The 72,089-nt window shown below is 32.4% G+C and overlaps 5 protein-coding genes and 1 pseudogene across 5 annotated transcripts; 3 read left to right on the plus strand and 3 right to left on the minus strand.

Moving 5' to 3' along the window:
• The first annotated feature begins 15,935 nt into the window (after window positions 1–15,935).
• On the plus strand, window positions 15,936–16,406 carry LOC139902604 (uncharacterized). The gene has a single exon (XM_071885211.1). It carries the CDS (start codon window positions 15,936–15,938, stop codon window positions 16,404–16,406), a length of 471 nt encoding a protein of 156 aa, XP_071741312.1.
• A 4,218-nt stretch (window positions 16,407–20,624) lies between these two features.
• Window positions 20,625–23,567, minus strand: LOC139899306 (ribosome production factor 2 homolog). Its single transcript, XM_071882133.1, has 6 exons — window positions 23,522–23,567; window positions 23,212–23,289; window positions 22,900–23,103; window positions 22,199–22,687; window positions 22,027–22,092; window positions 20,625–20,964 (listed from the first exon to the last, which is right to left on the minus strand). Exons 2-6 carry the CDS (start codon window positions 23,278–23,280, stop codon window positions 20,839–20,841), a joined length of 954 nt encoding a protein of 317 aa, XP_071738234.1. The 5' UTR covers window positions 23,281–23,289; window positions 23,522–23,567; the 3' UTR covers window positions 20,625–20,838.
• Window positions 23,568–26,440: 2,873 nt separating this feature from the next.
• LOC139899307 (late embryogenesis abundant protein D-34-like) lies at window positions 26,441–28,544 on the plus strand (annotated as a pseudogene).
• Window positions 28,545–34,108: 5,564 nt separating this feature from the next.
• LOC139902605 (F-box/LRR-repeat protein 12-like) lies at window positions 34,109–35,317 on the plus strand. Its single transcript, XM_071885212.1, has one exon. It carries the CDS (start codon window positions 34,109–34,111, stop codon window positions 35,315–35,317), a length of 1,209 nt encoding a protein of 402 aa, XP_071741313.1.
• A 312-nt stretch (window positions 35,318–35,629) lies between these two features.
• Window positions 35,630–36,621, minus strand: LOC139902606 (uncharacterized). Its single transcript, XM_071885213.1, has 3 exons — window positions 36,617–36,621; window positions 35,793–36,549; window positions 35,630–35,683 (listed from the first exon to the last, which is right to left on the minus strand). The coding sequence occupies exons 1-3, from the start codon at window positions 36,619–36,621 to the stop codon at window positions 35,630–35,632; spliced, it is 816 nt and encodes a 271-aa protein (XP_071741314.1).
• Window positions 36,622–37,054: 433 nt separating this feature from the next.
• On the minus strand, window positions 37,055–39,145 carry LOC139902607 (small ribosomal subunit protein uS13z/uS13y/uS13x-like). Its single transcript, XM_071885214.1, has 4 exons — window positions 38,993–39,145; window positions 38,729–38,889; window positions 37,638–37,826; window positions 37,055–37,297 (listed from the first exon to the last, which is right to left on the minus strand). The coding sequence occupies exons 1-4, from the start codon at window positions 39,143–39,145 to the stop codon at window positions 37,192–37,194; spliced, it is 609 nt and encodes a 202-aa protein (XP_071741315.1). The 3' UTR covers window positions 37,055–37,191.
• Between the last annotated feature and the right edge of the window lie 32,944 nt (window positions 39,146–72,089).

Consider the following 72,089-nt stretch of genomic DNA (forward strand, 5'->3'; position numbering starts at 1 on the left):
TCTCCCTCAATTCATATTTTAAAGCATTCGTCAATATGCTCCATCCAGTTCTGCTTCTTGATATACTCCTAACTTTCATATCCGTCATTTTACTTTTTCATCTCCCGCCGGAAGAATCTATTTACTTCTACTATACTCTTGGTTTTATAGTGTTTTTAGTCCTCCCCTGTATTTATATTACTATATGCAACGATATACACGGTTTGTAATTTCCGAGTTGTCATTAGGTTTTATATCTTCCCTTATATTTTGGAGTCCCTGTTTCTGTCTTTCTATAATCATTGACATCCACAGTTAATGCTCTCTCCTATTTGATGCGATTTATACTCCCATTTCTATTTCGGAGCTTCATGCTTTTGTTTTCTTCTTCTTCCCGACTTCAAGTCAAGCGAATAATGGTCCAGAATTCGTAGGTATGGAGTTTCGAATGATCATAGTATACAAAGCAGAAAAGAAAGGTAATAGCATGATTTGATTTGTCAAATTACCAGAATATCCGGAAAAGACCGAATCATCAAGAAAATATTTTCTTGATAGTTTAGAGGTTAAATAGAATGAAAGAGTTATGTAACATGGTTCATGATGAGGGTATGATCTGTGAACCTTTATTATGTTCCATTAGAAACTCAGCATGACTTACTGTAATATAATCACATTGATCAAGTGTCATTATATTATACTAACTCATGCTTCAGTTCCCAACACTACTTCAATAACATTCATAATTTAAGTTCAAACTTTTCAGAATTTAGAACCTAAAACAGTTTCCTTTCTGATGTAACACTGATATCGTGAAGAGATAAATGATTTCAGATAAGAATAGTTATGAAAATATCTTCAGAAATGAAAGATACGATGATATCTTAGAATTTCTAATATCGAAAGATGATAAAGAAGATTTGTCCATAAAGGTTTAGAGTTAGGAGCAAGGTATTCGTTAATGTCTTCAGCAAATACTGAATCATTTGGATTCTTTGAAGGTAGGTTTAGTCTTTGTGATTTTTCCACAGCCTCATTCATAGTTTGCTCAATCCGTTTTCTAGTACCAAACCTTCTCTTTTTCTGAGCTTTGCCAACACACTATTCTTTATCATCAAACTTTTGACTGTTACGGTTGTCTACAGTTTCTGCTGCTTCATTCACCTTTTTTAAAGTTCCAAGAACTAGTTCGCAGTTTAGGGTGTTTTTCAGAAACTTCACATTCGAAGTATGTAAGTCTTAGAGATAGACGTTATATGTATGTATATATATATATATATATATATATATATATATATATATATATATATATATATATATATATATAACTGTTGGCATAGAATTGCTGCGAAATTCGAGAATAATGATTCAAGCTTTTTGGTATGGAAACTACCATTACAAGATGTAGATAAGTACATGATAGGGTTTCAATGAATAAGTATAGTGATTTTTCGGAGAGGCTTAAAGATCAATGAAGTTGTTTGTAAGTTTACTTCTAATGTGTCGAGATATAAAAGGTTCCTTGGTAACAATGATGAAGGGGTAATTGTTATAATAAGGCTTATTTGAATGAACAATTGAAGTTGATTTGCTGGAGGTGTGACAAAACTGTCTACTTTGAAAAGGGATTGAAAGTTATTTTTGTTAATAAATGCCAAGGGTCTGACACGGATACGTGTTAAACTATGACTTTGGTTTCGAGAGTTTTTCAGGTGCAATACTGTGGGTAATATGTGGTTGGATCATCATCTCGATTATTCATTATTTGAAGTGTCTTCAGGAATTTCGAAGAGTTTGAACACAGATTGTAATCGATAATATACATATGATGTTCTAGAATTTTGAATGATACGAATATTTTTCTGGGTTTTATGATTAGAAGTGATGTTCTAGCACAGTTTTGAAGTCAAGATATAGCTTTTAAAGATGTAGGAATTTAAGAGTGATGATATCGGTTATATCTAGACTTGGATTCTGATATGTTAAAATCAGAATATGTAATTGATTTTAATGGGTATGGTTGTTTTGATTTCTATGAAAGAATATATCTCGTTGTGAAATTAGTGAGTATAGTTGATGATTTGTTGAATCAGTATCGAAGGATGTAACATATTAATTGTGAATTTATATATCTCTAGGGTATTACCTGTGATGATCACTCCAAATCCATATGGACGAACAAGTCATTCATCGATTTCATTGCGAGGTATTTGACCTCTATATGATACGTTTTGTAAACATTACATTCTTTTGAAAAGGCAAACCATATATGAATATTTAAATCAAAGGTTTTCGACATCTGATGATTTCTACATATAGAAAATCACCGTAAATAATAGTTTACAATAGTACTTCCGTTGACAATGCAGTCAAAATAAGATACATAGTGATGATTTGGTGAATGCAACGTTTTGTTGAAAAACATGCCATGTAAGACTCCATGCACATAGCTTGTCTAACATATAAGCAAACAGCGGAAGGCTTCTAGGGAACCTGAGAATAAACATGCTAACAAGTGTCAACACAAAGGTTGGTGAGTTCATAGTTTTAATGTTTCATATCATCTGTATATAAAGGTGGACCACAAGATTTCAGTTGTTTTATCCAGAAACGTTTATCAAAATATTCTACAAGATTGAGCACCCTGATAACTAAAATTTAACGTTTTAATAAGTACCCATGTTTTAACATACATGCAACCAACATGTACAATACACGCAATCCAACGTGTACTAACCTCAAATAGCATACGTCTGTTTTATAGTTCATGCTAGGGTTTCTATACCTGAAACAGACGGGGATGTCAAGCCCTATGGATCCATATACAACTACTCGCGCCCACCAGTTCTTATAACTGGCAGTTACTAGTTACCAAAGCTAAGGGATTTTCGGTTCAAACTCAGTGTAGAATTTAGTATGTACTTGTGTCCATTGCGTTTAAAATAAATTGCATGTATTCTCAGCCCAAAAATATTTAATGTAATTAAAAAGGGATCTATAAACTCACCTTAGCAGCATATAAAGTCATTCACCAAATGTGACTGAAACTCGGATTACCAAATAACCGTAGATCTCAACCTAGAGAACATATGTTGGTCAATAAATGTCTATCAAGCTAGGTCAGGTCATAGTGTATCACAATCCTAATGCTCGAGATCGACGTACAAAAGTTTATCAAAAGTCATTTCAAAAAGTCATTCTGACTTAATACTATAGTTGAATGATCATGGCAATCGAAACATTTTAACATTTCGCATAGTTTTCCAATTCTTGTAAAATTAAACTATAGTTTTTATAAGGCTTTAAAATATGATAAAACAATCAGTTTTGACAATTGTTCAACAAAACGAGACGTGCCTTATATAAGAATTCATTTACTCGGCTGGTAATATTTAAAAATCTATTTTATCAATCTCGTAAACAAGTTGTTTAAATCTTAATTGCAGATTCAAAAGCAATTTCAATTAACGTCAATCATAATTCAGTTGATCATATCTTTTAATCCGTTCATCGAAACTATTCGATATCTAAATGAAAAGTTATTGATTTTTCGCCAGCTTTCCAAAAACATGTATATCATATACATTTTACCAGTAATATATGTATTTAATTCGTGACTCATTATAAACTGTTTAACGACAAAATTTAGCATACAAGCATGTATAAATATATATACTACGAGCACTAGACATGGATACACAATTAATATATAAAAGATAAGATATGAATGCTCACGTATCAATATTTTGATTCAATATTGCAGGAAAGTACGTAGACACAACAGAGATGATAAACACTAGGTTTGACTTGCGAACAATAACCGCGAACATTACCCATAACCTCCATAGCTATAACCCATAATTTCCCTAGCTTTAAACCATTTGAAAACCTATTTTGAAATCACTTGAGCATAACCTTGTCGTAATATTTTATTTATACTACTAATACTAATTTGGAAATGTGACTAAAAATATTACGGAATAAAAATATATGAAATAAATATATATGTACATATATGTCTGTGTGATTTTTTGCAATCGATCGATCGATATATATAGTTAGAAAATAATATTATAATAATAAAAGGAATCAAACGTATTTAAATATAATAATATAATAATATAATAAAGTAATAATATAATAATAAAAGGAATTGTTCGTTTATAATCATAATAATATAATAATATAATAAAGTAATAATATAATAATAAAATAATAATATAATAATATAATAAAGTAAAATATAATAATATAATAATAAAATCGAATCGATTAAGATTTTAAAAGTCGTATTTTTAAAATACTTCAGGGGTATTTTATGTAACTTATAATTAATAATTTCAATCATTCATGTGAATAGTAAATGAATTAATTTTGTTTCATTTACTATTCAATGAATAGTAAATGAATTAATTTAAATTCAACTATTTAAGCTACACGTTGTTGTACGTTGCGCTTTACAAATTGTACATTTTTAATTTAACTTCGTTTCTTAAAAAAATTTACAAAAATTATATCATAAAAATAAAACGACTTAATACGTAAAAATTTTAATTTGAAATGGCATCGTTTAATAGTAAATTTTTAATCATTTCGTATATAAATATTATAAAATTTAGTTTTCCAAAACTAATTATATTCAAATAGATATTTAAACCAAAAACATATTAACAATCAATTGAATATTATGCTGTTTAGTTCTCCACTAACTTTTATCTAACCTTCCTCATCTAACACTTTACCATTTATTCCGAATACCGTTAAAGATGAATGATTTCTCAAATTAGTGTGGACCTTACAACAGAGACCCGTAACAATATCATAATCATTAAGAGGCCTGATAAATATCTTTTAATTCAATCGTTTGGCATTATCTTTTAACTCCGTAGTTAAATATATTAATCAGATAATTAAATCAATAAGTTTAATGCACAGTAACGCATAATTAATACTTTGTTACACTTTTAAGTTATAGCATATATATGTATCTATTTACATATAATTGTTCGCGAATCGTTGAGAACAATCGAATGGTATTTGAATAATTCAAGAATTTTGATTCAGTTTTACAGAATTTGCTTATCGTGTCGGAAATGTTAAAGATTAAGTTTAAATTTGGTCAGAAATTTTCGGGTCATCACATTACCTACCCGTTAAAGAAATTTCGTCCCGAAATTTGAGTGAGGTCGTCATGGCTAACAATAAAAATATTTTCATGACGAATATGAGTTGATAAATAGAATTTTTATCACCGTTGAATAATATGGATAAAACAATCCAATTACTCGAAGCGTATGAGAGAAGTTATCGTAAAAAAAAAATGAAAGGAGGGAATAGAGATTCGTCTTAACTTTTGACGTATTAACGATTGATTTCCGGAATTTAAGGAATAGAAAATCTTCATAATCTAAATAAGATTTGATTCTTCGGGAATTAAGGAGATTAAGATCTTCTTTAATTAAATGCGGTCATTTGCCTCGATTGCTCTATCTGTTATTTCGCTATAAATTAACCACTTCCGTTTCATTATTTTCACCACTCCTACATCTTCTTCCTCATTTCATACTTCCAAAAGATTGTGAAATGCTTCATCCAATTCTGATTCTTGATATACTTCTAACTTTCATATATGTCATTCTTCTTTTTTATCTACCACCATAGGAAATTATTTTCTTCTACCATTACCTTAGGGTTATAGTATTTTTCATTCTCCCGTGTCTTTATATTGCTATACGCATTGATATACACGGTTTGTAATTTAGGGGTTGTTATCGGGCTTTATATTTTCCCTTATATTTAGGAGCTCCGTGCTTTCATTTTTCCTTCCCGACTTCAAGTCAAGCGAATAATGGTCCAGAATTCGTAGGTATGGAGTTTTGGATGAACATAGTTAATGTTCTAAGAAAGAACTTGTAATAGCATGATCTTGATTTTTCAAATTACCAGAATATCTGGAAAAGACCGAATCATCAAGAAAAATATTTTCTTGATATGTTTAGAGGTTAAATACAATGAAAGAGTTATGTAACAAGGTTCATGATGAGGGTGGGATCTGTGAACCTTTATCACGTTCCATTAGAAACTCAGCATGACTTACTGTAATATAATCACGTTGATCAAGTGTCATTATATTATACTAACTCATGCTTCAGTTCCCAACACTACTTCAAAAACATCCATTTTTCGAATATTTCAAATTTTTAAAACTAAAATAGTTTCTTTTATGATGTAACACAGATAGCGCGAAGAGATGAATGATTTCAGATAAGAATATTTATGAAGATATCTCCAGAAATATCGAGGATATTTATAATGAAAGATACGATGATATCTTAGAATATTTAAGATAAGATGATGATGAAGAATATTGTCCGCAAAGGTGTTAGAGTAAGGAGCAAGGTATTTGCTAAGGATTTCAGCAGACACTGAATCATTTGTATTCTTTGAAGGTAGATTTCGTCTTTGTGATTTGTCCACAGCCTCCTTCATGGTCTGCTCAATTCGTTTTCCAGTTCCAAACCTTCTCTTTTTCTCAGCTTTACCACCATACTATTCTTTATCATCAAACTTTTGACTGTTATGGTCGTTTACATTTTTTTCTGCTTCATCAGCATTTTTTCAATTTCTGAGAACTAATTTCATAGTTTGGGGCGTTTTTCAGAAACTTCACATTCGAAGTATGTAAGTCTAGAAGATAGACATTATATGTATATATATAACTGTTGGCGTAGAATTGCTGCAAAATTCGAAATACTGATTGCTAATTCCCGGTAGTTGGTATGGCAATTATTGTTACAAGATGTGGATGAGTACATGATAGGGTTTCAATGAGTATAAGGATTTTTCGAAAGGTCAAAGATCAATGAAGTTGTTGGTAAATTTACTGCTAATGTGGTGGAACATGAAAGGTTCCCCAGTAACAAGAACGTATATGTCAAGGTTATAATAAGGCTAATCTGAAAAGTCGAAGTTGACTGGTTGGAAGTGTGATAAAACTGAATACTTTGAAAAGGGATTGCAAGATTATTTTTGGTAATAACAACGCTAAAGGATCTTGCACGGTTTTGAAGTCAAAGTATAGCTTTGAAAGATGTAGAGATCTAAGAGTGATGTCACCGGCTCAGAGTTATGACTTGGATTCTAATCCGTCAATATCAGAATATGTAATCGAATTTGTATGAGAATGATTGTGTATCATTGTGAAGATAGTGAGTATAGTTAATGATTTTTGAATCAAAGTTGAAGAATGTACAGTATAACATATTAATTGTGAATTTAAATATTTCCCGGGTATTACCTACCCGTTAAAGATTTCACAATTAATATTTTGTACAAAAGAATTTTTTTTTTTACCGTCTTTATGAAAATATATGTATGTATATTTTCTTCAGATGTAATACAGATTTAATGAGTTAATATCATATTAAGCTCATTTGATGTTCGGCTTGAATTAGAAATGAATAATCTCTAAAACATTAGAGATTACATAATCTTTGCGGAGTATTTCACTAATGAAATTAATACTTCATTATTTATTCTTATTGATATTCCTCGGTGAAGGAAGTTGGTACTCGTGGAATTTTTGTGAACCTTACAAGGCACAGATGATGTTTTCTGGAAAGTTTCGAGTACATCGAAAATGAAAATGTAAAATCAATTATGTAATTGAATAATACACTTGGTTTATTAGGAAATGGAATTCATTTAGTTGAAACAGAGATTTGTAGTTAACGATGGTTAAGTTGTTAATGAAGGATGTAAATCATAGCATTTTAGTAGTATAAATTAACCGAGTAATATTTACCCTTTTTCAATTCATACATAATAGCTTAGTACGAAAAGATTTATGATGGTTTTAAAATTTATATATATAAGATATACATATAAATTCTTTAGAGGAATTGAGTTATTACTTCATAACTCATTGATACAATATACTCGTTGTTGACTCGTAATGATGTCCACGGTACTTTCTTGAACTGGCGGAGCTTGTGATGTTAGAGGCGATGTTGACAGCACTGACTGTACTGGTGAGGCTAAGGGTACTGTTGATGTTGTTGGTAAAACAAGTCTAGCTTGTACCTTACGCACCATTCTTGTCAGGGTTTCTATTCTTCCTTCTATCATCTCTGTTCATCTAATTTACGGTTAGAACTGGGATAAATAATCTCTAAGATTTTAGAGATTACCTAATCACCGTAAAATATTTCTCCGATGAAGTTATGAATCAATACTTCATTGTTTATTGTTGTTGGTACTCCTTGGTACCTATGGTGCGTATGATGTTGATATCCGAGGTATCGATTGTCATGTTGATGCGTGTGATGGGGATGTTGTTGTTGGTGGTGGTAATGGTACTGTTGGTGTTATTGTCGGTGGTACTATTGCTGTCGATGCTGGTGGTGCCTGTGATGCCTGCAAATTGCGCATCATGTTCTCCAAAGTCACTACTCAAGCGTGAAGCTCGTTGACTTCTTCTACTACCCTCGGATGATTGGCGGTTCGGACAAGCGGATGAATAAGATTTAGAATATTAGATATTACGTAGTCGTTGCGAGCTGTTCTAGAAATGAGGGTGAAAATGGTGTTACGAACAGGTTCGCCGGTAAGTGCTCCAGGTTCTTCGCCAAGAGGTGAATGTAGTGGATGGAAGGGATCACCTTCTTCTTGTCTCCAATGGTTAAGTAGATTACGAATCCATCCCAATTCAGCTAGAATAGATGATGGCTAATTGGTTGATCCATTCCGGTCACACTGCTTTCAGAGCTCGAGTAGAAATCCATATCGGAATAGCTGTCGGAATCTGAGGAATTCGAACTAGATGCGGAATTCATCTTACACGGTTTGAATAAAGGATTTTTGATATGAAATGATTTTTGGATATCGGATGATATTCTAATTACATAGAATACCTATATATAGTATAAGGGATCCGCAAATTACGGAGGATCTTTCGAAAGCTGTCAGGATAAGTTTACAGAAACAGATACGCTAAGATATGAATTTTGTCTATACACTATTCATGCAATCAATGCAGTAACACATGTCTAGACTAAGAATGATAAGCAGGTAATTTCCGACAAGAAATGATAGGCAAAAATTTTGACATGCAGACACGGTCGAAGTCCAGACTTACTAATGCATCCTAACAACTATCAGTTAGACACACTAATGCAAGACCTGGTTCGCTAGGACCAACGCTCTGATACCAACTGTGACGATCGCTCCAAATCTATATGGACGAACACGTCATTCATCGATTTCATTGCGAGGCATTTGACCTCTATATGATACGTTTTGTAAACATTGCATTCTTTTGAAAAGGCAAACCATTTATGAATATTTAAATCAAAGGTTTTCGACATCTGATGATTTCTACATATAGACATTCACCGTAAATAATAGTTTACAATAGTACTTCCGTTGACAATGCAGTCAAAATAAGATACATAGTGATGATTTGGTGAATGCAACGTTTTCTTGAAAAATATGCCATGTAAGACTCCATGCACATAGCTTGTCTAACATATAAGCAAACAGCGGAAGGCTTCTAGGGAACCTGAGAATAAACATGCTAACAAGTGTCAACACAAAGGTTGGTGAGTTCATAGTTTTAATGTTTCATATCATCTGTATATAAAGGTGGACCACAAGATTTCAGTTGTTTCATCCAGAAACGTTTATCAAAATATTCTACAAGATTGAGCACCCTGATAACTAAACTTTAACGTTTTAATAAGTACCCATGTTTTAACATACATGCAACCAACATGTACAATACACGCAATCCAACGTGTACTAACCTCAAATAGCATACGTCTGTTTTATAGTTCAGGCTAGGGTTTCTATACCTGGAACAGGCGGGGATGTTAAGCCCTATGGATCCATATACAACTACTCGCGCCCACCAGTTCTTATAACTGGCAGTTACTAGTTACCAAAGCTAAGGGATTTTCGGTTCAAACTCATTGTAGAATTTAGTATGTACTTGTGTCCATTGCGTTTAAAATAAATTGCATGTATTCTCAGCCCAAAAATATTTAATGTAATTAAAAAGGGATCTATAAACTCACCTTAGCAGCATATAAAGTCGTTCACCATAATGTGACTGAAACTCGGATTACCAAATAACCGTAGATCTCAACCTAGAGAACATATGTTGGTCAATAAATGTCTATCAAGCTAGGTCAGGTCATAGTGTATCACAATCCTAATGCTCGAGATCGACGTACAAAAGCTTATCAAAAGTCATTTCAAAAAGTCATTCTGACTTAATACTATAGTTGAATGATCATGGCAATCGAAACATTTTAACATTTCGCATAGTTTTCCAATTCTTGTAAAATTAAACTATAGTTTTTATAAGGCTTTAAAATATGATAAAACAATCAGTTTTGACAATTGTTCAACAAAACGAGACGTGCCTTATATAAGAATTCATTTACTCGGTTGGTAATATTTAAAAATCCATTTTATCAATCTCGTAAACAAGTTGTTTAAATCTTAATTGCAGATTCAAAAGCAATTTCAATTAACGTCAATCATAATTCAGTTGATCATATCTTTTAATCCGTTCATCAAAACTATTCGATATCTAAATGAAAAGTTATTGATTTTTCGCCAGCTTTCCAAAAACATGTATATCATATACATTTTACCAGTAATATATGTATTTAATTCGTGATTCATTATAAACTATTTAACGACGAAATTTAGCATACAAGCATGTATAAATATATATACTCGAGCACTAGACATGGATACACAATTAATATATAAAAGATAAGATATGAATGCTCACGTATCAATATTGTGATTCAATATTGCAGGAAAGTACGTAGACGCAACAGAGATGATAAACACTAGGTTTGACTTGCGAACAATACCCACAAACATTACCCAAAACCTCCATAGCTATAACCCATAATTTCTCTAGCTTTAAACCATTTGAAAACCTATTTTGAAATCACTTGAGCATAACCTTGTCGTAATATTTTATGTATACTACTAATACTAATTTGGAAATGTGACTAGAAATATTACGGAATAAAAATATATGAAATAAATATATATATGTACATATATGTGTGTGTGATTTTCTGCAATCTATCGATCGATCGATATATATAGTTAGAAAATAATATTATAATAATAAAAGGAATCAAACGTGTTTAATTATAATAATATAATAATATAATAAAGTAATAATATAATAATAAAAGGAATCGTTCGTTTATAATCATAATAATATAACAATATAATAAAGTAATAATATAATAATAAAATAATAATATAATAAAGTAAAATATAATAATAAAATAATAAAATCGAATCGATTTTAAAAGTTGTATTTTTAAAATACTTCAGGGGTATTTTATGTAACTTATAATTAATAATTTCAATCAGGTCGCTTTCATGTGAATAGTAAATGAATTAATTTCGTTTCATTTACTATTCAATGAATAGTAAACGAATTAATTTAAATTCAACTATTTAAGCTACACGTTGTTGTACGTTGTGCTTTACAAATTGTATATTTTTAATTTAACTTCGTTTCTTAAAAAAATTTACAAAAATTATATCATAAAAATAAAACTACTTAATACGTAAAATTTTTAATTTGAAATGGCATCGTTTAATAGTAAATTTTTAATCATTTCGTATATAAATATTATAAAATTTAGTTTTCCAAAACTAATTATATTCAAATAGATATTTAAACCAAAAACATATTAACAATCAATTGAATATTATGCTGTTTAGTTCTCCACTAACTTTTATCTAACCTTCGTCATCTAACACTTTACCATTTATTCCGAATACCGTTAAAGATGAATGATTTCTCAAATTAGTGTGGACCTTACAACAGAGACCCGTAACAATATCATAATCATTAAGAGGCCTGATAAATATCTTTTAATTCAATCGTTTGACATTATCTTTTAACTCCGTAGTTAAATATATTAATCAGATAATTAAACCAATAAGTTTAATGCACAGTAACGCATAATTAATACTTTGTTACACTTTTAAGTTATAGCATATATATGTATCTATTTACATATAATTGTTCGCGGATCGTTGAGAACAATCGAAGGGTATTTGAATAGTTCAAGAATTCTGAGATTCAGTTTTACAGACTTTGCTTATCGTGTCGGAAACGTTAAAGATTAAGTTTAAATTTGGTCAGAAATTTTCGGGTCATCACATTACCTACCCGTTAAAGAAATTTCGTCCCGAAATTTGAGTGAGGTCGTCATGGCTAACAATAAAAATGTTTTCATGACGAATATGAGTTGATAAATAGAATTTTTATCACCGTTGAATAATATGGATAAAACAATCCAATTACTCGAAGCGTATGAGAGAAGTTATCGTAAAAAAATGAAAGGAGGGAATAGAGATTCGTCTTAACTTTTGACGTATTAACGATTGATTTCCGGAATTTAAGGAATAGAAAATCTTCATAATCTAAATAAGATTTGATTCTTCGGGAATTAAGGAGATTAAGATCTTCTTTAATTAAATGCGGTCATTTGCCTCGATTGCTCTATCTGTTATTTCGCTATAAATTAACCACTTTCGTTTCATTATTTTCACCACTCCTACATCTTATTCCTCATTTCAAACTTCCAAAAGATTGTGAAATGCTTCATCCAGTTCTGATTCTGTATATACTTCTAACTTTCATATATGTCATTCTTCTTTTTCATCCCCAATTCATCTAGAATAGGTGATGGCTAATTGGTTGATCCATTCCGGTTACACTGCTTTCGGAGCTCTGGTCGAATTCCATATCGGAATAGCTGTCGGAATCTGAGGAATTCGAACTAGATGCGGGATCCATCTTGTATAATCAGGGAATTGATTTTTGATATGAAATAGATTATAGGACTTAGATTGGTATTCTTCAACACATACATATAATATACTAAAATCCCATAAATTACGGAGATATTTTCGGAAGATGTCAGGAAAAAAAAATTTACAGTAGCAGATATGCTAAGATATAAATTAGTCTGTACACTATCTATGCAATAAATGCAGGAAAATGTGTCTAGACTTAAGAATGATAGGCAAGTAATTTCTGACAAGAAATGATAAGCAAAACTCGATAAAAACAGATACGGTCATAGTCCAGACTCAATAATGCATCCTAACAATTACCAGTTAAACACACTAATGCAAATTCTGGTTCCCTATGACCTCAAGCTCTGATACCAACTGTGATGATCCGTCTAAATCCCTTTGAACGAACACATCATTCATCGATTTCACAGTGAGGTACTGACATCTACATGATACGTTTTGTAAACATTGCATTCTTTTGAAAAAGGCACCCATAATTGAATATCAAATTCCAAGGTTTTTCTAGTTTGATGATTTCTACATATAGACAATCACCGTAAATAATAGTTTACAATACTACATCCGTTGATAATGCAGTCAAAATAAGATACATGGTGATGATTTTGTGAATGCAGCGTTTTCTCGAATAAAGCATGTATGACTCCATGCACATAGCTTGTATAACAGATAAGCAAACAGCGGAAGACTTCTAGGAACCTGAGAATAAACATGCTTTCAAGTGTCAACACAAAGGTTGGTGAGTTCATAGTTTTAATGTTGCGCACAATCCGTATATAAAGGTGGATCACAAGATTTCAATTGTTCCATCCAGAAACGTTTATTAAAATATTCTACAAGATTGAGCACCCTGGTAACTAAGCTTTAACGTCTATAATAACTACCCATGTTTTAACATACATGCAACCAACATGTATAATACACGCAATCCAACGTGTACTAAACTCAAATAGTATACATCTGTTTTATAGTTTAGGCTAGGGTTTTTATACCTAGAACAGACGGGAATGTCAAGCCCTATGGATCCATATATAACTACTCGCACCCACCAGTTCTTATAACTGGCAGTTACTAGTTACCAAAGCTAATGGATTTTCGGTTCAAACTCAGTGTAGAATTTAGTATGTACTTGTATCCATTGCGTTTAAAATAAAGTGCATGTATTCTCAGCCCAAAAATATATATTGCAAAGGCAATTAAAAAAAAGGATCTTATAAACTCACCTTAGCAGCACATAAGGTCATTCACCGAAATGTGACCGAAACTCGGAATGCAAAGTAACCATAGATCTCAACGTATCAATATTGTGATTCAATATTGCAGAAAAGTACGTAGACGCAACGGAGATGATAAACGCTAGGTTGACCTCCCAAGCTATACTCTCGAACCATACCCATAACCTCCATAGCTATAACCTATAATTTACTTAGCTCTATCCCTCTCGAAAAACTCGTTTTTGAAAACATGCGAGCAGAACCTCGTCGTAGTATTTTATGTATAATAATACTAATAATAATACTACTACTAATCATAATCATAATAATAATATAAATCTTAATAATAATAATAATATTAATATTAATAAATATATAAATACAGAGGGAGTGCGAGATTGATAGATGATGAAAATGAAAAATGAATCCAGACATCGAGCGAATTTAAGGACCTCCCCTCACCTAACCCCCCATGCGATCGCATGGGATTTTGCCTATATGGTCATGTGATCGCATGGCCTGAAAATACAATTCACATGTCTGCCGACACTCATTTCTCATTTGAGTAATATAAATAATATTATTTAATATATAATATATTTAATCTTTAGAATTAATTAAATATTATATTATATTCTCGTGCATAGTTGATTTGTAATTTTAGTACCGATGAATTGTACGTTGACGCTCGACTTACGTACCGGTTCCGGTTTTTCAAACGTCCTTTCGTACGCTTAGAAAACTTGTACTTTACGTTTCGCGACACGTACCTTTATCAATAATTAGACTTATTACACCAATAATTATACTAATTGAAATGTAACTTATTCATTTGAGTGTTTTGGTCATTTGCTTCTTTAAATCAACTACTCGATATTTGTTAAAATATATTAAATAATATTATTTAAAATCTTTATTATTATAAGAAAGATAAATATAATCAATTAGTTATATAACTAAATAAATATTATATTTTGTCATTTATAAAATATACATATTATCGTTTAGAAATTTATATAACAAATATATATGTACTCGAAATATTTATCTAACGATATAATTTATAGTTTTTCAAAACTAATTATATTTAAAGTTTATAAAAATATAAATTCTAAATCTTTTAAATAATAGAAGGTATAATATCAAGTAACGTTTACATTTTAAAACTTATATTGATGTAATTCATGTATGTACTAGCGTTATTAACTTCTCAAACATTCTAATTAACTTATCAATAGTCACGAGGGAATTATCGTAACATGTACAGGAATCTCCACTAATTTTTGTCTAACACTCGTTAATTGACACTTTTGTTCTTACTTGTAAATCACTTTATCAATTATTCCGACTACCGTTAAAAAGGAAAGGTTTCCTAAATCAAAGTGGACCTCTCAACAGAGACACGTAATTCATATCATAATGAATCTGATAATTCAATCATTTGATATTATCTCTTAATTCCGTCGATAAATATATCAAAACAAATACATTCATGTAAATTATTATATATTTAATAATTTGTTAATGTTTTCAATTAATATATATTATATATACATATTTATGTACCCATAAATGTTCGTGAATCGTCGAGCACAGTCGAAGAGTAAATGAATACATGAATATAGTTCAAAGTTTTTTAACAATATATTAAAATCCCTAAAAGAATCAAACACAAACACCCATATAGATACACATCTTCTATACGTATATGCCACGAACACACACCAATCAGTTAGAAATCATCAATTCAAATCCTATTCATCTTCAACACAATTTCAATCCATCTTCACCATCTTCCAATTTCTTCAATTTCCCCCAAATTTTAAACTTAGGGTTTCATTTACCCTAATATCCCCCTTTTTCAATCAACGAACCATGAAGGTTCATCCAACATCTAATAAACGAAACATCACCGTACGTTACGATTTTCATTCCGAATCCACTACCGCCGGAGTAACTATCCGGCAAAAAAAGCTCCGCCGACTTCCACACATCTTCGCTAAAGTTCTCGAACTACCGTTTTACTCCGACGCCGATGTTTCCATTCAAGAAACATCCGAATCGTTCAAATTCGTTGTTGATACAGATGATGATATAGGTACAGATATCGCCGCTCACACTATTGAGATTTATCCCGGTGTTACGAAGATTGTTGTAGGTGGAGATCGAGTGGTTAATGATCGTGTTAATCCGGTTAATGAATTGGAGATTGATGTGTGGAGGTTTAGGCTTCCGGCGTCCACGCAACCGGAGCTTGCGACGGCGTCGTTTAGTGACGGAGAGCTTGTGGTTGTTGTACCAAAGGATGTTGGAAGCCATGGCAATCTGTTCTTGTTTAGTAATTGAAATATTATTAGTTTTTTTTTTTTTTTTTTTTTTTAATTGTGCTGTTTCTTGAGTTACATGTGATGAAATATGATGGTTTCTGATACTCAAGGTATGTGTTTCTGATTACTTTTATTTACTTAATGAAATCTTTTTCTTCATTTTTTTTTTTTTTTTTTTTTCCTTCATTTTTTTTTTTTATTATTATTTTTTGGATTACCATTATTACATTACTGTGTCTAATCTAGCATTCTGGAGCGTAATGTGATATTGAGTAATCGAATAAGATAATCGACTTAGATTATTTAAACGTTTGTATGATAATCAATGTTGTGTGATCAAAAATTCTAACTTTGAACTTGTACATCATATATCCGAAACTTACTCAATTGATGATTATTTGACCTAAGTAACAGCCTACTCATAATGTATAGATAGTTTACGCAAAGATTAGGAAATGGATATTGCACCTTTCTAAAATGCACATCCGAATTATATCTACAATCTTATAGAAGTTGGATGATTAGATAGTGTTATGTGATTAAGAATTATAATCTACAAGATGTACATGATGTTCATTTGACCATTGGCCTAATTATAAAGCATAAATAGTTTTACGATAAGACTAGAAACTGGATACTGCAACATTTTGAAATGCACATCTGAATCATATATACGATCTTATAGAATCGGGATAAAACAATTCTTGGTGAATGATTCTCTATTAGCTAGTCATGCAAATTTATGGCATTACTACTAGACTACTAGTATTTTGATTTTTTTTATGTGTTTCTTGAATGTAATGTTGGTTTTGTTAGATATTTACATTGGTGATATGTTAGATATTTAGTAGGAAAAGAAAATGATAGAAACCAACCTTTAGTGATCATTGGATGCAGGACACCCTATCTATCTTCTTTCACCACTTTGTTTGATACCCACAACCTGCCTAACTTTTTGTGTCCTTATCGATTTTGCGCATGTGATTTTGGTTACTTTTGGTTTTGGACTTTGTAATGTTGGTTTTGTTATGTTACATTGAGTAAAGCTTCGATCTTTTTCTTCTTTTGGTTCAACATTTGGAGAGATTCTTGGTTGCACTAATTTGTTTGTTTATCACTATTGTGAAATATAACATATTGTCGTGTTATGGTTTGTTTTTTTTTTTCTTTTTTCCCATCATATAGCACCAATAGATTGCGAATGCTTTTGTCTGTGGTCCAACTTTCCTCTTGGAATGTGTTATTTGAGGGTGTTATATGTGAGTTACAACTAACTGTTGCAACTTGAATTTGTACGGAGTAATAATCTGTATTTACTGTTTTGGTAGAACTGATATCTGGGTCAAGATAATTGGATTTGAGAAAAGGCAAGACATTTGCTATAATGAAAACTAGTGACTGAGATTAAAGTACAATTACAAATCTATCCTTACTAATTTAACTCTTCATCTATTCAAGTGATTAATGATAACATCAGATTATGATGATGATGATGATGATTACCTTTAAAGTGCACATCCAGAATCATTTTTTACGTTTAATTCCGTATTGTAAATCTTTTGAACGTCTCTTTTTGGAGGACTATGTATGATGGATCAAATGGTTGGCTACTATGGCCATTCTTTTGTTAATTGGTGATAAAGTGTGTTTTTCTTTTTACCAAGGGGTGTGATTTTCTTGCGATATCATGTTTGATGTGACTCGTAGACAATGTTGATCCAAACGGTTGCTCAGTGCTCCACTTCGCAAAGAAAAATGTTTTGATGTGATAATTGTTGGCTTCTGATGTTTTAAAGTCTATCCATTAGACTATTACAAACTAAGATATCATTATTTGACTTTGGTATTTGACAGTAAGCGTTATAGACGTAAGATGATATTTTTTTTTTTTTTTTTTTTTTTGTGTATGTTATTGCAGCGTGATCATTGTTTGTCTATATTCAATATTCAGAACGGCCAAAAATATCATTAAAAAACACGAGCTATCCTAGCAAGGAGTTAGAATAGACCCGCCACCAAATTACAACGGCTATACGTGCCTATCGTTGCAATTTACATTCTTTATACCTCTACTTCTATACCAATTAGACGAAAAGAGACAAATAGAACCAAATAAAATACAACCTTCATCGGACGCTGCTGAAATAACTGGCTATTTCTGAACTTCCAAATGTGCCAAACTGTAGTCGCAACGATGACATACAACTTGGACTTCGTATCCCCGGATTCGCGCCAATCTTCAAACAAAGCAATCCAATCGGTTCACGTGATTTTTGAATGACTAAATATTGATTATTACATGACTAAAATAAGTGAATTTACAAAAGGGTCATTATTTGTGCACTTTCCGGCGTACCTTATTCGGAGAATAAGGTGGAGTTGGTCAGATCACCGTGTATGTTGAATTGGGGGATGTGGGATGTGGTTGTATGCTTGTTGGCGATTCCCCGAAGGTAGTAAGAAAGTATCTTACTTTACGCCACCAAGATACGAAGGTAACTCATAGAGAGTTGTGTGTGTGTTTATTTGGGTGTGACTTGAGAAGATGGATTCTACCAGGGATCATGTCCCTCTTATATAGAACTCTTCTAGTGACTTATCTCATCCTCCAGTGTACGGGCCAGTCTTCGAGGCGATCCTTAGAAGGATAAGTTTGACTTTCCTTTTGGTCGACTGAGAAGGTTCAGAGATAGAGGAAAGTAAATTTGATGCATTCCTCTTTTAGCTTCTTGACGCTAGTATTTGAAATAAGTCATTCCGCTTACCACTTCTCGTTGACATATATGGTCTTGTGACTTATGCTTATGTCCTTGTCTATTGGTAAGCGTGATACCTTCATGGTCAAATGTCTTCGGTAAAATAGTTCCGTATAACGGATATGGTATATTTATTAAATCAGAAGATCGACATGGCGATTTGGTGTATTCTATCTTTGTCTTTTGGATGGTAGTGTTTGAAATGAAGAACATCCCGCTCTCAACTTTTCTCTGACATATGTAGTCTCGTGACTCTTATTGAGGTCTTCGTTCATTGATAAACATGATACCTTCGTGACTTTGCTTCATTTAATTGTTAGGAGACGGGGTAAACTATCAGTCATCATATCACAAAACATACAAAGGAATGGGTAAGTTATGTAGCAGTACATACGATCTTAATGGTGAATAAATTGATCTTGATGGTGTAAAAGAAATGTGCCAAGCATCCATCTTTATTCTCTCTTACAACATTTTTTTTTTTTATTTTTTTTTTTATTTTACAAAATTAACAGTTTTGAAGTTGATTATTGGTTGTTTCTAATTGATCAAAAACTGATTCATCTGGCCTTGAGATATCATTGTTCAGCACACAATGCCATAAAGTCGATAACTCAAAGTCAACCTTGAGATATCGTTGCTTGAAACCCTTGGCAAGCAAAGACATCTGGTCATCCGCTTCTAACGATTTAGGTGTTGATTCGTGAGTAAGATCCAGGTCAAGAAATAGCACAAAACATCGGTGATTCATTGGTAATATGGTCTGCTACTAGTGACATGCGTATCTCATTTACTTACTGGGGGATGATATGTACACAACTCATTTTTGTTATGTACACAATCATCATGCTTTACAGTGTTGTAGTATTGTATTGTACACACTATAAAGCATAATGGTTGTGTACATAACAAAAATGAATTGTGTACATATCACTCCCCTTACTAAAATCGATGAATACAAATCAAATTATTATTCCAAACAAGACGAAAACTATATTTTCACAATACCATTCACATCATCTCACTATTTCACTTTCATTTCATTATCATTACTAACTCATTACATTTCACTCTCATCCATTATATAGCCATCACACACTTCCTCACACTACTAAATTCATTAACATCCATTATATAGCCATCACACACTTCCTCACACTACTAAATTAATTAAAGGTAGAACCTTGAATGCAAAATGTACCCAAAATGTTGCTCTTGAATGAAAATGCCATTTATTCAGGAAATGAAGAACGGATCAATACTTGCTAGCCTTTATTGGGTAGCCACTGATATCAGTGCCAACATTGAGCATAACTTTGGCAAGACATTGGCAAGAGCCAATAGTAGTGGTCTAACAAAGACTAAAGTTAGAAAACACCATTGGCTTTTATTATGTGTGTCTACGTGCTTCAAAATCGAACATTAGCCTAGCACATCACAATGGTACTATACTACCACTAGCTTTTTAAAAACCAAATAACATTTTTTTCTAATATTGTATAGATAATTGAAATAGATACTACGATGCATGTTTTCGAATTCGTATCCTCTCACTAACCAAAACAGACATCAAAACGGTCCTAGATATAAATTATAACTATAAAGAGAAGCATACGGAACACAGAAAGGAAAAAAAAAAAAAAAAAACATAATGTGCTAGAAAAAAGATAGCCCCCTAGCAGCATCGGTAACAAATCAAGCATCAGCATCATCTCGCTTCTGCTTCTTTTCAGCATGCTTATTGCCTTCAGCGTTAGCCTTAGCTTCACGTCGCTCCCTTTTAGCTCCCTTCACCTTAAAAGGTAAAGAAGCACTTCCAATCTGTACATAACACAATTATTATCGTGTAACCAATAACGTCACTTTACATAGCAAAAATTGTACAGAAATTGACTTCAAATACGGAGGTCGTCGACAGGCCTGGTTTATTGGAGGTGCAACAAGTGCAAGTGCACAGGGCCCTTTTTCATTTGGGGCCCACTAAAAATTACATCTCGGTACATATAGAGGTTTTATATACAAAAATCAAATTTGCATCGATGGCCTAATTGTTTTGAATCAAATTGCAAGTCTTAAACACTTAAGTACCCATAGAGCAGGCTCCATTTCTCCAATTTATAATTTTCTTTTGTTAAAGAAAATTGATTGATGATTTATTCATTTGAAGAATCATTATAAAACTACAAAGTTCATCCAAAATCATCACTGGAGTGTTATTTTTAAGCTAATCAATTTAAGTATTTATAACTTTTTATACATTAATAATTAATAATATATTGTAAAAATAATTAGTGTGGATATATGAAAGACCAGTGTAGACTTACTGACATATTCGATCTTCATATAAGAAATTCGAACTCGTTTAAGTTGGGTTCGGAATAAGCTTTAAAAGATTAGCCGTTTATAAAAGGGCCCATATCTTGTGTTTCGAACAGGGCCCTCTGAATCAATGAGACGGCCCTGGTCGTCGACTACTAATTCACTTATTCACTTTGCACATTCAGTTAAAAAAGCTAGAAAGGAACGTGTAGCCAACTAGGCATACCTATCATCTATCTCACCATACATGCACTTTATACATAATCAGAAGAAGAAAAAAGCTTTCTATCAAGAGACACAGATACAGAGTTGGTTGTAAAGTAGCCGTTTTGTTATATTGTTTATACCCATCATCCAAAAGATGTGTTCCTAACAATGACTAGGATATAATGCAGCCTATCAGTTTCAAAACAGTCAAATTATATTATATTATATTATATTATATTTATATAATTATATTAGATATTATATTATATTATAAATACCTCTAGATTTTTGAATTGTTTTAAAGTGCAGATACAACAGCAAAAATCGAGAGACGGGTGAAGTAGTAATATCACTCACCTGTTGATCTGGAACATAAACCTTGCCGATTTTCCCCTCAATTGGATCTTTGCTTACATTTTTCTCCTGAAAATATGACAATTAGAAAGAAAAAAACCATAAACATTAAAAAACAACTGCAAATAATCTCAATACAGGGAAAAAAAAGTGTTGTAATCTTCAAAAAACAAACCTTCTTCTTGATTAACTCGGGAGCAATTTTCATAGCTTCCTTCTTTAAACCTTCATCAGGAAGACGATGTCTTCTGAATACCAAATCCATAGAGGGACCCACCTCAATCAACTCCATCTTCGGGACAACAGTACCAGACTTTTTAAGCCTCAAAGCACATTGTGTAAAAAACACTCTGTTAGATGAAAGAGCTGTACAAACGTACACACGATCTAACCCCGCAAGATTTAAACTTTTGACAACTTGACCTCTGAATAAATCAAGCAAAACCTCTTTAAGGTGTTTTAGTTCTATAACATTTTCAAATTCTTCTCCCATAAAAGCAAAAAATGGCTTTGATCCGATCAATGGAGCTAGTTTCTTATCATACGAAAACGATGCCATACTTTTGAAATTTTCAACTCCCACTTCCACAAGGTCGTAAATATGATGATCATATGTTCGTCCTATTACAAGATTATCAGGCCGCTTCTTTGAGTGTGAACCAAACTGCAACAAGAATTATTTCTTTTATATACTAATTTTCACAATTACAATAACACATGTATCTCAAAGAGGGAGTAAATTTATACCTAATTGCTCAAACAGTAAAATAAAATATAGATATATAAGTATTTGTAATCAAATATGACATGCTAAATATTTGTAAAAATACGACCCGCTCATTTTGTCACTTAATGTAAGCATTTAGCTTAGCTTACCACAAATAGACTGCAATCGGTTTTGAGAGAATAAAACTCAAGTGAAGATTCACCTCCACTTTCAAAAGGCCTAATGTTATCGTTTCTTCGACTATATTTCACAGAATTATCCTTCTTTAAATGATATATTTCTGTCAATACAGAATTTAGAACATTGCTAGTTTTCGTTCCATGTAATATCAGTGTCTTTTTCCCAAGTTCCACCTGAATAAAATTGATACACAATTAAACATTCCATTCATCCCAACAACAACAACAAATCAATCAATATATTAATTTAATATTTAAATAAAAACAAACAATAAAAATCACCAGTTTTGGTGCACGTTTCTCAAGCTCTCTTTTGGCTCTCAGCGATTTAGGGGTTTTAATTCGCAACATGATATATAACTGCAATAACGTCGACACATGAAATTCATGAGCATGATATCGAGACATCAACATCCTATAAGCCATTAGCTACTAAATACATATAGATATACACACCTATTTACACATATGAATACATACTATGTAACATGAGTATTGAAAACCCTAAATTAGATAAACTATATGTATAAAATATCACCACGTATTTCACTAACAGTTAGTAAGTTAGAAATTAGGGCGGAGAAGACATTACCGGAAGCAAAAGTCCACGGCGGCGGCAAATAGTTTTTATTTTCAGAGAGCGAGAGATAAAGAAGGCCGGTCTCACCCTAAATAGTTTATTTTAATTTCTAATTTTCTGTATTTTCATTGTTGCCCCTTTAATTTTGGGTGTTTGGCTAAAAAATACTCCGTACTGGCCAAGTAATATAATTACGTTTTTCACATAAGGTGTTTGTTTTGTTTTGTTTTGTTTTTTTATTTTTTTTTTTCCCTTATGATGAGGTGTTTTTTTTCCTTCGCATAAGACCATCTTTAACGGACCTGCTCACCTCAATTTGGATCCGACACGCCTCTAGTGAAACGCATTGGTGGCGCTTGATGTTGGCGTGCTAGCAACAAGTACATGAACAAAATTGGTGTGCAACATATTTTACTTGTTTTTGATTTGTTCTATTCTTTTTTTATTTATTTTTTATCCACTATTACACCCAACTTTCAATCATATATTAAGATATCGCCTAACACTCACCTCAACACGTCACCCTATTATTTCTCAGTTTACCAGCACGTGTGTCAAGCACCCCGCCCCAACATATCAACACGTCACTTTTGCCCGCCATGATTAAAGATGGTCTAAGACAGTCTCCAACGCGCGTGCTTGGCTTCATTTTTGGACGAAAACGCTTCAAGCACGCTTCTTATACGGCGTGTTGAGGAAGAAGATTGTTTGACGTGCTCATTTTGGCACGGGAGTAAGTCTAGCTTGTTAAGTTGATTCACCATTTATATTGGTCAATTATTTATTTTTAATTTTAAAAATATTTTTTATATCCTTATGACACCCAACCTTCAATTATAATTTCACACATCACCTAACATGCCACTCAACACGTCACCCCGTTATTTCTCAGTTTACCAGCACGCTCGCCAAACATTTCACCTCTACTCATCAACACGCCACTTTTACCCCCTATGGTTGAAGATGGTCTAAGGTGTTTCTTTTTGGCATAATGTGTTTGTTATTCGGTTCACTTATCCTTATGATATCCCACTTTCGATGTTTGTCATATCAGTTTTAATAGCTTATGAAAATTTATAGGGACTTGAGTTCATAATTTTAGTAAGCTATAAGTCATAAGTTTTGTTTGGTAAGTCATAAAAAATAACATTTATAAGAATCGAAAGCTCTTAAAAAATATACTCCTCATAAATAGTTTATTAAATAAAGTAGAATTATAAGATCTGGAATTACCTAAAAATCCTTCATTAAGTTATTTCACAAATTATTTAGTTGTTTTTTTCGTTATTTTATAAATATAAGCTTCAACTCCAATTACCTATCAAACAAATATGAAAAATAATAAGTTCGAGTATCTAATTTTGTAAATAAGCTCCAATTTTAACTTGATGACTATTTTTGTTCAAACATACCCTTTAACCTTGAGAATCTCCAATATTTTTGTTACAGTGAGTCTTTCAACAAATATGGCAATTGCTTAATTAGTCATCGTACGTGATTTAAGCGAGTTACTAAATAACTCAAAAATTTTACTTACAATCGAACTCGATTTCTAAATATGTATTTAATATTCTGTATGGGTTTGATTTATGCTTTTGTGATTATTTTCAAAGCTATAAATTGCATACAAGTACAACTATTGTCATATTGTCAACTACTTTTCCTTTTTTATACCTTTTTTTAAAGGCTAAGTGGCTAACGCACACATACCTAACACGATTTTTACATGAATATATACTTTCTATCACCTATGACTTGAATCGAGTGGTGGAACTTGAACATTTGTGTTGAAAGGCCAAGGTCATTAGAAACTTGAATGATTTCCTTGATTGATAATAAACCCTTTAAACTTCATTGGTGTATTGCGATGTTACTCCAAACAACAAACTTTCTTACATATGTTATTTTTATCTCATAGTAAATGCATCCCATGAATTCACGAAACCAATTTAGATAGCCATATTACTTATGCGACCCCACAACGTTAGTTATTAAACCTGCTCATGTTCGTCTCATATATTTCACGATCAGATGATTTGTAAAAGTAGCAATTAAAATATATAAAATGAACAATTTTATACCTTAATATATTATGTACTAGAAAAAACTCCTCTATCTGTTGTTATTTTTTAAAAAATTACTCCGTATTTTGTACAATGTAATTTAATGTAAATCACAATTGTATACCATATGATAAAAATTGCGTTCATTGTGTTTCTTTTAACCGAATATTTAGGATAAAAACTCTTCTTAAAATTGTTTATCAAATAATTCTGGAGGGCCATTTAACTTAAAAGCATTTAATTACCCATATGATATAAATAAATTAATGCACTACTCTTATTATTAAAGGAGACTATGGCCCTCTCTAAACTACAAGAGGTTATGTCTATGCTTGAACCTATGATTTAAGGTCAAGGGAACACTCCGATATTGTCGATGACTCTTTTATTCTTTTTACCTACAAATCTAATTTGAATAGGTGTTGATATTCTCAATCATTATTGTGTATCAAAAATAATTTGTATGATAGAAGTACCTAGTGTATAAACCCAATGACATCAACATTCTGTAAAGCTGTAAAACACACTATAATATGAATATTTTTTACTCATTTAGTAGTTATGAAGTGTCAAATTTCAAATTCGAGACCTTGTACTATTTGTAGCATAATTTAGTCTACCTTTTAGTAAATTCCAAACTTTGTGAAAAGAGAGAAACCGAGCACGTATGTTTATTGAGACACTTGTCAATCTTTAATCCCATGTGACACTCCTAGTAACATAAATGGATGACGTGTCACAATAGTCTGTCTTCACGTGTTCCACGTCATCTTCTAGTACATACATACATACATACATTAAGCATTAAGCAATAAAACCAAAACTCAACATACGTGCCACCAAGTCAATTCAATTAGTCAACCCCATATCTTTTCCAATTACCTCAACAATGAGCCAGGGACAACCGCGAAGACCACAATCTGAAGAACAACAATCACATGAGCCCATAAAATACAGTGACGTTTTCAACGTCTCCGATCACCCCACAAGATGCTGCTGACATGCAAGCCGCCGAGAATTTAGTTCTCGGCCAGACTCAAAAAGGTGGTCCGGCTGCCGTCATGCAGTCCATGGCTGACGTCAACAAGAGCCTTGGAGTTCTTGGCGATTACGGAGATAAGGACCCCGGTGTTGCAATTTCCGACACCGAGTTCGCTGGACATCGTATCATCACCGAGTCCCTTGGTGGAGAAGTAAGCTTTATCGATATCTAATATATTACTCCCTTACTCTAAAAAGTATGGTCCCTAAAATTATTTTCTTAATATTACAGTAATAAATATTATTTTTATTTCGCTAAAGTTAGCTGAATCTTTTTAAGAAATAAATGAGCAGATGTATAATCATATCACTATGAAAATTTTACATAAGTACCCTTCAAATTGCATAGAAGACATATCAAATTTAGCTATAGGATGCCCTATATTTTTGGAATTAAACGGTCACTAAATATAATTAGACCACTCCGAAATTTCATTGAACTTTGATTCTGAAATCACCACTTTACCTTAAAGTAACAAATAGGGTAATAAAGAAAAGTTATTTTGAAACTAACAAGCATGGTGGTTCGCGCTTCACCGTGAGAGGTCGCGCGTTGCCACTGTTGTTTATGGTAGAAAGAAAGTTAAAAAAATTGGACCCAAATAGTAGGAGGGAGTAAATTGTAAACAAGGTGTGCGAGGACTAAAAACGGACAAAAAGAGGAGAGGGTAAATCGTAAATAACGAAGGGTGTAAATGAAAAATGGGCGAAGATCGAAAGCGAACAATTGAGAGTGGAGGGATTAAATTGAAAATTTTCAATTTGAAATTGAAGGTTGAGGGATAATAAACCCGAGCCTACACACCCAACCCGAGCCTGAGACGTAGCACCAGAGCCTAGGCTCGGGCCTGAACCTATTTTTTTGGGTGAAACAATTTAGGAGTAAAACATGCTCAGATTAAAATTTGGGTTGGAAAATTATGTACAGGTATTGGGCCAGTATGTCCGTACCAACTTGGCTTCCTCTCCAGCTCCGGCGAAGTTGGGTGGTGATGCGGTTACGATTGGAGAAGCGTTGCAAGCAAGTGCGGTGTCAGCAGGTGGCAAACCGATGGATGAAGGTGATGCGGCTGCAATTCAAGCGGCCGAAGTCCGAGCAAGTAGCCGCAGGCAGGCAGTTCCAGGAGGTATAACTACAAGGGCTCAAGCAGCGGCAGCCCGGAACGCTCGAATTGTTCATGATGAAGATAAAACTAAGCTAGCAGATGTCGTGGTGGCAAGTGTTTTTTGATCTCTTCTCCTTTTTATAATATTAGTCCAATAAAATGATTATTACTTTTATTGAACTCCCAGTTAGTGATTTTTGTTTAGCATGATATTAATCTTTTTAGCCTTGATAGCCAACTTAATAAATTATTCTAAGAATTATGAGCGTATCATTTCAGTTCGTTTCTTCCTTTTAGTAGCTATTAGTTGTGGAACTTAGAATATTTGTTTTGGACTTTTTGACTTTTCAAAGTCTATAATGATAGGACAAATAGTTCTTTTAGACGAAAATTGGATTTCTTGAAGTAAGGCTAACTGTTTGGATGTAGGATGCGAAATCGTTGATGTCTGAAGACAAGCCAGCGACAAGGGTGGACGCTGAAGATGTGATATCAGCGGAGATACGTAACAAGCCACACCTGGCTACCTACCCAGGAGGTGTAGCATCCGCTGTTGCTGCAGCGGCCTCAATTAACCAAAAGAAGTGAAATTTGGTTAATTGTGGCCAAGTATATAAAAAACAAATGTAATATAATACTCCCTATAAAATAGGTTTATTATGATGATAAATGATAGATGTATGATGACATGTTCCCTATGAATAAAAGTATAAAACTTAGTTTTCACTATTAGTATAGATAGATCTGCCAACGGTTGTCATAAGATTATCAATCTCAGCATTGGAAAGTTCTCCAGCCCTGTAAATTATTGTTTCAAAAGCTTAGTATGGAATATGTATTTTGTAAACAATGAATATCTAATTCACAAATGATAACATCCGTTGATTGATTACGGATACAATAATGAACCATGTCAACTTAACATAGTAAAGAAGTTCAAAAAATCCCAAAAGCGTTGCAGAGTGACAAAACTAGTAAAGTAGTAAGTACTCCACAAAATAAAATCTACCTAGAAATAAAGAGTAAGCCAAATTGAAATCGAATTGGACAAAATATACAAAATTAACAACATGCAATTAACATAAAACAGTACACAATATAATCAAAGAGCTATATTACATGACCTAACAAATCATATTTACAAAAAGATAATGCCCAACACATTTGTTAAAATGTTAGTGCACAACTCAAGTGGCGCAAGTTGCTCAACTTGCTCAATTTGATTTTCGAACTTTATTGCTCAAGTTGCTCAACTTGTCCAAGTGGGTTTAGGTCATTATTGACTAAATTAATGGTTATGGTATTTAGTGGCCAACTTGATATTATCTTTTATGGCATACTTGCTTAATCAAGTTGCCTTTTATTTTGTTTTATTAGGCCTAGTTGTTGGTGTGTTCACATGTATGCTAGTTGTCATATTAGTGTGTTCACATGTATGCTAGTTGTCATCTAGCTTTACAAGTGGGTCTAGTTGTTGATATGTTATGATTATGTTTTGCTTTAATCCGCTATATAAGGATTTGATTGTAACCATTTGAAATCAATCCAACACATTTAGTTTTTCTTCTTGTTCATATTATTTCCTTAACCTTTTATTCATAGCAAATAACTTGTTGTTTTATGGTATCTAAAGCTTGGTTCTAAGTTAAACTTTTGTGTGCAATTACTCAAAGTTTACTCAAAAGTTCCAAACTAGTTATCATGCTATCAAAAAAGGAAGGCACAAATGGAAACAATGGTGGTATGGTCAATGGAATGGAGAAACTTGTAGGTAACAACTACAAGTATTGGAAGATGTGTATGGAGGCTTTTCTTCAAGGTCATGATCTATGGGAACTTGTGGCCGGAGGTGAAGCCATAATTCCCGTAGAAACTCTAGAGAATGTAGAGTCTCGAAGAAAATGGAAGATACGATGTGGAAAGGCTCTCTTTGCATTGAGAACATCAATTAGCAAAGAGTTCATAGAACACGTTCGTGATATTACTTCTCCAAAAGAAGTATGGGATACTCTTGAGAAACTCTTTTCTAAGAAAAACACCGCAAGGTTACAATTCTTGGAAAACGAGTTAGCAATCTTAAGACAAGAAGGTATGACTGTTTCCGAATATTTCTTACGGGTCAAAAATCTCTGTTCTGAAATATCAGAGATTGATGCCAACGAGAAAATTAGTGAAGCTCGTTTGCGAAGACATCTAATTCGCGGTTTGAAGAAAGAGTATGTCCCGTTCATAACCTCTATTCAGGGGTGGGCTACTCAACCTTCAGTTGAAGAATTGGAGAATTTACTCTCTAATCAAGAAGCTTTGCCCAAGCAAATGGCTAAAGGATTTGAAAATGATGCGGTATTGTTCTCGAAAGGAAAGAACAAGAAGAAGATTTCATCCAACGAAGACGACAAGGAAGATTCATTCCGCAAGAAGAATGAAGAGGAGAAAGAGTCTTTAAGTGATGATGAAAGTGAATACAAAAAAGGAAACCTCCAACATGTTACAAATGTGGAAAGGTTGGTCATATTAAGAGATTTTGTCGTTCCAAAGTCACAAAAGAAAACGTGGCTTGCACAAGCAACGATGATGAAGTGAAATGGGAACAATGTTTTACCATTGACACGGTTGGGAAGACGAATCAATGGGATTTTGATTCGGGTAGCTCTCGTTGTATGACCAGTGATGAAACCATCCTTTGTAATAAGGAAGTTGTTAGTAATGTTCTTTTCTCGGAAGAAAAAAAAGGTCTAAGTGTTGATGAAGTTGGGAGCATTGTCTTTCTATCAAAGTTGATGATTCGGTTGAACTTCTCATGGTGAAGACTCTACACAAATTTCAGAATCAAGGAGTTATGATGCTGAAAATGGAGTTGAAAATGAAGAAGTAAGTGACAAATCGGATGAGAAGAAATCAACAAAGGAGGAAAGACAACCCGGGCATCTCAATGATGATGAGATGGACATCAACAAGGTATTTACATGTTTTTCTTCAGGTGGCGTTTTCGAGGAACCGACAAGTTACAAGGATGCCAAAGATTCTCCGGATTAGAGAATAGCAATGCAAGAAGATAATGGTGCATTGGAGAAGATTGAAATATGGGAGGTTGATAAGAAGCCGGAAGCAAATAATCCGGTTACTTGTAAGTGGGCTAACCTCTTGAAGAACTCGTATGGAACCATTAATAGGTTCAAGGCTCGGTTTAGTGATGATCTTTTGGGTCATTGTAAAATGAAGAATCAGGGGGAGATTGGTTGTTTTCTAAGGGTGAAAATCGGTAAGCTAGAAGATGGATTTTTAATCTCTAACAAGGGTTATGCAAGGGGTATCTTGGAGCATTCTAACATGGGGGATTCAAGATACATGATTACTTCAATAGAACCAAACCTCAAGCAAGAGAAAGATTGTGAGAAGGAGCCAAAAGAGTTTACTTGGTTAAAGGGATTGATTGGTGATATACTTCAACAAGTATATGGTGTTGTCAAATTGAATTGTGACAACGGAAGTGCAATCAAGCTAGCTTCGATGCCTATGTTTTGTTCACGTGCTCAGCATATAGAAATGCTTTGTTGGTTTATTCGTGAAAAGGTTTGTGATAACGCCAAAATTATACATGTTTATTGTCGTTATTTCGATCCATTGTTGTTCCATTTGTATGTAATTGTTATACGTATGTATTGTAATTCATGTACATTTGTAAAAAGTCCATTGTGAATGAATAAATGAAGACCAACAGCGAAAACAGAGTTAAAACGAAGATCGAATGCGTAAAACAGCCCGAAACCACTGAAACAGGTCCAAATGCGGCGCATCTCTCTTAGATGCGGCGCATCTTTACACCAAATAACTCCCGACAGTTTCAGATGCGGAGCATGAAGACTTCTGGGCCAAAATAGCAACAGATGCGGTGCATCTGAGATGGATGCGGAGCATCCAATCCAGATGCGGCGCATCTGTCCCAGATGCGGCGCATCTGACCCCCTGCCGACAGTCCTGAGTGCAGAATCGAGCTGGAATCTACTGAACGTAAAGAGATGCGGCGCATCCCAAAGAGATGCGGCGTATCTGGTCACTTTCTGGCCAAAATACCTAACTTTTGAGGCTATTTAATGAAGCAAATGGCTACTTACTTGGGGACCTTCACTACTACATTCTCCCCCAGTTTTAAGACGATTTTCAAGGTCCAAGGAAGGCTGCAAGTTAATCTCCACTCTTTCAACATCAATATTAAGCTAGGATCGTTTATCGCAATTGGTACTATTGTTCTATATCTTTTTAACATGAATTCAACTTGTATTTACTGTTTCATTAGTTCTACTATGATTATGTTAGGCTAAAAGCCTTGTGTGTTTGCTTCAATGTAAGATTTATGGCTTGGGATTGTTCTATACTTTGATGTTATGCTAGTTATACATATGTTTGATTGATTTAATTATCTAGTTCAACCGTAAGAACCATTGTTATGCATGTTTAGATCATTACTTCAATTATATAGATTGCAACCTATTAATGTGAGTTAACTAGGAAAACAATCTATACTTCAATACATCTAGTAATCTAGACGATTAGATACATACACTTAAGTGATTTTGTTATGTGTTTAATTCGGTAATTGAATAAGTTCCAAAGCAACATAGTTATGAAATTACCTCAAGTGATTGTTGTAATTAAGGTTTCACATGAGTTTAACCGGGTTGAATCTAGTTAGTTAATCAATCTAAATCACCATGTTCTTTCAAGAAATCCATTGTTGTAACTATCTTTATATTCTAGTTCAATTATACGAGTTATGACTTGATTTATGTGAATTTATCAAAGGCTATAATTTGTACTTCAACACCTAGTGATCTAGACACCTATATGTGAATATAGGATGGTAATTGGATGATATTTAGGTTTTACAATCATGTAGTTTACTTAGAGTGATCTTAGTAAACTAGGTTTTATGTGAATTTAACCAAGAAAGAATCCTGTTGATTAAACATAGTTCTTAAGTTTATAGATATTGTGAAATTGATATAAACTACTCTTTTGTAACTATCGCATAACGGTTTTAATTATAAAAGAACAATCTCTGTCATCTATCAAGCATAGAAGTAAACACCGCATTCTCATTATTGTCATTCATTATATTTATTTACTGTTTCGTTAAACAAAAACACAACTTCAAATATAAACCCCCTTTTTAGAATAATTAATCGTGGTAAAATCATTTAAACAAACTTCTCCCTGTGGATCGAACTGGTCAATTTACTTGCTAGTTACTACATGATCGGGTTTTAGTTGCATGTATTATGTGTTAATTATTAAGCATATTGTCTACATTTTAAAGGTTACGTCTTGACACATCAGTTTGTAGCGGGGATATAAAGCTCACAAAGATATAGACGGATGATGTCTTTACTAAAGCTTTGATGAAGATCAAGTTTCTAGAGTTTCGAGAGGTTGTCGGAATTTTTGATCGGGAGTTTGCACTAAGAGGGAGTGTTAAAATGTTAGTGCACAACTTAAGTGGCGCAAGTTGCTCAACTTGCTCAATTTGATTTTCGAACTTTATAGCTCAAGTTGCTCAACTTGTCCAAGTGGGTTTAGGCCATTATTGACCAAATTAATGGTTAAGGTGTTTAGTGGCCAACTTGACATTATCTTTTATGGCATACTTGCTTAATCAAGTTGCCTTTTATTTTGTTTTATTAGGCCTAGTTGTTGGTGTGTTCACATGTATTCTAGTTTTCATATTGATGTATTCACATGTATGCTAGTTGTCATATTAGTGTGTTTACATGTATGCTAGTTGTCATCTAGCTTTACAAGTGGGTCTAGTTGTTGATATGTTATGATTATGTTTTGCTTTAATCCTCTATATAAGGATTTGATTGTAACCATTTGAAATCAATCCAACACATTTAGTTTTTCTTCTTGTTCATATTATTTCCTTAACCTTTTATTCATAGCAAATAACTTGTTATTTTAACAGTCACAAAGTAATCTTGTGCCATGGATTAGTTGTATTGTTTGGTTATGTTTACCCTTGAAACTCAACATTCACAACTTATTAGTCCAGACCAAGTTTTTAATGCTAGTTGGCTTAAATCACTAGTTAAAAAATAAAATAAAATTGCAGCCCAGTCCGTTGAGTAATAACCAAAAAAAAAAAAACTTTAGCCTTTTAAGTTGACCCACCCAAAACTAAACTAAAAATGGAAACTGCAACCTTGGTCGTCTAATTCAATAGGGAAATCCAACCAACCCCCTTTTCCAACTATAAAACAAATACCCTAGCAGTACGTAGTCGATCTCATCATCATCATCTCGATTACAGCTACACAATTGTTGCTTAATTTTTTTATTAATAGTTTGTAGCCTTATTATTAATGTTAAGAAATTGAGTTGAATATCAACCGATGGGTCGACATTCAAGAAGCCTCCGCCTTTGTACTAGACGACATTTATTTGAACTCGAACTCCTCGATTATGACAGTTGGTACTACATATTTCAAAAATTAAACTCAATTATTGATCAAGATTCTTTCGGTCTAACCTGTTCTACTTTTCGTCGTATTCAAAATTCAACGAGTCGTAAATCCTTGAAAATCCGATGCTCAATCGGTCATACTATCGTTGATTCCTTTATTATCAATAAATTGCTTAGCCGACATGCTACTAAATTAGAGACATTGACTCTTGGTGGTTGTGTTCGAGGTTGCCAACATATCACATATTCATGTTTAACCCCATTGCTAAAATATGGATCTACGTTGCACTCTCTTTATCTTGATCATTGTGGTAGCATCACCGACACAGAACTTCAACTAGTTGCTTCTGCTTGTCGGTTGTTGTCTGTTATCAGCCTTGCTTATACACGTATTAGTGATGATGGGTTGAAAGTTTTATCAAAATCATGTAAATTCTTAGAGGAGTTGAATCTTAGAGCATGCGATTATATTAGTGACCATGGGATCTTTTATCTAAACCAAAATTGTCGTCAACTCAGAGCGCTCAGAATAAGAGGTTGTTATAATATCGGTGGTGCGGGCTTTAGAGACTGTTCTCCAACTCTTGCTTGTTTAGAAGCTTTTGATATTCAATTGGAACCTTATATGGGTGTTAGTCATATTGTAAGTGGAGGTGGTCTCGAGTATTTAAGTCTTGGTCTTTCCTTTTTTAATGGCAACCGCCTATCTACAAATTTCTTATTGGATCCTATTGGTTTAGGATTTGGTTCAAAACTTAAATATCTTAACATTAGTGCCTCTAGAGTTGATGATGGTGTTATACTTAAAATCTCAAGAGGGTGCCCACTGTTACAAGAGTGGAACTTAACATTTTGTGGTGGGATTGAGATTTCTGGTTGGGAGTCAATTGGATTATATTGTCAAAATTTGGAGACACTTCATGTTGCAGGTTGTGACATCCACCTTTGTGAAAAAGGATTGGTATCTATAGGTGCGGGTTGCAAACGCCTTTCTTTGTTATTCATTGACGAAGAATTCAGTTGGAACGATGATCTTACTAGTTTACAAAGACAAGGTGTTGAGATCAAATTTCAAGAATCATGGAATGATGTCCCAAGCTGGGCATTTAAAACTCTTGAAAATGAAAGAGGACATTGAAGAAGATTCATTCTTTACTTCGATTCATACATCCGTTTAATTTTTTTTATTGTATTAATGCATGATGCTATTTAATATTTTAAAACTCTAAATATGCTGTTTAGTTTATGTGTTCCCTTTTATACATTCAATATCTTTTTTTTTTTTTTTTGAAAAGCAACTATGAATTGGTATTATTAACAGAAATATACAAGGGAGAATGCATGGGACATTTGATCCCCCAAACATTCTGATGAAACAGAAACCTCACATGGCCAAGTGCATTTAACAAGAAAGCCCGCACCTTGGTTTAAAAACACAAAGCTACAAAGCTTACAGAGAACTCACAAAAACAAATAACACAGGGCACAACCTATTGAACTTAACCTGGATCAAAAATCAGTTTCGGACTTAATAACCATTTATGCCAATCTAGAGATGTAATCTTCGATCGATTGCTTATCCATTCGAAAGCTTTGAGTTGGATTTCGCTTACAATTTTTGGAGCAGCCCACGAATCTTGATGAAAGACTTTTTGATTCCTGTTCTTCCAAATGAAATATCCGGACACCCACTTAGTGGCCTGCCATACGAGACTTATCAACTTTGACGAACCGATACCACCGTCTTCCGAGAACAATTCAGATAGAGAAGCGTTACCCGAAAAGCTAATACCCAACCAATTAAAAATCCTAATCCAAACCTCTACCGCATGCTTACACTGAAAAATAGAGTGTTCCACCGATTCCGGGTAGTCGTTACAAAGTGGACATAAGACTGAGTCGAGATCCACGCCACGTTTTTCGAGTTCAATTCGAACCGGAATGCGTTGTCTAAGAGCCCGCCAAATAAATAACCACACTTTTTGTGGGATCATTCTGTTTCGCATGGTACTAATGTCGAATCCATGATCAGCCAAAATGATATCATCAATTCTTTTGGTCATGGCCTTTGTTTTGTACACCCCACTGTCATCCAACTTGCACACCCATGAGCTACCACCATTAACTAAACCTGAGATTTGCTGTACCTGCCTGATTAATCCGTCGAGTTCACCACACAACCTTCCGGACAACATCCTTGACCATTCCCATGAAAAAGACCAGCTGCCATTATCGAACGTGACCCTATCCTTCACAGTAGCATTTTGATCTAATTCCAGCGGAAACAATCTGGGAAACTTGTCTTTCAGTCTCGTGTCCCCAACCCAAATGTCATTCCAAAAGAGCGTATCTCTACCATCACCTATCTTTCTTTCAAATAGCACATTAAAATCCAAACCAATATTAAACAAATCCCATTCCAATTTGATAATATTACCCCATACAGAATTGAAGTTAACCGAAGAGCCTTGATTAAGTTTTCCCAACCCCCATCCCACCCATAGATACTTTTAATAACCCTTACCTATCTTAGTTGACAATTTTATATCCATGTGAAAGACTTTCAGATATATTTTTCTATGAAGCTTAAAGTTGTGTATTTTGTTTTTGAAATTGTATATATCGTTATCTATACATACTTTAACAACTAAAGGAGGTGTCCCCAAGCCTAATGCCGCCCTCCAATATTTGTTTTGATAAATAGATAGATGTTTATGCAGCCAGCTAGCTGATTAAAGAATGACTTTTGAAGAGTATGAATTTTTTCGATCGAATTAGTTGATCTCGAACCAACTATCAAATCAACTACAAAACAAGCAAATTCAACCGAATGACAAATAAAAGAAAACCATAAGCCAGAATCTCCAAATCAGCAAATATCCAGAAAGCATACTAGCAAAAACATCCAAGAAAGTACAACTACAGTCATAACTTAAATAGTTTACCCAAACATTCAAAACTGATGACAATAGAGATACATGATAATGTAAAATGACCAGAAACGCATATGATCTATCTCTTTTTGGACACACCAACAGTCTTTCCCCTACGACCTGTAGTTTTGGTGTGTTGTCCACGCACACGAAGACCCCAGTAATGACGAAGACCACGATGGTTCCTGTCAGTTAATCACAACAATCAGATAACCATGTCATCATCAACATGTTTCCAAAAAAAAAAAAATACATTGTAAACCCAATATATATATCTCAAAGTTACACTAGTTCTAAACTTAGATCATAAAAAGATAAGTTAAAAAAAAGAACAGGATAAACAAATCTACTCGCCTTCACAGTCATGATTTAATCATTCAAGATATAACACAGCAACATAAGTCCACCCAAATTGACCAATCCCCTTGCAGCATATTATTTTGTAGGTCCATTCGAGATATAACAGAGCAAAATAAATACCATAAAAGACTAAAAAATAAGATTTTATCAAAAAAAGGGACTAACCTGATCTTCTTCAGACGCTCAAGGTCATCTCTCAACTTCATGTCTAGAGCATTCGATGTCACTTGAGAGTACTTGCCATCCTTGTAATCTTTCTTTCTGTTTAAAAACCAGTCTGGGATTTTGAATTGGCGTGGATTAGCAACAATTGTCATAAGATTATCAATCTCAGCATTCGAAAGTTCTCCAGCCCTGCAATTATTATTTCAAGAAAGCTTAGTATAAAATATATATACTTTAGTAATAAATGAATATTATTTTCACAAATAATAACATCCGTTGATTACAGATACAACCATGAACCATGTCAACTTAACATAGTAAAGAACTTTAAAAAATCCCAAAAGCGTTATTGAAATCTACCTAGAGATAAAGAATAAGCCATATTGAAATCGAATTGGGAAAAATATACAAAATTAACACCATGCAATATAATCAAAGAGCTATATTACATGACCTGACAAATCATATTTACAAAAAGATAATGCAACACAGTCACAAAGTTAAAAAAAAAGCCCCATATTAAGTGAACGTTCCGAAATCCAAATTCAGCAATTCTCTTAAAAAACGAAGTCATACAAAAAGTGATGAGCAACAGATAAATGCCTAATGGACCCATCAAAAATTCACAAAAAAACATATATGCATTGAATCGAAGATAAAACTCCACAGTTTAACAATAACAGCATTACTCTGTATAAAATTCTGAAATAGATTTTTTAATTTGCCTTCTAATAACTTAATTCTAGCGACAGTAACCCGATAAACAATGTCAGCAGCTGCAATACATACATACAAGCAGAGAGCATAGACCACGAAATTTACAGCCTGCACAATAACACTTGTAGCGTGATTCTGTAATATGTGATTTTCCTAAAGCGTATATTATGGTGCAAAATTCAGTCTATTGAAATTGCAAATCCGTAAATTAGTCTAGCAGACCACAAATACCGTCAACAGTAGCAATACATAAACATATATCAAATCAAATAAATCAAATAAAATTATTCAAAAATCATTCAATAAAGTATACAGTGAAATTCACTAATACACACTCAGAACAAATAAAAAACTAATATATATACAAATTCTACCTCTTGTTCATGTCGACGTCAGCTTTTTTGCAAACGATGTTAGCAAAACGGCGACCGATACCCTTGATCGACGTCATAGCGAACATAATTTTTTGCTTTCCGTCAACATTCGTGTTCTGTACACGAAGAATGTGCTGGAAATCTTCATTTGCGACTAGAGACTGCGTAATTGTAAACGTAAATTAATAATTTAAACAACCGAAATTCAAATACAGATCCACATACAGTTAAAGAGATATTGAATTTGAGGGATCTGTTGTTTACCATGATTGCAGTCGGAGAGAGTTGCAGGTGATGACGGCGGCTGCTGTTTTGAAATGATGAAATCGCTGCTAAATTGCAAACCCTAGTTTTTTTGTTTAAGGATGAAGAAAGTTTTATATAATACGTATGTGTTTTATTGGGCCGGTCAGACATTTTCAATTATTGGGCCAAGTTAAGTTGAATGGGTATGAACTGGTCCATTTCGAGAATAGCTTTATAAATAAATTCTTGACATTTTTTATTTTTAGCATACTAAATTACTAGTTACTAGCTAATATATATAACCTTTATATAAGTATATATCATCATTCAAGTTGGATTCTATGATTTAATATTGCTTTACAGAAACATAATTTTGAATTACAAATATAGTTTACATATTACTCAGTAATATTAATATTAATTTCTGTCACTATTCTAAGAATCAAAGTATATTCCACCAAAATAAAATATATTGTACTCGCAATATGGTTTAGATCTTATAGCGAACCCGCGCTTCGAAGCGGGGTAATATGTTTTCTTTTACATTATTAATCGAATTAATTGTCGTACATTCTATTCAAATTAATTTTCAAATGTAACGATAAGATAATAGAAAGTAAAAATACAATCAATAATCAATAGTAATGATAATTTAAAAAATATTTTATAAATCATATGGTTTAAAAATAATGTGACGTAGATGTTTAAATTATTGTTAAAATAAAATATGTAAATTGCTCTATAAACATGCACCACCAACAAATATTGCAAAAATACAGAGATTAAATAAATATTGAAAACTCTTCACGAAGATGTGAAAAGCCCATAAGACGAGTTGTATCGCACCACCAACAACCCCGTTGTTGCCTATGTGGCAGGCATGAAACGCCACCATTCGGCTGTATCCCGGCGTTGGGGCATCGCGTTTTTCCGGCGTTGGGGAGACTCCAACGGTGCTTCCAACGGCCGTTGAGGCCACGTGGCTGTTTTTGGTTGGTCAAAAAATATGGGCCATTTTCAAGTTTGAATAAAAAAAATAATTTTAAATTTATTTATCTATATATACACATCTAAATATATATTTTACACACACGATATCTATATTTCTATCTTTCTTCTTTAAAAAAAACACATAGAAAGGAAAATACATACAAAATGTTCGATTTTATCATTGATGATTCGGATGATGAAAATGTGGTTAATTTTGTTAACAGTTTAACGGAAGAAGAAGAAGAAGTGGAGAGGGAAGCGAGTAGTTCACGAGTCCTTCGAACACGGATTTATATTCCCAGCAGTGGCGAATCTAGGATCAAAAATCAACGGGGTCCTCTACAATTTGAGTAGTACTTTGTAAAAAAAAAATTCCCAAAAGTACGAGTGTTTACTTCATAAAAATTGTTGATTTTAAAAATATATGGGGTCCTATCTTTCAATTTAATGGTGTCCTATCAATTTTTAGTAGTAATTTGTAATACAAAATTAAAAAATAGTGGGGTCCTTTGACCCCAATGCCTTGGTTGTACACTCGCCACTGATTCCCAGAGATCGTGAAGAGGCGGCTGTGAGGTTATACAATGATTATTTTTCGGAAACCCCTGCGTATCCCGAAAAAAAATTCAAACGATATTTCCGAATGAGTCGTGAATTATTTATCCGAATCGTCGAAGGTATATCTAACTTTCATAATACAACTATTCCCGATTATTTTTTGTTTTTTAGGGAACGTCCAGATGCAATTCGTCATCAAAGTTTGACAATCCTACAAAAGTGCACCGCGGCCATACGTCAAATGGCGTATGGAACTACACCGGATATGTTTGACGAATACATAAAAATTGGCGAGAAAACGACTGCTTTATGTCTAGATAATTTTTGTAAATGCGTATTTCATTTGTTTGCTCCAATGTATTTGAGAAAACCAACCGCCGATGATCTTGCTCGGCTTTATAATTTTCATGCACAAAAATATGGTCTACCGGGTATGTTTGGTAGTATTGATTGTATGCATTGGCAGTGGAAGAATTATCCAATTGCGTGGCAAGGACAATATACTCGTAAGGTGTATAATTCATCACTTCTCGATCAAATTCACCTGAGTAATGAACCTTACGCAAACATTCAACGGACTCATTTTGAAAATTGGTAGAAAATATAGAGTTTTAGAGAAATGAAGTGTGCGTTATAATTTGAGATGAGTGGGTGTTTATATAGGGAATACAAATATAGTCGTCTGAAAAAAATAAATAAATAAAATTAAACGGGTCAAATATAGCCGTTGTACTCCGTAATTAAATAAGATTTTTAAAATATAAATACAATCATATTAATAATAAAAAATAAAATAAAACAGAAAAATAAAACATTAAATGCCACAACAGCATTCCACTACCACAACACGAACTCACAACACCAACTCACAACACCACCACTACTCCACTCAATAATTCAACACGTCATAGTCATCAAAAAAGTGCAAAAAGTGCACAGCACGAATTCACAACATGAGTTACCATTACAAATGGTCTAAAAAGGATAAAAAGCAAGCAACATACGGATAAAAAGCAAGCAACATACTCCGTATGTCCTTACATGACTCTATGGGTGCGTTTGATAAAACTGAATGATTTAGCGCTGAATGATTCATAATCTGAACGGTTCAGAGTCTCTTAATGAATTTAGTTCTGAATGACAATAAGCTGTTTGATAATCATTTTAAATAAACAATATGAATCAATTAAATCAACTTGTTATCGTTTAACATTAGCAAAAACTTCAATATAATTATTTGATAAGTATACTGGATACGATTTAAGAAGAATATTACATAAAATTTAGCCTCTTAATGGTTAAGAGAGTGTTTTAACTCTGAATGGTTCAGCACTGAATAATGAACCATTCAGCACCATATCTCATTCAAAGGTCAGAAACAAACGCACTGAATGCTGAATGGTTCAGCATTCAGTGCTGAACCATTCCATTAAGAGGTAAACAAACGCACCATATGGCTCATATGAATACGACAGTATACTCCCTGCAAAATTAAAACAATTGAAAACAACCCTCACCATACATATATAATTAAAAGAATCCATGCTTTGAGGAATAAATAAGTTTCATCATAGATATGTATGCTTTGTTCGATGACTTTCGGTCCAGTTTGAGTCTCTAAAGCACTCCCGCTCAAACTGCGGGGATGTTAGACGTTAGTTCGTAAGGGCTTCGGCCCAGTTCATTGCTTCGGCCCGTATTCTAGAATAGTGTAGCATTGCTTTATGTTCACACTTTGTATGTACGATTGAGATCAATAAGATATACAACCAGGGACGGAACTTAGTGTATCACAAATGGGGTATCCGCCCTCCCTGAATTTAACGGGGAAAAAATTTTACACTATTTTTTTTTATACCAAAAATAAGGTTTTTTAGTGTTTACCCCCGCTGAATTTGAAAAATTTATTAAATTTTTACACTCGCCTCGTCTATATCCGGATTCAAGTTCCGCCACTGTATACAACACCTATCCGTCCAACAATAATAACACACTCACATGTTGAGTTTTGAAATTTAGTCAAACTAACTCATCCTTACACGATTTTTATCAATGAAAATTTTCAAGATATAAATGACATTGCGAGCATGGTATCAGGGGCGGAGCTTAAGGCAACTCAAAAGGGGTATCCGCCCCATCTGGATTTAACGGGGAAAAAATTTACGCTAAAAAAAAGGTTTTTTACTAAAAAATAAGATTTTTATTAGTGTCTACCCCTGCTGAAAATGAATGATTTATTTAATTTTCGCATACGCCCTATCTGTTTTTGAGTTCTGGTATGGTCCCAATCAACATTTCTGGCTATGGTGGGGGTCCTCCATGACGTATAATTCTATGGTTTGGCACTTCGAGCAATTAACTAGCTAAAGATAAACATGGCATTGCAAGCATGGTTCTTCATGTGTTAATCAATACGGGCCTGTTTACTTTGTTTTTCATTAAGTAATATATGGATAAAGATGGCAGTATAGATAAAGAATGACTATATGCAGTAATTAGTTAATGAAGAATTCTGTTTACTTATTTTGCTGAATAAAGGATCTGAATGATCAAATTGACAATCATACCCTTAAACATGTGTTTCTTTAATCTCATTCCACCATGAACAATAACAGCAAAAATAATTTTTTTTTTCATCTTTAAACATGTGTTTCTTTAATCTCATTCCACCATGAACAATAACAGAAACTATCTATAAGTTTAGTTCGGAGTATATATTTTTTGTGCAATTTTTAGTACCAAACAATCATAAAACATACACAATGCACGAAACAACTAAATAAATTATTTAGGAATTTAATACGTGGAACGACGAGGGTGAAGGTGTCTTCAGAAATTGATTGAGGTTTTTTTGTAGAATAAAAAGCGGGCATATGCAATTGATTGACGGAGCATAAGAATGAGTCCTTGAGGTTACGAATGCGATGATTTTTTTTGTATAGATGAGGTTCGATTACCGGGCTTGTGCAAAAAAGGGACGAAACAAAGATTTCATCAATGAAAGAATTATAGGTAGAGGAAAGATCGAGATAGTAAAGAGATGGGTTTGTGATGTGGGTGTAAATTTGAGAAAGTAACGAGGGTAAAGCTGGAAAAAAGTGGGTGAATGGGGAGTACATCGCTTTTGGGCCTGTCTGGTAATCCTTCAACACAGCCTTCCATATAAAATTAAGTTGCAAGTAAACACCAAAATTGATTACCGAATAATCCCTTTATAACATCCGGTCCATAAAGCCATTAGTAAATATGCCCTACGTGTTTATACTATCATAATACAGTTACTGTTTGTGATATAGAAAGGGTGACAGGTAATTTTCAAGATATGAATATTGGCAACATGACTTGCATGTGACTTTTTGAGTTTGTGTAACAATGTACCAATCAACATGTGTGGAAGTGGCCTATGACCATGCTATAACAACTTAATTGACTTGGACCCACTTCATATTTTAATACTACCTAACCGAATTTCTCTTCTTCACAATATTTTCTTAACCAAGCACTTTATATCTTTCACTAAATATTAATCACAATTATACTCGTAGAATAAAATATTTAAAATTTATTCAAACACAAGATACAACCAAAAAAGCATTTGGTTCCACACCTCCTCACGTCAAGCTCCGCCACAAGTGTCGCTGACGAGTCCCTTGACAATCACTACAAGAAAATGCTCAAACTGGGTCAACATTTTTCGGGATGTCACTATGTCCCGATATGACCACAGTTCATTCTGCTCGGTTTCACCAACCTTTTGAACTCATATATTACATGTATTGATGTATATACTTCATAAATGGGCACTAACAATGTGATTATCAAACTTACATTATATAATATTATTTTACACGTGTTTTTTTACAAATGACTTTACCTGTATTTTTATTTTCTATCTGATCTACTTAAGATTTGTACTCTATAGTTAATACTAGCCTTTAAGAGCTCGTGTGTTGTATGGAGACTCTTAATCAAACAAACTGAAAACATATATGTTATATATATCAATTAACAGTATGATAAAAAGAGTATAAAATGACGATTACATGACAACTACAAAATGACCAAAAACAACCTAGGAGGGATTATTAATGTACATCACAGTTCCACTTTCAAAAACCATACAAATGCGAAATAAGTTTATACCAAAACCCATAAACATAAAACTTTGCATATGGATGGTCGATCAACCAAAAAGTAATGCCGGTTTCATGTGCCCAAAGCTTTTATCATTTGTGACAACATGTAACAACCTACCATTGATCGTATAACAACTTGTAAATTTTATTGATTATTTTAAGAGTTTGTGCACAAAAGTTTTAAAAAAGTCATACATGTTAGATACAGGTATCCAATGAGCAAATTGCAATATGACAACAGGCTATGTAAGGTCTAAATTGCAAAGGAAAAATTACAATACAACATCCAACTTTCATATCTCAATTAAATTTGTTCGACAATCAAGAATATAATAAAAGGTATAAGCATAGAAATAAGCAATTGTTGATGAAGACTCAAGTTCCAATTCCGTTTTAGGCCCTTTAAGATACCAAGTGTTTCAACAACAAAGTTCGCACGGTCACTCATGCTAATAAGACATCGGATTCACCAAAAATACTATAACATGAAAAAGACAATCGATGTTACATTTAACAAATTCAAATAAAGTTACTCGTATGCATAACTACTTAGCCTAATAACAAAGGCATACAACATGAATATGAATTTAATAAGCACATATGGTTATGCTACATTTAATCAAGTACCTTCACTTTCAAAAACATACTTCCATGTCTGAAAGTAAAATAACTTATGGTAAAAATGATAATCATATAAAACAAGTTTAGTTAACGTTTAAAACAACTTTAGTCCAAACGGGCACCAATGGCAGTTGTGACTTCAATTGATCGTGAGGTGGAAGATATCTTATTGCATCGAATAGTACGAAGACGAGGTGTGCCGAGCTATATAGAATACTTGGTCAAGTGGCAGAGTTTACCTGACAGTGAAGCAAGCTGGGAGGCTGAAGACTTGTTGTGGCAGTTCTCGGACAAGATCAACAAATATCACGAGGATTACACAACGAGGACATCACGAGATTAGGTGGGGGAGAATGTCACAACCCATTAATATTTTAACCCATTCTACTAAGCTTGTGCCCCAATATACTTAAATCAAAGAAAGTCCAAGAACTCCATGGAAGCTCTCTAGAACTTTCCCGTTGATTATTCCATGGAATGGTGTGAAAGGTTCATGGAAATATCTATATCCATGTACATACTTGAATTTTCTAGTCCTTAGATCATAGCCATTGATTTAGATTAATCTTAGCCATTCATTTTATGATAGAAGTAGTATAAATAGGGATGACTTAATTTGGCACAACACACCTCAAAACATTCTTGTATCTCTCTTGTAAAACTTTCTTAATCAATATATGTATTTTCTTCAATTCCCACTTGTTCTCTACTTTGTTCTTTTTTGGTTACTTGAATCATTAGAAAGTACGAGTGAGGCTGACTTAGTAGAGACTAAGTGCCGCACGTGAGCTTATCGAGATAAATCCGCAACAATATAATATAATATAATACTTCCTATAATATTTTAAATATTGCTTTATTTAGAATTTTAGAGTTTATTTTATACTCTGTAATAATATTGGATTTTCATTACCTTATAAACCAATCTTCGATGTTTCTTAGATGTTTGATGATTTATTTATTTACTTATTTATTTATTTTATTTTCGCAAACAAAAAAGCTTTTGAATATTTTAATTTTAATTTTTAATAAAGCAAAAATACTTGCGAAGTTTTATTTATTTATAAATCTAAAGAATAATTAGCTATTCATCTTATTTTTCATCTGGACTTGTACCTTTTTTTAAATAGACTTGTACGTTTTCAAGTTCCCTCTTTTTATACATGTTTGCTTCTTATACTTCCATATATATACCTTTTCTAAGCAACTTTTACAATCATTTTCCTCTCATCTTCCAATTTCTGGTTATTTCACATTCTCTCTCAAAACCATTTCTCAATTTCACAAGCTCTCATTCTCATAAGTTTTCATCTCAATTAAGGTATCTCTCAATCTCATATGTCTCATCTCATGTTATTAAATGTAATTCTGATCTAAGTAATTGATTCGTTAGCTTCATGTATGAAATTATACTCGCTATATTTTAGTATTTGGATATGTTACATAAACATACTTTTGATTAAGGTTTTTGATTCGTCAAATTCATGCCTGATTTCTGTTATATTAGCTCTGATAATGACTCAAAATTGTACTTGAAATTATACACACTAGGTGTTTAATTTTTAGAGATGTTGCTTCACCTATATCTGATTAAAATGATTGATTCGTGAAGTACATGCTTAATTTCTGTTAAATTAGTTATGATAGAAACTGATTATTTCACTCAGTTATTGTTTCAAACTTTGTATTAGTGTGTTTCATGCTTGAAATTGAACTCGTTAGGGTTATTTCACTCAAATAATAATACATGCCTAATTTCTGTTAAATTAGTTATGATAGAAACTGATTATTTCACTCAGTTATTGTTTCAAACTTTGTATTAGTGTGTTTCATGCTTAAAACTGAACTCGCTAGGATTATTTCACTCAATAATGTTATTGTATAAATATAAGCGATATATGTATCATGACTTCATGCTTGAACTAGCTAGGATTGATTCACTTAATTAATGTTTAAAACTTTGTAATAGTGTTTATGTGTATATATTGCACATATATATATATATATATATATATATATATATATATATATATATATATATCCATACATATATGTTATGTATAAATATATGTGATATGTGTATGTGAACTGATGTTTACAATTATGATATTTATCAAATCTTTGCTTAGCTGTATAATATGACATCTGATCTGATTGAATGTGATTATGAAATAGTGTGTACATATATGTTGATATGTATATGTTCATGTATAAGTTTTGTGAAAGTATATGTATGTATGTCTAGTTTTAGTTGAATGGATGGTGATAATGATTATATACATTACTGTCATTTGCTAATAAACAATGCAACATGATTTAATCAACTTGTTTAGCTGTTTTAGAATTCGGTATAAGATTAGTATTGATTAAAGCTGATTAGTTTGTTTGTTTCATGTTTAATAGAACAGTGTGTACATATCGAAAGGTATATGTATATTTTCTGTTATGCCTAACTATATCTAATGATAATGTACATGACTGTCAATTGGTATAGAACAATGATTAAAACAAAGGTTTCTGCAAAGAAGAGGCCGATTGATCTTTCACAAGGTGTAGAGCTAATGGCGGCTGATAATAAACCTGCTATAATTGACTTGGGTAACGTAGACTGTAATATATTTTCAAATTTCTGGAACAGCTCTTTTTTATGCTTTTTTTTAAGTTGACTGTAATATTTTGTTTTTTTGTGTGTGTTTAACATGACTGGATTTTGATGCTAGACAGCTGTGGAATTCATTGCGTCTAGCAAATAATCTTTTCTACAAGTCTGTGATTTTAGTGGAAATTTCTTTGAAAAAGAGGATAAAGATTAATGCAACACTTAAAGATGCAAATGCTCTTGATGCATTAGTTGAGATTGGAAATGAGCGCTTGATGTGCACGTTAATATTGGGCTGTAAGAAAGCAGCAAAAGCCATCGATGGAGATCAAGTTGATGTGCCCACTGGTAATGAAGAAGCTGTTGTCTCAGGTTCTTTTTTCACTTCACTTAGAATAATTTATATTCAACAAAATTGCAGCATCTTTATTATCTATTTTGTTTATGTAAACAGTAATTTTTAGATATTTTTGTTTGATTTGACTTCAGGTGCTGATGTTCTTCAGTTGAAGAATGGTTTGTTTTTAGCAAAAACTGCCCTCCTCAAGTTTATGTCATTAATGGTCAAGTATATGAACATGGTATTTTACATCAATCAAGCTCTCAAAGAAGCAGGTGCCTTAAAGCTAGTTATTCAGACTGGGACGTTGAAGGAAATGTTTACTGTGGTGTCAGGTCTCCAGAAAGTAGTAAAAAAAGTTGCAGATGGTGTAAAAGATGATAAAAGTGACGCTAGTGTGTTAGAGCATACTAAAGCTGATGTTGTAGCTAAAGCTGATGTTGTAGCTAATCTTGAAGTGCAGATTCCTGCTAAAAGTGATGTTACTGTTCTAGATCTATTCCCTGTTAGATCAGAAGTGCCGATTGTTGCTTTGGATAAAAAAGTTGAATAGATGTACAAGCTACATGTGAAGCTAACAATCTTGGCTTAGCTCTCTTCCCGGATGTCATTTCCCTCCAAAAGCTGCTCTTTTTGATGCTGCTGTAGCTGCTAAAAGTGACGTTACTATGTTAGATCTAATTCCTGTTAGATCTCAAGTGCTGATTGTTGCTTTGGATAAAAAAGTAGCTATAGACGTGCTAGCTGCAGGTGAAGCTAACAATCTTGGCTTATCTCTCTTCCCGGATGTTGTATTGGCTCCAAAAGCTGCTGCTGTTCCAGATGCTGTTAAAGTGCCAATTATGATGGATACACCTTGTGAAAAAAGTAATTATTTCTAATTCAAACTTTATATGTGAACTTTTATTTCTAACTTTGCTAACTGTTTGTTTATCTTGTAGTTTCTGTTTCCCGTGAATTATTTGAGAATGTTGCATCTGGAGTGAATGCTATTAATGATGGTTTGTTTCAAATATCTGAGAAGGTAATAATGATGCTATTATGTAGATTTTGTTATATTATTATTATTACATATTTTAAAAATGGTTTAATATTTCATTATTTTTATCAACACAGGTCACATCTAGCATTGGAAATGTGTCAAATTTGAAGCATTTGCTTGATGATCTCCTTAAGTAGTGCTGGTAACATTTTCGATTAGTTTTTATCTATTTTTTAATGTTTTTTATTCTGATAGTGACTTATTGAAATGAGTGACGTTTATCATCCCTTAATCTAATCAATGGTTTTTTGATGAACAATTTGCTACTGCTGAATTTGGGATAATGTTAGATGGTCTACTAATGAATACTGATGAATTTGTTGGTTGTTTGTTGCATCTGGAGTGAATGCTATTTTTGAATTTGGTGTTGTTGGCTGTTTGTTTTTTCATTAAATTGACTATATTGTGCGTTATCTTAGTATGGTTTCTGTAATACAAATTTAGCAAAACTTTCCAGTTAAGACATAGGAAATCTATGCCCTTCAGTGAAAAAGAGTTCCGCTTTACTCTATATTCATCGTTTCAAATTTGCAATAACAATTCCCAATGTTTTCTTTTTATTAAAAACTTGGTTATAAGTTGCCATTACAATTACTTACAACGTGCAAAATTTACGGCGAAGGAATACCATCTAAAGTTGCGGTCTGACCGAGCTTGAAATTCTGATTTACTTCATATTTACCGTTTCGAATTTGCAGCATTTTGTGTCAAAATTGAGGATGTAATTAAGTAGTGAAAGAACTTGAAAATGAAAGTTCGAGGTTTGGAGTTGATAGGAAACTAGTGAATAGAAGTGACCATTTTATGCATATTGTATTTTCTTAAGTGTACATCTTATCATATAAACCTAAATCTCAGCCTTAATTCAAAACTCAAACAACAAAAAGTCAAATGTTTCTAATAACAACTCAGTAAACTATGATACGTATACATATACAATATCAGAGTTTAGGAGGAAAACATTTTCAGACATGTAATTAATTTGAGCATAATCACTCACAGACACAACATTTTCAGTAATAAGCATATAAACTAAAAAAAAAGCGACTTTTATTCTGCATTGATTTATTTCTATAAGCAACTTGAAGTTGCCCAATTCAAACCCTAATAGAAAACAATGAATCAAAATGTGTAGCTGATAATGCTAAAAACGAACATATATTTCATAGCATTATCCCTCAAGAAAGACAAGCTTTTAGTTGCAATTGTTCTATTTACAAGTGATATTCGTTTAAATAATAAAAGGTGAAGACAAAAGACAGATTCGACGAATTGAAGACACAAATGAACAAAAAGCTTAAAAGTACAAAGTACAATCAAAGTGGTTCCAATTATTGATAAGAAACGTCTCAAAATTACAAGAGTACAAGATGCGAAACGCAAAGTACAAGATATTAAATTATACGCAAGGACGTTCGAAAAATCGGAACCTGGACCAAAGTCAACTCTCAACGCTCGACGCAACGGACTAAAAATTATGAGTCAACTATGCACAAGAATATAATATAATATTTAAATAATTATATAAATTATTTATATATTATATTATATATTATAAACGTCGGCAAACAAGAAAACAAAGGAGTGCGAGCTGATACCTACCACCATGCGATCGCATGGCTTGTAGGCATATTTTCCATGCGATCGCATGGCCCTGAAATCCAGGCCACATGCTATAAATTCGCGTGTTTTGGCTCAGTTTTAAAATATATATCATTTTTTCTCTTCTCATTCATACGTAAATATATATATATTTATATTATAATTTTAATTTTAATTTTAAATTCTAATAATAAGGGTTTGTTAGCGAATGTTGTAAGGGTGTAAGTCGAAATTCTGTCCGTGTAACGCTACGCTATTTTTAATCACTGTAAGTTATGGTTAATGTTATTTTTAAATTAATGTCTCGTAGCTAAGTTATTATTATGCTTATTTAAGACGAAGTAATCATGATGTTGGGCTAAATATTAAAATTGGGTAATTGGGCTTTGTACCATAATTGGGGTTTGGACAAAAGAACGACACTTGTAGAAATTAGACTATGGACTATTAATGGGCTTTATATTAACTAAATGATACCTCGTTAATTTAATATATAGACTTATAATTTGACGTATTTATATATAACCATATACGCTTGACTGGGCACGGTGGGCGGGATATCTATAAATACTAATAATTATTCATTTTACCGGACACGGAACTGGATTAATAGTTAATAGACTATTTGAAACAGGGGTGGATTACATTCAAGGGTAATTGGTGTAATTGTAAACAAAGTAGTAAAACCTTGGTCTACACGCAGTCGATAACCTGGTGTATTCATTAAACAAAGTATTAAGACCTTGTTACAATTCGAATCCCCAATTAGTTGGAATATTTGACTTCGGGAATAAGGATAATTTGACGAAGACTTTTGCACTTTATATTTATGACTGATGGACTATTATGGACAAATCCGTATGGACATATCGAATAATCCAGGACAAAGGACAATTAACCAATGGTAATAAAACTAAAATCAACACGTCAAACATCATGATTACGGAAGTTTAAATAAACATAATTTATATATTTCATATTTAATTGCACTTTTAATTATCGCATTTTTATTTATTGTCATTCTATTTAATTTCACTTTTAATTATCGTACTCTTTAATTATCGCAATTTTATTTTATCGCACTTTTATTTATCGTAATTTCATTATTGTTATTTACTTTACGCTTTAAATTAAGTTATATTTATTTTTAATATTTTACATTAGGTTTTAACTGCGACTAAAGTTTTAAAATCGACAAACCTGTCACTAAACGGTAAAAACCCCCCTTTTATAATAATAATACTACTTATATATATTTTTGTATTTTTACAAATATAGTTTTAAAAATATAGCGTTAAGCTTGTTTAAAAGATCCCTGTGGAACAAACCAGACTTACTAAAAACTACACTACTGTACGATTATGTATACTGCCTATAAGTGTTGTAGCAAGGTTTAGGTATATCCATTCTATAAATAAATAAATATCTTGTGTAAAATTGTATCGTATTTAATAGTATTTCGTAGTAAAATTAATACTATTTCCTAGTACACCTCGCACACATCAAGTATTTTTGACGCCGCTGCCGGGGAAATCTAAAACGCCGAAAGCGCAACGCTATAAAAAAAAAGATTTTTATTAATTTTTAGTTTACTTTTATAAAAATACGCTTTTGTAAAAATACGTTTTAAATATACGAAAATATAAAAAGAGAAAAACAAAATTTATATATTTTTAAGAGATTGTTAAATATATAAGTTTTATAAAGTTTCTTTATTTTTAGTTTGTAAAAATATAAATTTTATTTAAATATTTTGTATTAATATAAAACAGAAAACTGAAAAAAAAAATATAATAAAACTCGAGGCCCGGTACTGTAGCAGCCCAACTCTGGCCCGAAACCCTAGCCCATGCGATCGCATGAGCCCGAAGGCAAAAATCCATGCGATCGCATGAGCCTATCTGACACGCCACAGTTGACTTCCTTCTGCAATCATTACGGAGTATTATTATTAATTATATTTAATTTAAACCCTAATTAGGTTTTGATTTATTTATTATTTAGTTTAGTTTTATTAATTAATTTGTATTTTTAGTTTATTTAGTTTTAATTAAATATAAAAATTAAAAGTTTTATAAAATAAATAATATAAAAATAATATTTTTATAAAAATTGTACTTTTTACAACTTTAAGTATATTTTTATATTTTGTATCTTTTTATTCATTTTAGCGTAATATTTGTATTTTTCGCTCGTAATTAGATCTAAATCATAGTTTTTGCCATAGTTATTTTAATTTCTAGATTTTTAGGCTTTGCCGTAAAATCCCTTAAGTGCTTTTTCTTTAGACTAAGATTTAGGTGCTTTAGAATTTTGCGACGCCATTTTTATATTTTAGTACCTTTCTAAGTTATTGCCATTTGGGATATAGTTTTTCTTTTAAGCTTTAATATTTTTAGACGCAACTTTTAATTTTTAGTTTTTAGACTTTTAAGTTTCGACGCGCTATTTTCTTATTTTTATTTTTCAACGCCTATTATTTTTTGACCTTTTATTTTTTGACGTTTTTCGACGCGCTCTTTTTCTTTCTTATTTCTCACCGATCTAGTTTTTAGGACTTAGATTTTTTTTTCTATTTCTTATCTAAAATTTCTTTAAATTTCAACGAAAAATTATTTTAAGTGGTTAAATTGATAGACATCCAAATTTTCTGCTTCGTAGTAATAGTTGGATTTGTTAGTGGCTGAGTTGTGAGCTTCCGATTTAAAGGGTTCTGGCTCCCTGCTGCATCTATTGGCTATTCGAAACGTGGACAAAAGCAGAACAGTCTGTTAATTTGATAACTTTAATAATTTTTATCTTTTATAACTAATAGGATATTTAGTGAATGCACCGAGCAAAACGTTCACCACCTTTCGTACGTTCACCACCTGTAACTCGATCAAGACATTTAGCAAATATTGTAGCCGTTGATTTTTCTTTAGAATCGTCATCCAGTCAACCAAGTACTCCAATTCAAATTTCTGATAATCCATTCTTTGAACCCGACCTCACAATTGAGAATCCGGAGAATATTCAGGAACAATTCATAGATCCTGAACCACTAATCTTTCCTCCGGAACCACCAATCATTCAAACAGAGATTGTTGAGGAACCAACCATTAAATCAGAATCCTCTAGTGATTCAGATTCAACAAATTTAATAATGGAGAATCTGGAACCTCTAAGTATGGAAGACCGAATGCGAGCTAAACGCACTGGCCAAGGTCACGCAATTACTCAACCAGACATTAATGCGCCAGATTATGAAATCAAAGGACAAATCCTACACATGGTAACTAATCAATGCCAATTTAGTGGTGCACCGAAGGAAGATCCAAATGAACATCTTCGTACCTTTAATAGGATCTGCACACTATTTAAAATCCGAGAAGTGGAGGATGAACAGATATATCTCATGTTATTTCCCTGGACTTTAAAGGGAGAAGCTAAAGATTGGTTATAATCGTTACCTGAAGGGGCGATTGATACATGGGACGTTTTAGTTGAAAAATTTCTTAAACAATTCTTTCCGGCATCTAAAGCCGTGAGACTTCAAAGAGAAATTGTTACGTTTACACAAAAGCCAAACGAAACTCTATACGAAGTGCGGACAAGATTTGGAAAGTTATTAAGAGGATGTCCGCAACATGGTTTAGACACTTGTCAAATAGTACAAATATTCTACCAAGGATGCGACATCACTACACGAAAAGACATCGATATAGCAGCTGGTGGTTCCATTATGAAGAAAACCGCAACTGACGCTTACAAAATTATTGATAAAACTGCTTCCCACTCACATGAGTGGCACCAAGAAAAAGATATCGTTAGATCATCTAAAGCAGCTAGAGCCGATTCTAGCCATGACTTTGATTCCATTTCCGCAAAGATAGATGCTGTCGAGAGACGAATGGAAAAGATGACTAAAGATATCCACTCAATACGAATTAGTTGTGAGTAGTGTGGAGGACCACATTTGACAAAAGATTGTCTCAGTATTGAACTAACAATGGAACAAAGAGAGAATGTTTCATACATAAACCAAAGGCCTGGAAATAATTATCAGAATAATTATCAACTGCCAAGACCAATTTACAATCAAAACCAGAACTATAATCGAAATGTTCCATACAACAACCAACAAGGTCCAAGCAATCAACAAGTATCCAATAATACTTACAATCAGCAAAGACCTAATTTTCAAAATAAACCACCACAAACCGATGATAAAAAGCCAAATTTAGAAGATATGATGTCGAAGCTAGTTGAATCTCAAACACAATTTTTCACATCTCAGAAACAAACGAATGAACAAAATGCTCAAGCATTTAGAAATCAACAAGCTTCTATTCAAAATTTGGAACAAGAAGTAAGTAACCTAGCAAGGTTGATAGGTGAAAGAAAACCGGGAAGTCTACCTAGTGATACAAATGCTAACCCCTGGAATGAAACAGCTAAAGCCATTACCACAAGAAGTGGTGTTATACTTAAACCACCTGAAATACCTGTAATTTCTGATGAAGCTATTCCTACTCCATAAGAACCACAATCTGATCAAGGTAAAGAAACAGAACCGGTAGTTGAAAAGGTTAATGAAGATAACACAGTTAAGGCTAAACCTTATGTTAAACCATACCAACCACCACTTCCTTACCCGAGTAAAATGAGAAAAGAGAGACTTGAAGCCGAGCAATCCAAATTCTTGGATATGTTTAAACAGATAAATGTAAATCTTACTTTCATTGATGTAATTTCAGGAATGCCTAGATATGCTAAATTTCTGAAAGATCTAATTACAAATAGAAAGAAAATGGAAGAACTCTCGGCTGTTACTATGAATGCTAATTGTTCTGCAGTGCTGTTAAATAAGATACCAGAAAAATTATCAGATCCAGGAAGTTTCACAATTCCATGTTTTCTGGGTAGTCTTAGTTCAATAGAAGCATTGGCAGACTTAGGTGCTAGTATAAATCTAATGCCGTATTCACTATACGCTAAACAAGACCTTGGAGAATTGAAACCAACACGAATAAGTATACAACTAGCAGATAGATCAGTAAAATATCCTAGAGGGATAATGGAGAACATGCTAGTTAAAGTTGGTACTTTAGTATTTCCAGTAGATTTTGTTATTCTGGACATGGAAGAAGATTCTCGAGTACCTCTCATTTTAGGAAGACCATTCTTAAACACAGCTAAAGCAATAATAGACGTGTTTGGTAAGAAACTGACCCTAAGTATAGAGGACGAGAGTGTTACCTTTTCTGTTGATAGAGGCATGTAAAAACCGCAGTCTGCAGATGATACATGCTATTATATTCAAACTATAGAATCACATGCAGAATTGTTAGAAGAATTTCCAATTACAAGGAACAGGAGAATGTTCTTTAGGAGAAGGAACTGAACCAATTGATGAAACTGAAATGTTAGCTACACTTATGGCTAATGGATATGAACCAACAATAGAAGAAATTCAAATGCTAAAAGAAGAAGACATATATCGATATAAATCATCGATAGAAGAACCACCGACATTAGAGTTAAAACCACTTCCAAACCATTTGGAATATGCTTATTTACATGGTGAATCTGAATTACCTGTAATAATATCGTCTTCTCTTACTGAAAATGAAAAATCTAAACTCATTTCTGTGCTAAAAGCTCATAAACCAGCTATTGCATGGAAAATTAATGATATTAAAGGAATAAGTCCTTCGTATTGCACACATAAAATCCTTATGGAAGAAGGTCATAAAACATATGTGCAATGCCAAAGAAGACTAAATCCTAATATGCAAGATGTTGTTAAGAAAGAAATTATTAAACTGCTTGATGCAGGTTTAATTTATCCAATTTCTGGTAGTCCATGGGTAAGCCCAGTTCAATGCGTACCTAAGAAGGGTGGCATGACTGTCATCACAAATGAGAAAAATGAGCTTATTCCTACTAGGACTGTAACAGAATGGCGTGTTTGTATTGATTATAGAAAATTAAATGACGCCACCAGAAAAGATCACTTTCCCTTACCCTTTATTGATCAAATGTTGGAAAGATTAGCCGGAAATAGTTACTATTGTTTTCTTGATGGTTTTTCCGGATATTTTCAAATTCCAATAGCACCTGAAGACCAAGAGAAAACCACGTTCACGTGCCCTTATGGTACTTTTGCTTACAAACGCATGCAATTTGGACTTTTCAATGCCCCTGCAACCTTTCAAAGGTGCATGATGGCGATTTTTCACTACATGATAGAAGAATGCATGGAAGTTTTCATGGATGACTTTTCAGTCTTCGGTGATACATTTGAATCATGTCTAGTTAATCTTGAACGAATGCTTATTAGATGCGAACAATCAAATCTAGTACTTAATTGGGAGAAACGCCATTTCATGGTTAAAGAAGACATCGTCCTTGGATATAAAATCTCAAAGGAAGGAATTGAAGTGGATAGAGCTAAAGTAGATGTAATTGCTAAACTTCCACATTCCACCAATGTTAGAGGAGTTAGGAGTTTTCTAGGGCATGCCGGTTTTTACCGACGTTTCATAAAAGATTTTTCTAAAATTGCCACTCCTATGAATAAACTCCTAGAAAAGGATGTTCCATTCATCTTTTCAGATGAATGCATCAAATCTTTTAATATTCTTAAAGAGAAACTCACTAATGCGCCGATCATGATAACTCCAAATTGGAATCTACCGTTTGAACTAATGTGCGATGCAAGTGATTTTGCAATGGGAGCCGTTTTAGGACAAAGGGTTGAAAAACGATTTCAACCTATTTATTATGCTAGTAAGACATTACAAGGAGCACAAACGAATTACACGACTACTGAAAAAGAACTCCTTGCTATTGTCTTTGCTTTTGATAAATTTCGATCATATCTCGTTCTAGCTAAAACGGTGGTCTATACCGACCATTCTGCTCTTAGATACCTATTTTCGAAACAAGATGCCAAACCACAATTAATTCGTTGGATCTTACTCTTACAAGAGTTCGATATTGAAATCCGAGATAAAAAGGGAGCAGAAAATCTCGCCGCTGATCATCTTTCTCGTTTTGAAAATCCTGAATTAGAAGTTCTAAATGAATCGGCCATACAAGACAACTTTCCTGATGAATATCTATTGAAGATAGATTGTAATGAAATTCCATGGTTTGCAGACTATACAAACTACTTAGTATGTGGATTTCTTGAAAAAGGATTATCGTACCAAAAACGAAAAAAATTCTTTAGTGATATAAAACATTATTTCTGGGAAGATCCACATTTGTTTAAAAGTTATCCCGATGGAATAATACGCCGATGTGTATTCGGGGATGAAGCTAGTCAAATCTTAAACCATTGTCACACAGGACCAACAGGAGGGCATTATGGGCCTCAACTCACAGCAAGAAAAGTTTACGATGCTGGATTCTATTGGCCTACAATTTTCAAAGACGCACACCTTCTTTGCAAATCCTGTGATGCTTGTCAAAGGGCCGGAAAATAAGTGAACGTGATGAAATGCCACAAAATGTCATTCAAGCATGTGAAGTATTTGACATTTGGGGTATTGACTTTATGGGTCCATTTCCAAAATCTCATAATAATCTCTACATTCTCGTTGCCATTGATTATGTATCTAAATGGGCGAAAGCACAAGCTCTCCCAACTAACGATGCACGAGTTGTAGTCGACTTTTTAAAACGTCTTTTTGCAAGGTTTGGAACACCGAAAGCTTTAATAAGTGATCGGGGTACTCATTTTTGTAACAATCAACTTGAGAAAGTTCTCAAAAGATATGGAGTAACTCATAAAATCTCCACTGCATATCATCCACAAACAAGTGGACAAGTTGAAAATACCAACCGAGCTTTAAAACGTATTCTAGAGAAAACCGTAGGATCAAATCCGAAGGAATGGTCCATGAAATTGGAGGATGCACTCTGGGCTTTTAGAACAGCCTACAAAACTCCAATTGGAACCACACCTTTTAAACTCGTTTACGGAAAAACATGTTATCTTCCAATAGAAATTGAACACAAAGCATTTTGGGCTTTGAAGACATGTAATCTTGATTTACATGAAGCCGGACGTCTACGGTTAAGTCAATTAAACGAATTAGAAGAATTAAGACATGAAGCATACGAAAATTCGTTAATCTATAAAGAAAGAACGAAGAAATGGCATGATAAAAAAATCAGAAGTTCAAAAGAATTTAAAGAAGGAGACAGAGTTCTTCTTTTCAATTCACGATTCAAGCTATTTCCTGGAAAATTGAAATCAAGATGGTCTGGACCATTCATAGTTAAAAGAGTTTTCCCGTACGGAACAATAGAGTTAATAAATTCAAATGGGATTGAATTTAAAGTTAATGGTCACAGAGTTAAACATTACGTACATGATCCGATGGAAGTTGACAACGAAGTTAATCACAATTTCAATACCACAGCTAACTAAGTGTGGGGAGAATCAAGTCTTTAAAGGATAATATATATTTATGTTAGAGTTAGATTTTCTGTTTTCGTGTAGTTCTCGAGAATGGAATCCGAATGGTCTTTCCCTAGCAGACCCTAAAGAACTAGTCTTCTCCCCCCATTCTGAATTTTTATTTTTTTTAGGTTTTACGAGATGAAGACTTCCTGTAAACTAAACCATGGTCTAATGCTACACGCTTTGATCACTAAACGTAATAATGACACCCTTCCAAGTGAATTGGTATCGTTAATCAGAGGTAAATTGGACGGAGTAAGAAAAGAATCCAGGAATGAAAATAATAAGTTACATTTTGGTAAAGGAAAATCAAAATCCGCAGCAAAAAGAAGAGCACGACACCTTGAAAGATGTCACAAATGCGGAAAATGGTCACACGAAGGAAAATGCTCGACGAATCAGACATATTTCAATACCGAATTCGTTACTTTATGCAGAGATGGACCGTTCATATGTTTCGAAGAAAAAACGTTGAATGCTCGAGGTTACGCCTATGTAGCTATGGAAAACCAATTAGTCCGACTATCTTATGAATGGGCTAAAACAGGTCACTGAGAATTCTATTTCACAAGTAAGTATGTACAATTTTTATTTTTATTTTATTGTTTTTAACCTTTTGATAATAAATGCTAAATTGTTCGCTATAAAGTATTAAATTAGTATTCAATAAAATTAGGTTTTGCGACCCAAATTATTGATATCATGCGAAAATTTATTACATCACTGCGAAATTTACCGTTTATTCTTAAGGTATAAATATCTTTAATCATTCAACCCAAAATATTTCAAAAATTCGTCATGAGTTAAACTAGGTAATATAACCGAAATTACTTTACCGAAAAGAGGGGCGTATATTTTTGATAATATTTGATTGATTAAAGTGGGATAAAAGACCAAAAAGATTTTTAATTTTATTTTTACTTTGTTTTTAAAATTAATATTAAATTAATATTGTAAACCTTTTAAAATCAATATATTTAAATTTATAAATATTTGAAAAAATTAATATTTTTAATATAAGTTTGTTGTATAAAAACAAAAATATAATATAAGTTTGATGTGAATTTTTAATTTTCATAATATGAATTTTTAATTTATGCATTTTAAATTTAAGTTTGGTGTGAATTTAAAAACAAAAATTTACTTTATTTCGCTAAGTTAAAAATATGATTTTTAAAATTCTTCGTGAGTTGAAAACTAGGTCGTTGAACCGAAATTGCTCTACCCAAGGGAGGAACGAGAACTTTTATTATCATTATTTTTAATCTTATTGAATTAAAGTATGCCAAAAAAAAAACCAAAAATCTTTGCTTTTAAAACAAACGCCAATATGTTTGGAAATTTTGGTAAAATTTTTCTACGCTAATCACCCTCAATAATTTAAATTGTACTGATTTCTTGTAAATGAGGGCATTGCAAGATCTTAAGTGTGGGAAGGGGTTAAATTCTTTCGGATTTTTAAAAATTTAAATTTAAACACTTGGTTACCATTAGAAATACTAGTAACGCAGTAGTTGTATTAGAATCTAGTGCTCTCTGATAATAAAGAACAGCCCTAGTCTTATATACTGACTACCCAATTCTAGTAAAATTTTTCAAAATTTTCAATTAAATGATTTCAAAATCATGTTTATACATATTTTTGAATGATAAAATTAGGTGTTAACACCGAAATTATTGTTACCTCGGAAAGGACATAAATTGAGAAACAACCCAAAAAGTTAGAATTCATTTAAAATGGAATAGAGGACAATAAAAAAGAAAATAAAAGCCAAGTGTGAGAAAAATTTATCAAGTTATTTTGAACATATATCACATATTTTTGTACAAATAACTGAAGATACTTTTGTTTTGAACAAAATTAAATGTTTTACCCGAAAAACTGTAATATATTTGGAAGAAAGATGGATCTACACGATGAATCAATTCCATCATTAAAAGGAAGTAAAGTCTTCCGAAAAAGAAACGCGCTTCTTGATTTAGGTCAGGAAGTTGTCGTCCAGACCAGCTGTAGGTTGAAGAAAAACCTTGAAAAGTTTTCTCGAAAATCAGCTGGAAATCCACGGACCTCAGCATCAAACAGGGTCGCCAAGTGGTCAGACTTATCCTAACCATGAGAGGATCTGTCTCGTAAAATGGGGAGGACGCCATGCAAATTAGCTTGACAAGACTAATGAATCAGACCCCCAGAAAAGGATAATCTCCTTAAAGATCAAAAATCAGCTTTTAAGACTGATATTACTCAATCCTTGAGATTGACTTTTAAAGATTGAGAATTACAAACTCATGGAATTCGATGATATCTAAACTCGAGCTTGAACGAGAAAATATTTTGATCAAAACTACAAACCGATTTGTTTTCTAAAAACCCATTTTCAACGTGTTCATTACCATTGAACGTAAAATCCTAGAAATTCACCTGGAATTCATTAGGTCACCTGAACCAAATCGGGTGTCAACCGTAAGAACGGTGGTTGTATAGTATGGTCGAAGACACGACCTTGTGCCAAACCGAAAAATTATAAGGGTGAGCTTTACTATTGCTCCTATAAAGGATAGTAATTGCATCCGACACGTTATAGACCATAATTAAAAGCATGTCAGGGGACATTGCCTTAACAGTTGCTTGTTCAACGCTTTCCTTTACAACCGGACGGTAGTTTACCGAAAGGTAATATACGGAGCAAGTATACTGGACGTGTTGCTTTCCTAATACAAGGTTAGCAAGTGGGTGACACAAAACCGCAAGTTTTGAGCTAAAATTTTCAAATATGAAACCCACCAAACCCACAAAAACATTTTGCAAACACCGGTAAAGGGTTATTCCGGAAAACTTATCTAGGGTAAAAGCTAGATTTAATTTTCAAAAGATCAAATGTTTTTATAAAGATCCAATTTCCTTAATGGATCTAAATTTTCATAGTCATGTGGGACTGTAAACCACAACATTACTACCATTGTTCATACCGCCGTATAGAAATCACTGATGTACAAAGTGTGAAGAATAAAGAAGTGATTCTAGTATTTTTATTTCAAGACTATATTGCTTGAGGACAAGCAATGCTCAAGTGTGGGAATATTTGATAATACTAAAAACGAACATATATTTCATAGCATTATCCCTCAAGAAAGACAAGCTTTTAGTTGCAATTGTTCTATTTACAAGTGATATTCGTTTTAATAATAAAAGGTGAAGACAAAAGACAGATTCGACGAATTGAAGACGCAAACGACCAAAAAGCTCAAAAGTACAAAGTACAATCAAAGTGGTTTCAATTATTGATAAGAAACGTCTCAAAATTACAAGAGTACAAGATGCGAAACGCAAAGTACAAGATATTAAATTATACGCAAGGACGTTCGAAAAACCGGAACCGGGACCAAAGTCAACTCTCAACGCTCGACGCAACGGACTAAAAATTATGAGGCAACTATGCACAAGAGTATAATATTTAAATAATTATATAAATTATTTATATATTATATTATATATTATAAACGTCAGCAAACAAGAAAACAAAGGAGTGTGAGCTGATACCTACCACCATACGATCGCATGGCTTGTAGGCATATTTTCCATGCGATCGCATGGCCCTGAAATCCAGGCCACATGCTATAAATTCGGGTGTTTTGGCTCAGTTTTAAAATATATATCATCTTTTTCTCTTCTCATTCATACGTAAATATATATATATTTATATTATAATTTTAATTTTAATTTTAAATTCTAATAATAAGGGTATGTTAGCGAATGTTGTAAGGGTGTAAGTCGAAATTCTGTCTGTGTAACGCTACACTATTTTTAATCACTGTAAGTTATGGTTAATGTTATTTTTAAATTAATGTCTCGTAGCTAAGTTATTATTATGCTTATTTAAGACGAAGTAATCACGATGTTGGGATAAATATTAAAATTGGGTAATTGGGCTTTGTACCATAATTGGGGTTTGGACAAAAGAACGACACTTGTAGAAATTAGACTATGGACTATTAATTGGATTTATATTAACTAAATGATACCTCGTTAATTTAATATATAGACTTATAATTTGACGTATTTATATATAACCATATACGCTTGACTGGGCATGGTGGGCGGGATATCTATAAATACCAATAATTATTCATTTTACCGGACACGGAACTGGATTAATAGTTAATAGACTTGTTGAAACAGGGGTAGATTACATTCAAGGGTAATTGGTGTAATTGTTAACAAAGTAGTAAAACCTTGGTCTACACGCAGTCGATAACCTGGTGTATTCATTAAACAAAGTATTAAGACCTTGTTACAATTCGAATCCCCAATTAGTTGGAATATTTGACTTAGGGAATAAGGATAATTTGATGAAGACTTTCGCACTTTATATTTATGACTGATGGATTATTATGGACAAATCCGTATGGACATATCGAATAATCCAGGACAAAGGACAATTAACCCATGGTAATAAAACTAAAATCAACACGTCAAACATCATGATTACGGAAGTTTAAATAAGCGTAATTTATATATTTCATATTTAATTGCACTTTTAATTATCGCACTTTTATTTATTGTCATTGCATTTAATTGCACTTTTAATTATCGTACTCTTTAATTATCGCAATTTTATTTTATCGCACTTTTATTTATCGCAATTTCATTATTGTTATTTACTTTACGCTTTAAATTAAGTTATATTTATTTTTAATATTTTACATTAGGTTTTAACTGCGACTAAAGTTTTAAAATCGATAAACCGGTCACTAAACGGTAAAAACCCCCCTTTTATAATAATAATACTACTTATATATATTTTTGTATTTTTACAAATATAGTTTTAAAAATATAGCGTTAAGCTTGTTTAAAAGATCCATGTGGAACGAACCGGACTTACTAAAAACTACACTACTGTACGATTAGGTACACTACCTATAAGTATTGTAGCAAGGTTTAGGTATATCCATTCTATAAATAAATAAATAACTTGTGTAAAATTGTATCGTATTTAATAGTATTTCGTAGTAAAATTAATACTATTTCCTAGTACATCTCGCACACATCAGTAGCAAAAGTAATTGAAATTATGTAGTACCAGCTTTGAGATAAGACACGTCACTTTCCATTTTGTCTTGCTCTATTTGACCCATCGCCATGTACTATTCAGGTGGGTCGATGTTCTTGCTGACGTTGCCAAAATTTGTTCCCGCTTCAAAAAATTGAGGTCTTCAGGGTGGTCTCTTGAGGTTTTTCGAGCACCGTACAGTCGTTTTTAGTCTGAAAGATCGATCTTAGTGGTTCGTAGGTTGTGTTACATTTGGTGGGTTCTTATGAGCTTTATTGGTTTCGAGAGATTTCTTCGGTTGCTGGTCCTCCCAACGGGTGCTTGATGATTTCTTGTATGTTGGCGTGGATGTTTGTTGGGGTTTTGTTCCGGTGGTGAGTTGCGGGGGATTTTTAACCACTCGGATTTATAATTGTTTGCATCCATAAAATTATAATGAAATGTGCTACATTTCTACTTTTGCGGGTAATTATTTTGTTCAAAAAACATTGTTTGTTTATACTCTATAAAGTGATTTATTTTTTTGGGTAAGCGAGAAAACCCTCCTATGAATGATCACATTGGCTCCCCATAGAAGGTAAAACCTCAGGTAATCAAGCCCCCCGAGCGCGAGACCTGGTACCGGGTGAATTGCACATTATGCACACCCTCTAGTCACACTCCCCTTTTAAACAATTTGGCATATCCAGGAATTGAACCCGGGTTGTGTACTTCATTGGGCAACTCGGTGGTCACTTAGGCATGCCTGAATGGTTATATAAAGTGATTTTATTACATTATTCAATATTACTACATCCATACAACAACTTTATATGGTTGGTAATTTAAACGCGAGTACGAAACATGACTAGTTTGGTTTGTGTGATGAACAAAAACATGTCAAAAATCAGTAATAGTTATCATGGTTCTTAGTATCCTTACAGATCAATAGGTGATTAAGCGATTCTCAACTGCATTTAATAAGTGAATTGTGCCAGATTGCACTATTTGCAGTGGTGAAACTACATACGGGAAAGGGGGCACATGCCCCAATAAATTTATAATTTTTAGTGCAAAAATTTTGAATTTTTTAAATTTTGTCCACAATAGATTTTTTATTGACCAAAGTCTCCATATTTTGCCATCAAAGCCTATATGTTTTGCCCAAAAATCTCCAGATTTTACCCTTAAAAACCTCTATGTTTTATCATAAACCTCCGTATTTTGCTTAAAAACCTTCATATTTTGTCCAAAAAAGTAGCTACATATAAAAAAAATCGAATCTGGTGAAAAAATTTTTGTTTCCGCCACTGAGTAATTGAATATTTAAAATGAGTTTTTATGTTTTAGCAAATTTAAACTTACATGTGAGATGATTGTCAGACGATTATATTACGTTTAATTGCAGACCGAGTTGCTATTATATATTGTTTGCAAGGTTTGTCTAAGTTACGTAAATACGTTGGAGATCATAAAGTATCTAAACATATGATGTCAAATTGTTTATTTTTCTAAATCCAACAACCTTACTTTTAATCTGCCAGTTTTTGTTGCTTTTACTATTTTTCCAGATCTTATTCTTCTTTCGTCATTTTTTTAAAATACATAACTCAATCATAATCCTTTTTAAGTGTTATAATATTTGAAGATTGTCTTATAATACCATCAATTCATAAAGCTGCAAAACCGTAGGTCTTTAACTAGTAATATAATATAATAATTTGTATATTGCTCTATTTAGAATTTAATTTTTCAATATATTATATTAAGAGTTTATTTTTAATTATATTGGATTGGATTTTTAGTTAGGATTGAAACGATAAGCAGTGTAATGACCCGACAAAATCAACATTGACGGCGCCGTCTACTTAGGTCCCGTTACGTGGTCATAAGTCTTTAAAACGACGTTTGACCAAAATATGTCGCATTCATTTCAAATGTAAAGATGTTTCTGTAAGTAACTAGAGGGGGGGGGGGGGTTGGAATAGTTACTTAGTCGATTTTTAAAAATTTTCTTTAGCGTTTTGTTGAACTTGAACTTGATATAGCGTGATTTGAAATGTTTGTTCTCTAATAATGCTAGCAATACAAATATATGTTAAATTGTAAACTAAAGGTAAGGGAAGAGAGAACAAACACAACGATTTATAGTGGTTCGGGAAGATGCTAACTAATCTTCCTTAATCCACTCCTCAATTATACGAATTGAGATTTTTCTTCACTATGATACTCCAAACTCGGTGGAGTGTCCGGATACAACACTAGTACTTCGATAAGCCGCACCTTGTGAACTCTTACGTCACTTTGAAGACTTCAAAAACACCTATAGCTCTTACCACAAGATCCTAATGAACTTATCCTAGTGAAAACACAAATATCCTCTAGATCCCTTTAAGAAGATAGTTTACAAGTAAACTTACAACTTTAAGCTTACAAGTACTCTTGCTAGAATCACTCTAAAAGATTACAAATTAAGTATAAGAATGATATCAGTAAGTATGAGAAAATATGAGTGCAAGAGGTGAGTCTTCAAATGCTTCAAGGCTTGGCTTTTATAGGAAAGAGAAATCTTTCTGAAAGTCATACGGCTCACTGCACGGTCGACCGTGGTTCGACCGTGTTCCTCTGACATCTGATTCTTATGGCCGTTTTTGTCCTTTGAAAATTGTCATTTTCCCTTGTTGAATAGCTGCAACAAAAGGCCAATTACTTCTAAAATTATCCTCATTACCCTTTATGTTTTGGACATAAGCTTAGAAGTTGACATGTCCATTAAAGAAGAAAGTCTTCAATCTTTGACCATTTGTCATTGATTACCAAAAGAGATAATTGCATATTTTTGTCTCTTGATAACCATTATCTTCCAAAATCTTCATCAACCTCTCTTAATCACTTGTCTTTTAGCTTATGGGAGTTTCTTGCCCTTTAGAACATTGTTACAACTTAAATGAACAAGTTTGAGTCTAGTTTGAACATGATGATTCTTGTTACAACTTGACTAGACTTGAACTAATTACATTCTCATACAAATAATGATACATAGAACTAATGGGAGAGCAACTCTTTAATTGGGACTTTTAATGACCATTATTAGTATGTTTAAATGACACTATGTATTAGGACAAAAGGATATGTCACTTGAGTTTTTTAGCCTAAATCAAGCTTAAAGTGTCATTAAGATGTCATTAGGTGTGATTAGTAAAAATTAACATCTTTTGGTTCAAAACTCTTTTGAGATCAAAAAGGGTAACTATTATAAGTGTGTTTAAAAAGGTTTCATAAATTATAGATGCCTCAAAGTGGTTTATCTTAAAGTGGATGAATTTGGTAACAGAGAAAACTGCGGTCGGGCTGCAGTCGTCCGTGAAGTCAGCCATAGATTTACAGTTTTAGAAAAACTTGAACTCGTTGATACATGACACATGTGACGACCCGGGAATTTCCGACCAAATTCAAACTTAATCTTTATATGTTTCTGACACGATAAGCAAAGTCTGTAATGTTGAGTCTTGAAAACTTTGAAACTAGGTTCATATATTCAATTGACCTTTGACTATTCCCGACGATTCACGAACAATTGTTTGTAAATAGCTACATATAAATACAAGTGTATATAAAACATTTTGAATTAATAAAATTATAAAATAGAATCATTGAGGTAATTATTAAAAAAAAATGAATTTATATATATATAAATATATTTGATTGATGTATATAATTATTATTATAGGTATATTGTAATATAAATTTAAATGTGTAGGAATCTAATATTCAATTCAAGTTATTATATGGTATGAATTATATAATAAGCAACAGTATGTAATACTAAACCTACAAGTTAATGTATAGTTACTATTATAATCTTATTATTATTACTTTGATTATTATAATTAAAATAAATAGCAAAATTAATATCAGTATTATTAATGTTATCATATAAATATAAAAATTAAAACATGTAACTCATAATCTTTATTATTATTAGTACTACTATTAGATATTATGATATCATTCAAAATCATTATATACATTATTATTAACGATTATCATTATCATGATTATTAATTATTATTATTAAGTTTTTTTTATATATTTAATATATAAATATATATATATATGTATATATATATATAGTTATACAAATAAAAAAAATATATATATATATATATATATAAATGCATATACATATACAGATTACAGTAATAATATTATTATTATCAGTTTATTATTATTATTATCAATGTTATGTACTATTATTATTGACATTATTATTACTAATATATATTATCATTTATTATTAATATTGTTATAACTATTATTATTATATATATAAATATGATCTTTATTTTTATTATATGTATTAATAGTATTATTATTTTGAATATTATTAATATCAGTAGTTATTTTACTTAAGTCTATTATTAATAAATGTATTATTATTATTATTATTTGTATGTTTATATTTACTAATTATTATTATTGTTTATATATAAATTATAATAGATAATACAGACTCATTAGCTATCAACATCTGCTCTCTTAAATTGACTACTGAATCCAATTTATCTACAGCAAACTAGTACAAATTATCCTCAATTAAGTCATACTAACTAACAAAATCTATTAGAGAGGAATCTGCTTTCTATTTATTTATCTTATTTCTGTACTGGGCAAGTTATTCCTGTCGACCACCAATTACAGAAATTAAACGACTACAATTAGTGTTAATGGATACAAATAATCCCACATTATTATTTACCAACCACCAATCACCCTTTACAGCTTTATTTAATTAATCTAAAACAGAAACGAAACAAAGAACAGGCTTCTGCCCTGTTCGTGGTGTTTTTTTTAAAAACCTTGATTTCGTAACAAACTTCAAAAAGTAATAATGCCAATCTGTTGGAAATCCCTTACTTAATGTTTCTGGAAAGTTTAAAATCACAAATTTTCATATCGAGCTCAAATTTGAAGAGTCAAAGTATACGGTTCAAAATTCAAAAGATTTGTTCATCAAGAAATTCGTAAGTGTTTTGATGTTTCAGGTTAAATTGAGGATCCATATAGTTTACTGGGATCATTTACAACTTATTTCATGTTATAACCTTTATCTAAAACATTCTAAAATTGTTGATTGAATTTTAAGTCTTTGGTGTTCATAACTGTAAATAGAAAAAGTCTAAAATTGAGTTCAATTCCAAAATCGTTAAATGTGGTGTTGTTAGGAGTCTTATACCCAATCTTCCTGTAAATTTACAACTCATAATTCAAACTAACGAATCCAAATTTACGAGTCAAAGATTTTTTTCTAAAAAGTCAACGAATTTGTTCAAAGGGAAATTCGAGTACATTAGTACGTTTTAAATTAAATTAGTGTTTCAGATAGTTTCTAATTATGATTTGAAAACTTTTTCATGAAGTAATCGTTGTCTAAAACAGTCTCTATATTCGAATTCAAATTTGGGTTTCAAAAACGGGTTCTTCATTTTTTTCTGTTCAGTTTAATCAACTTTCTGTTTTAATTAAGTTGAGTAATCTGTAATTGTTTCTGGTTATTAAGTAAATCATAAAACGAACGAGAAAACTTAGGTTGAAGGATTTCTGTTCGATTGGGTTCTGAGGAAGGAGATAGAACAGTTTAAGTCTGGGTTAAATATTATTGGGTCAAGAGTTTAACCAGGAAATCAGGATCAGACGAATGGTGAAGGTTGTTATCGGGGGTTCGAGAGGTCATGGGTTCGAGTCTCCTATGAGACAATTCTTTTTTTACAAAATGCTTTTAAAGGGTATATTCTTATTACTCTTATTTCAATTATTATTATTATTATTATTATTATTATTATTATTATTATTATTATTATTATTATTATTATTATTATTATTATTATTATTATTATTATTATTATTATTATTATTATTATTATTATTATTATTAGTTATTGTTATTTGTACAAGTATCATAAATATTATTATTATTATAAAGTATAAGTATTATTATTATTAGTATCATTATTATTAGAAAGAAATAGGAATATCATTATTATTATTATCATTAATCTGAATAGCATTATTCTATAACTATTAGAATTATCATCATGTAATATTATTATTACTACCATACTTATAAGTATTAGAATTAGAATTATCGTTATTGTTATTATTATTATTATTATTACTATAATCATCATTATAAGTAGTTTATTAACGAGTATCATTATATAACTATTAAAAATCATTAATCATAACTACCAGTAACAGTAAGATTAATATTTTTACAAATATTATTATTGGTATCATGATATTTGTCACTAATAGAATTATTAGCATTATTACCTTATTTAGTAATATTAAGTACTATAATTAGCATTTTTTATCAATATTAGTATAATGTTAATATCAATATAATTACTAGTTTTAACAAACAATATATATATATATATATATATATATATATATATATATATATATATATATATATATATATATAAATTATATCTAATAGACATAACTTAACTATATTAATATATCTATAGATAAAATGAAAATATATATATAATGAAACCTATTAATCTACTATATGTATAAATTATCACTAATAGTAATATAAATATTGTTCGATTACAAGAATATGTTTTAATATATACATGGATAATATAGGTTCGTGAATCCGAGGCCAACCCTGCATTCTTCAATGTCGTCATATGTATTTTTACTACAAAATACATTAAGTGAGTTTCATTATTCCCTTTATATATATATTTTTGGGCTGAGAATACATGCTCAATTTTTATAAATGTTTTTACGAAATAGACACAAGTAATCAAAACTACAATTATATGGTTGAATGATCGAAATCGAACATGTCCCTTTTTATTAAGTCTGGTAATCTAAGAATTAGGGAACAGACACCCTAATTGACGCGAACTCTAAAGATAGATCTATCGGGCCCAACAAGCCCCATCCAAAGTACCGGATGCTTTAGTACTTCGAAATTTATATCATGTCCGATGGAGGATCCCGGAATGATGGGGATATTCTAATATGCATATTGTGAATGTCGGTTACCAGGTGTTCAATCCATATGAATGATATTTTTGTCTCTATGTATGGGACGTATGTTTATGAGAAATGAAAATCTTGTGGTCTATTGAAATGATGGAAATGATTATTTATGTTAAACTAATGAACTCACCAACCTTGTGGTTGACACTTTAAAGCATGTTTATTCTCAGGTATGAAAGAAATCTTCCGCTGTGCATTTGCTCACTTTAATGATATTAATTGGAGTCATTCAAGACATATTTTAAAAGACGTTGCATTCGAGTCGTCGAGTTCATCAAGATTATTATTAAGATAATTATAATTAGATATATTATGAAATGGTATGCATATCGTCAATTTTCGATGTAAGGAAGTTTGTCTTTTCAAAACGAATGCAATGTTTGTAAAATGTATCATATAGAGGTCAAGTACCTCGCGATGTAACCAACTATTGTGAATCATTTGTAATCGATGTGGACTTTGTCTGGATGGATTAGGATGGGTCCTTTCAGTTGGTATCAGAGCGGTGGTCTTAGCGAACCAGGTCTTGAATTAGTGTGTCTAACTGATAGTTGTTTAGATGCATTAGTGAGTCTGGACTTCGACCGTGTCAGCATGTCAAAAGTTTTGCTTATCTTTTTGTGTCGAAAATTACTTGCTTATCATCTTTAAAGTCTAGACACATCTTACTGCCTCTATTG

Source organism: Rutidosis leptorrhynchoides, chromosome 3 (genome assembly GCF_046630445.1).
Source record: "Rutidosis leptorrhynchoides isolate AG116_Rl617_1_P2 chromosome 3, CSIRO_AGI_Rlap_v1, whole genome shotgun sequence".
NCBI lineage: Eukaryota > Viridiplantae > Streptophyta > Magnoliopsida > Asterales > Asteraceae > Rutidosis > Rutidosis leptorrhynchoides.

What these genes read in the sequence shown, in the direction of transcription:
- LOC139902604 (XM_071885211.1), top strand. Translation starts at nt 15,936, where the DNA reads ATGAAGGTTCATCCAACATCTAATAAACGAAACATCACCGTACGTTAC.
- LOC139899306 (XM_071882133.1), bottom strand. Translation starts at nt 23,280, where the DNA reads ATGTTGCGAATTAAAACCCCTAAATCGCTGAGAGCCAAAAGAGAGCTT. An exon ending in CCGAGTTAATCAAGAAGAAG is followed by an intron (nt 22,093 to 22,198) that starts GTTTGTTTTTTG and finishes TCATATTTTCAG; the next exon opens with GAGAAAAATGTAAGCAAAGA. An exon ending in TTTATGTTCCAGATCAACAG is followed by an intron (nt 20,965 to 22,026) that starts GTGAGTGATATT and finishes TGTTATGTACAG; the next exon opens with ATTGGAAGTGCTTCTTTACC.
- LOC139902605 (XM_071885212.1), top strand. Translation starts at nt 34,109, where the DNA reads ATGGGTCGACATTCAAGAAGCCTCCGCCTTTGTACTAGACGACATTTA.
- LOC139902606 (XM_071885213.1), bottom strand. An exon ending in CGTGGGCTGCTCCAAAAATT is followed by an intron (nt 35,684 to 35,792) that starts GTAAGCGAAATC and finishes TTTTTGATCCAG; the next exon opens with GTTAAGTTCAATAGGTTGTG.
- LOC139902607 (XM_071885214.1), bottom strand. Translation starts at nt 39,145, where the DNA reads ATGTCTGACCGGCCCAATAAAACACATACGTATTATATAAAACTTTCT. An exon ending in TCTCTCCGACTGCAATCATG is followed by an intron (nt 38,890 to 38,992) that starts GTAAACAACAGA and finishes ACAATTACGCAG; the next exon opens with TCTCTAGTCGCAAATGAAGA. An exon ending in GAGCGTCTGAAGAAGATCAG is followed by an intron (nt 37,298 to 37,637) that starts GTTAGTCCCTTT and finishes ATTAACTGACAG; the next exon opens with GAACCATCGTGGTCTTCGTC.